At 44.6% G+C, this 71,084-nt stretch overlaps 2 protein-coding genes across 2 annotated transcripts; both read left to right on the plus strand.

Annotated features, from left to right (window-relative positions):
- Positions 1–1,434: 1,434 nt before the first annotated feature.
- LOC116786251 (coiled-coil domain-containing protein 81-like) lies at positions 1,435–28,552 on the plus strand. Its single transcript, XM_032686699.1, has 7 exons — positions 1,435–1,854; positions 3,063–3,124; positions 26,378–26,531; positions 26,917–27,173; positions 27,485–27,570; positions 27,912–28,006; positions 28,443–28,552. The coding sequence occupies exons 1-7, from the start codon at positions 1,782–1,784 to the stop codon at positions 28,550–28,552; spliced, it is 837 nt and encodes a 278-aa protein (XP_032542590.1). The 5' UTR covers positions 1,435–1,781.
- Positions 28,553–34,265: 5,713 nt separating this feature from the next.
- Positions 34,266–40,277, plus strand: LOC116785440 (coiled-coil domain-containing protein 81-like). Its single transcript, XM_032684940.1, has 11 exons — positions 34,266–34,656; positions 35,105–35,166; positions 35,321–35,474; positions 35,860–36,111; positions 36,423–36,513; positions 36,855–36,949; positions 37,386–37,491; positions 37,749–37,857; positions 38,005–38,142; positions 38,490–38,644; positions 38,798–40,277. The coding sequence occupies exons 1-11, from the start codon at positions 34,584–34,586 to the stop codon at positions 38,871–38,873; spliced, it is 1,311 nt and encodes a 436-aa protein (XP_032540831.1). The 5' UTR covers positions 34,266–34,583; the 3' UTR covers positions 38,874–40,277.
- Positions 40,278–71,084: the final 30,807 nt, after the last annotated feature.

A 71,084-nucleotide genomic window follows, 5' to 3' on the forward strand; every position in this document is an offset into this window, starting at 1 on the left:
AGTTTAATTGACCGTGCACAATGTGTTTGCACGTTACTAATTTTCAAATCCAAGGCTTAATGTCAAAGTTAGAGTTTGAATAAGATAAGTAGACAAATACAAATATTTTATATACACTCACTTGCTATGATGCTCATGCTTAGATACCTTATTTAATGATAGTTAATACAGTGATACTGATTTTGTCCCTGCTGTGTTCATTATTAACCCCAGAAGGTAATGGAAATTTTATTAGACTTGGTACTGGATATTAATACTGTGCCTGACTATGTTATGAAAAAAATGAAGAAAGAACCTGCAAACATTTGTAAGTTAATTGGCTGACTTGGAAACCACTAACGTACATGAGCAACATTTACTCACAGAGATTGTCTTATTCAAAATCTCTCCGATGGGTGGTTGTACATAAAGGCCATAAATCACCTTTATGGAAGGTCTAAGAAATGTTAATGGGAAGGTACCCACAAGGTATTATGGAAACTTAATAAGTTTTCATGAACAGTATTTTAAAGTCATATATAATTAAGTAAAGGAACTGGTCAATGTTTAAAAATAAACAGTTGAGCTTAGTTAGCGTATATTAAAAAAATAAAAATAGAATCTGGAGCCTCTATCACCTCATGGTAGCTACTTATATTCTATCTGACAACAGCAGCCACCATGTCCATGTTCCTTCACACCTGGTACACCACACTCAGTGGCTGAGTTACATGTGCCTGCACAAGGGTTTTTCATTTCAGCTGTGCCTTGTGTACCTGAACAGCGTAGTGATACCTAATGGACACAATGACAAGCTCATGGCCAAACACAATTCCTGTCTCAGGGAAAGTGACTTCTTATACCACCTGCACATGGTTATCAGTCCCCATCTGGGCTGGTTTATTTGGGTGCCTGTAGCCACGTGCAAAGAATCTCTGCAAGCTTGGTAGAGGATTTTGGAAGCTGACAGTCATGTCAAGGGAAGACTTCCAGGAAGGTGACTGTGCATCGGAGGAGGCAGTTGCAAGGCACATGTGCAGTTGTATTCCTTCTTTGTGGATCCTGGTGTAGGGAAAGAGGTCCATCCCAGTGGCCCTAGGGGATAGGAGGGGCTGAGGGTTGCCCTGAGAGACAAAACATGGGGTTGCTTTCCCTCGTGACCTGTGGGGGACCTCTCCAGCTTTATTCTGAGTGCATGAAGCCCCTTCCGTACTAGCGCCTATTCCTCCCCAGGTTCCAGGAGTTCCTGTGTGCCCAGCTGGGGAGGATGAGTTGAGCTGTGCAGGCAGGAGGGTCAGTGCAGCAGCCTGAGGTGGCCGGTGGGGCTACCCTGCTCATGCTGGAGATAAACGTGGGTGGGATTGTGTGGTGGCAGGTTGTGTACAGCCCTGTGACCCATGGCATGACATCACAGTGGGACACTCACATCCCAGGGACAGTGTCATTGGACCACGACTCTTTGGAGAGGCCTGGACACCACTGGAACTGCCCTCACCAGCGCTCTGCTGTGCAGGAGCTGCCCTGCTGCCAGGAGGCAAAGGGAAGCTGTGGGAGAGCATTGGAGATACCACTTGGAGAAGTGTTGAGGAGGGAGGAGAGGAGCAGAGAGATTTTGAGCAGGGCAGGCACCTTTTCTGGTCTATATTGCCGGATCTGCCCTGCTCCCAGGAGAAAAGGAGATACTTTAGGAGAGCATTGGAGACGCTGCCTGGGGAGAAGCATCAAAGAAAGGAGAGGAGCAGAGGGGTTTTGTAGCAGGACAAGCACCTCTTCCTCAGCTGCTGCACTGCAGGGGGGCAGAGATGCAGAACTACCTGCTCTCTAGTTCTGTAGGGCCAGAGGAGCTCCCAACTCTCAAGGAGCTCAGCAACAGTGGTAAGGCCATAGGTGTCCCTTGCAGCAGCACTATCAGGGCCAAGATTACATGGAGATGAGCTGTGGAAAGCCCCCCTGAGTCTGGGGCCATAGAGGGGGCTCTTTTGGACGGCACAGACTGCAGTAAGGAGAGCCCTACCTTGTGGTGCCTTGAGGCTCTGGGGTGGCTTTGGTAGCTGTGACATCCCACCCTTAAGGGGAAGGGTGATGCTCATGGTAGAAAGGAACAACAAAAGTCCACAAGAACTCAAGATGTTTTATTAGTAAATTACATGCTTGGCATGTAAATTGCTATGTGAGTTTCTGACCTACTATATAAGAACATGGCAGTGGGTTTTGGATAAATGGGTAAGATGAAAAGGGAAAGAAAGGAAGAGATGAATTAAAGAGGAAGAGAGTGAGAGAAAGAAAAAGAAAGAAGGAAGGACAGAAGGATGGAAGGAAGGAAGGAATCAATCACTACTTCTGGTTCCAGTATCAGCCCAGCCAATGGGATTTCCTGGGGGCACCACCTGGGCGTGGTGGGGGTACCTTTTTATAGACACATTTCTATACCCCAAAGACGTTTCTCGCTTTCTACGCAAATTAGTTATCATCTGCAGTCTGTTCTTTCACACCTTTCTGGAAATGGGTTGAAAGGCTTCAGGGGTCTTTGTTGTTCTTCATCCCCCCTACAGTCCATGGTCACTTCTCGATCTCATTCCTGCACTTGCACTTTACTGTGTTGTGCTTCTCTCCAGGATTAATAACAAGGATGTTTGTCCCAGAAAAGTGCTCTTCTACTTCCTCATCACCCCCTTCTCCAGCCTTATTTTGTCCTTTCCCATGGTGTGTTAGTACCAACAATCTCCGGTTATTACCAACAATCCTTGTGTGTTATCAACAAGCTTTAGCTGGCTCCACAGCCATCTGGCTATGAGTGTTTGAGACACACACATGATAATCACCTTCTGGGAACTGGCAGTGTCTAGGAGTGGAAATTCTCTTCCCAAAACTACTGCCTGCCTTTCCTCCCCAGGCCTATCATGGATGCAGGTTGGGTTGCTTTGAGCCTTAGGGCAGTCAGGAATGCAACTGGGCAGCCCCAGAGATGAGAGTGGGCAAGGGGGGCTTAAGGGCGCTCTACTGTCACCTGTGTGGGTAGGGGCTCAGAGGATGGTGGCTGTCACTGAACCAGAGCATGGCAGGGCTTTTCTTTTGCTTTCCAGAAATCTGGAGAATCTGGTCTGGAGCATCTCGCTACATCCACAGACAGCTCTTGCAGAAGAGGGTGAGTCCTGCCTTCTGCACGTGCCTCACTGCCACGGTCCCTTGGGTGAGGGAATGGGACCGCAACACTGCACAAAGGGGTCCGACAAGGTAGAAGGTTGGGGTGCAATGGCTACTTTATTGAGGTAGAGCAGGGACTTATATAGGGTCTGGTATTGGAGGGTTTGGTAACAGGGGAGGAGCATGGGATTGACATTCCAGGGCATAACAGGATAGGAGAACGCAGGAAGGGAGGAGGAACTTGGGAGGAGTTGGGCACTCACTTGGGACTCACTCCACGCTGCGGCCCTCCCCAGCCAATCAGTGCAAGATGAGTGGGAAAATGAAGGAGTAAACAACTTATGGCAGAAAAATGGCTCTGGGCAAGCCTGGGCAAGCCCAGGCTATACAGGAAAATGGGGTTAATACAATCATATGAGGAAAACGTTTTAAGCAATGTTTAAAACTGGGTATAAATGAGCAAGTGCATAAGACGGAGTTCCTTCATGCGCCATAAATTTCTCTCCAGGCTTTAAAACGTTCCCAGTCAGACTCTGGCTCCTCAGCATCTCCGCCTTTTTTCTTTTCTTGATAGAAGGACAAAAATATGTTTCTCGGAATGAGGCTTTTGCAGGCGGCTATGACACAACAAAGCATTAATAACAACACAAAAAGGGTCATCAAGACTCCGAAACACATTAAACGTATTTGTTTAGACCAGTTAGGTAAGCTAGGGGAACCCAATTTATCAAATAGATCGTCTGTGGATATCTTAGAGGAAAATTTAATTTCACTGATAAGGTCACGCAAGGTTTTAATGCTTTGGAAAATTGATTCGGAGTGATCGAAAAAATTTAGGCAACACATCCCCTCAAAATCCTGGCACCCATGGCCGTGTGCCAGTAACAGAAAGTCTATGGTGGCCTTGTTTTGAAGGGACTCTTCTTTCAATTTTTGAGTGTCTTTAACTAGGCCTTCTAGGGCGATACTGGTTGCGTTGGCCTCTTTCGCGAGCCAGCACCCCATGTGCGTCACGGTGTTGAGGGCATGCGAGGTTCCGATCCCTGCAATGATAAAAGAGCTGAAATAATTTCCCGTGGTTGACCACAACTCAATATTAGGATCACAATCCTCCAGAATTTTGGGGATTGGAAGAAATCTCATTGGAGGATGCAAAGCATCGGGTGGAATAAGAGTAACCTTGGATGAGGCTGGAGAATCTCCTTTCACCCACTTAAGGGGAGACTGGAGGGTAGGGTAACTGAGGGTATGTTTTCCATATGACTCGATAACTTGTCTGCTACCTAGCCTCCAGTCTCTTTTTGGAGGAGAATGTGTTATCGTGGGCCTTTTAGTAGTGGTTAATCTTTTAAGGGTCGTGTAAAGACTTGGTGGCCAGGGGGTAAGAGGTCTTGCCTCTGGCCCCACTGCCGGGTACTTCACTCTCAATATATCATTAAGGATGGGGTTTTGCATACGAAGCATTCCGAAGTCTCTCTCGTGGTGAATCAATGAGGTGGGGTTTTCATTGATTAACCCAAATTTGTGTGGGTGGAATAGGGTGACCTGGGAGATGGCACAGGGTCCTCCAATAGGATAGCATGGGATACCAGCCCACACTCTCTCGCCACAGATTAAGAATCTTCCCTGGGACAGGGCACTGGGTTTGGAGCCTACCGACTCCATTGTGATTATTTCAGGCGCATGCCATTGCACCATAGGGAGGCATCCTGGTATATTTTCTTAAAGGGAGTAACACTGTTCTTTATGCGAGATGTAGATCAAGATATGAACTTAAAACAGTGACCGGTAATAACAGAACCTAAGACCTCAAATTCAACGGGGTCATCCTCAACGTAAGAAGGTGATTCAAAATAATTTCTGAAATCGTCACTAAGGGGTAAACCAACTAAACACATCTGAAATAAATTAATATTATTAACTGAAAGACAGATAGCGTCATTATTTGTTTCCCACACCAACTTCACCCAAACATTTTTGGGCTGTTGGTACATCCAGATGGGAATGTCTGATGCGGTCTCCGATGTTGAAAGGATCACTCCAAAACTGAGGAAGGTGGTGAAGGCGTAGATGGTTCACACGGTGTTTCTCTGAAGACCTTCATGTGCTTTGCAGGGACCCACCTCGGTCTTGTATCAGTGGAGATACAGGCGTGTCCCTTCCCCAAAGTGATGAGGGGAAAGGGACCCGTCCACTTGTCAGTTAGTAGGTCTTTGTAAAGTATTTTGGCCTTCCTTATGTTCTGTTGGTTTTCTGATCGGAAGTGCCTCTCTATAGGGCTTCTACTTGTGGGCATGTCAGGTTCCTCCATTTATTTAAAAAATTTAGAACATACATGACTTTCTCTAGTCTTTCTTGGGGAGCCAGACCCATACTCCCCCTTTTTTGTTTTCTTAGTAGATTTTTTATGTTTTGATGGACCCTTTCCACTATACCCTGCCTTGTGGGGTTATGAGGAATTCCAGTGGTATGGTAGATACCTCAGCTATTAAAAAATACTTCGGTTTCTTTCGATACATATGAGGGCCCGTTATCCGTTTTGACCTGTTTCGGGACCCCCATTCTTGCATACGTGGACAAAAAATGCTTCTTGACATCTCGATTTCTCTCACCAGAATGCGTGGTGACTACTGTCATTTTGGAGAATGTGTCAATCGACACATGTACATATCTTACTTTCCCAAATTCGGGCACATGTGTCACATCCGATTGCCAAATTTCTAGTGGCTCCAACCCTCTGGGGTTAGTTCCTTCAGGTTTAAGTGGGGCCACTTCTTGGCAATCAGGGCAGGTCTTTAAAATCTCCTTTGCCTGATTTAATTTCAGATTAAATTGTTTTTGTAGCAATTGACCATTTTGGTGGAAAAACTCATGAGAAAGTCTGGCTTGCTGGAATTAATTTGGTACTGCCACCATACCTGCCAGCTGATCTGCAATCTGGTTTCCCTCCGCCACAGGACCTGGTAGAGTGGTGTGGGACCGGGTATGTAGAATGTAATATCCGAATTTCCTGTTTTGAATCAAAACCAATAGCTTGTTTAGCAAATCAAACGGAAGCCGATTAGAAACATCTTTTAAATAGGAGTTCTCAATTCTCTTTACTATGCCCACCACATAGGCCGAATCAGATACAATATTTATTACTTTGTTTTGAAAGATCTCGAAAGCACGTACAACTGCTGAAAGTTCCACAATCTGAGGTGAACCTTGCACTTTATGGATATCTTGTTGCCAATTGTCATCCTGTTTCCAGATGATGATTGCGTCTCCAGTCCTACCGGAACCATCTGCGAGTATCGTCTTTACTTCTCTAATTGGAATCTCGGATTGAATAATTTCTACTTTGAACGGAATTTGGGCCAATCTCTGAACAAACTGACATGCTGGGAGGTGAAACTTCACCTCTCCCGGGTATCCACCGATGGCAATTTGGAAATCAACAGAGGGTCTCAGCAGTTGCCCAATTTGTTCAGAGGTTAACAGGAGGTAAACATAAACTGGTTTCCTTTCGTTAAGCTCTAAACACCTCATATGTCCTTTGAAGACTAATTTCTTTCACCCAGTCTTTTAGAACTGGTGGGGGAGGAACAACCATTCCCACAAGTAGGAGTCCTTATTATCGATTGAAAATTGGCCCAAGATGGCCAATGGCTGTTTTTCTTCCCTTATAATTACCAAGGAGAATGGCAGTCCCTCCATCCTCCGACTCACTTGTCTTTCCAATATTTTCTTTTCAACCATATGGAGGGCATCTTCTGCCTCCTTTGTGACAGACCTGGGGGAGGACGGATCTGCATCTCCTTTCAAAAGCTCAAATAGGGGATGTAAATCACTGGTTGTGATCCCCAGTACAGGGTGTATCCAATTGATAGCTCCTAGTAGCTTCTGGAGGTCATTCAAATTTCAGACATTTTTGTCAATGGTAACTGCCACAGCCCGAAAGGGAAAGGGAGTAGGGCGCAGCACTGCAGAAAGGGTTCGGACACAGGTGAAGGGTCTGGAAGCAATGCCAATTTATTGAGAGAACACAGGGACTTATATAGGGTAGGTCTGAGGGGAGAATTCAGAACTGGGGAGGAGCATGGGACTGACAACTCAGGGTGAGACAGGATTGGGAGACAGGGGAAAGGTGGGTGTAGCTTCTGGGTATCTAGGGGAAAGGACCAATGGTAGCTCTCTCTGCACTGCGGCAAACCCCAGCCAATCAGTGACAGAGGAGTGGGAAAGCGGGGGAGAACAAGGTGGTAAACAACTTTTGGCGGGAAAATCGGAGGGATAGAGGGGAATAATATGGGGGTACATTAAATTTCACATAAAACCAACAATAAACTGGGATATAACAGACAGTCCAGTAGATTAACAGTCCATTCAAGCTCTGTAGATGTCTCTCCATGCTTGGAATTTCTCCCAGTCAGTCTTATTGTTCTCCTCATCTCCCCCTTCTTTGTTTATTGAAGCGGTGTTGACATTGACACTTCGTAACAGCATCTGGCAAAGGCACACAACTAAACAAGGCAAACAGGTTAAAAGTGCAACGAGGGCACACACAGAGATCACAATCAAGATTAATACTTTTCTAAGTCATTTGAGAAGTGAGGGAAGGTTCAACCAATCGAACAATCCATCTAGTCCCTCACTGCGGGATTGGTGGATATCTTGAACTAAACTCTTTAACTGATTGATACTTTGATGAATCGACTGTGCATGACCTGAAAAATTCATGCAGCACATTCCTTCAAACTCCTGGCACCCATGTCCATGTGCCAGGAGTAGGAAGTCAATGGTTGCACGATTTTGTAAGCTGATTTCTTTTAACTTTTGTGTATCTGCTAGCAGACCTTCGATTGCGGTGGTGGTGGCATTAGTTTCTTTGGTCAGCCAGCAACCAAGGTGGGTCAAAAGGGATAGGGCGTGGGCTGTTCCTATCCCCGGGATTGGGAAGGAAGCCCAGAAGTTTTTCATGCGGGACCAGATGTGGATGTTGGAGTCACATACCGCTGGGAAGAGTAAGGGAGGTGGCGGAGTGACAATTCCAGCATCCACACGTGGTGCCACAACAACACGGGGAGTGGTAACTTTTGGTTTTGGGCATGGTGTTGTTGTTTTTGGCTTAGAGAACATAAGCGGTGCGCCCATTGCGAAGGACAGGGACCTTTTAACCTGATTTTTGAGGGTGTAGGATTGGTCTAATAATTTAAACTTCGCTGGGTTGAAAAGTGCCAATTTTCCCACTGTGCAGGGACCCCCTTCTGGGTAGGCAGGAACACCCTGCCATGCCCGATCCCCACACAGAAGGAAAAATCCTTTTGGGAGTCTCATATTTCTTGGCACATGTTCGGTCGCTACTGTAGTAGCAATCGAATTGTTGCACCACTGCGAAGGAGTCCCGGTAAATTGATCTGCTAGCGGATACATTGTGGGGTGTAAATAGAATGGGCTCTGTGTATCTATGGAACAAAATACAGTTGCCAGTGGGGAGAGAGCCAAGAAGGTCAATTTCCTGGAGTGGGTTTGAAGTAAAAGTTTGAGCGGAAACAACCTGTGCTAATGTAGTGGAGTTTAACAACAGGGATCCTAGACTCCAGGTTTGTGCTACAAATGCATCCCAGTCCTCACCCGGAGTCACAGGAACTCCAACCAGGCATGTTTTAAAGGGGTTGCTGGCACTGGACAAGGCCAGGTACAAGGTGTCTGTTCCAGTGGCCTTGGCCAGCATTACCCATAAATTTTCTGTCGGTTGTTTCATCCACTCCCTCAGGGGAGATGAGGTAGACTTGTTGATTGATCCTAAGGTGCAGATCAGGATGATGTAGGCATGGAGGGTCCACATTTTGCATTGCGGTCTTGGTGTATTCTGATCTGTCTCGCTGGGACCCACTTAGGTCCGGCGTCTCCTGCAATACAGGCGTACCCTTTCCCCCAGGTGATCAGGGGAAAAGGGCCCATCCATAATTCTGTTATGGGATCTTTATACATGATTTTGGCTTTTTGTTCACACGGAAGAAAATCTGATTTAAAATGTCTGTTGACAGGACTTCTGTTTGTGTGAGTTTCAGGTTCCTCCAGCAAATTCAAAAAATTTAAGACATACATTACTTTTTCTAATTTCTCTTGGGGAGTCATGCCAATACTCCCCCTTCTTTGTTTTTTAAGCAAATTTTTTATGTTTTGGTGGGCTCTCTCCACTCTGCCCTGCCCCGTGGGATTGTGAGGGACCCCAGTGGTATGGTGTACCCCCCATTCTTCAAAGAATTTCTTCGTGTCTGCAGATACATAGGAGGGTCCATTGTTGTTTTTTATTTGCTTTGGGACTCCCATCCTAGCAAATGCAGACAAAAAGTGTCTCTTAACATCCCTGCTTTTCTCACCAGGATGCACGGTGGCTACAATCATTTTTGAGAATGTGTCAATAGACACGTGTACATATTTTAATTTTCCGAATTCAGACACATGCATGACGTCTGACTGCCAAATCTCCAATGCTGTCAGCCCTCTGGGGTTTGTTCCTTCTGGAACTAGTGGAGCAACCATTTGGCAGTCAGAACACGCCTTCAAAATTTCTTTTGCTTGTGTTAATTTGATGCCGAATTGTTTTTGTAACGATCGCGCATTCTGGTGGAAAAATTCATGGGATATTTGAGTTTGCTGGTATAAATTGGGGGTAACAACCATACCTGCCAGATGGTCGGCAATCTGGTTTCCCTCCGCCACAGGACCTGGCAAAGCGGTGTGAGACCTCGTGTGGACAATGTAATAGCTAAATTTTCTATTTTCGATTAAAAATAACAACTTTCTCAACAGATTAAAAAGCTTTTCATTGAACACTTCTTTCAGATATGAATTTTCAATTCTTTTTACAATGCCCACAATGTAAGCTGAATCCAATATTGATTGGTTCCGTGTTGAAAATTTGGAAGGCGCGAACAACTGCCGACAATTCCACGATTTGTGGAGAACCTTGAACTTTGTGAATATCTTGAAACCAATTACCATTGTCATTCCAAACAATAACCGCATTTTCGGTTCTCCCAGATCCATCGGTAAAAAGTGTTTTGGCGTTTTTTATTGGAAGGTCTGATTGTACAATTTTCAATTTTAATGGGATCGTGATTAATCTCTGTAAAAATGGGCACGCTGGGAGGTGAAATTTGACTTCTCCCAGGTAGCCCCCAATGGCGATCTGAAAATCAATGGAATTCTGCAGCAGTTGTTCCAGGTATTCAGAAGTCAGTGGGAGGTAAATGTAACCTGGCTCCTCCCCACTGAGCTCTAGACACCTGGTGTGACCTTTAAAGATTAACTTGCCAATCATTTCTGCAATTGTCACAGTCGTTTTGGAGAATTGATGAGGGAGGAACATCCACTCCACAAACAGAAGTCCTTTTTATCTTCTGTAAATTGGCCTAACATGGCTATCGGTTGTCGTTGTTTGCGGATAATAACCAATGAAGATGGCAGTCCCTCCATCTTTCTACATGATTGTCTCTCTGATACTTTATTTTTGACAGTGGAAAGGGCTAGCTCTGCCTCTGGTGTTAAGAACCTGGGGGAGGACAAGTCTGCACCTCCTTTTAGTATATCGAACAGGGGGTGCAAATCACCAGTTGTGATCCCCAGCACTGGTCTGAGCAATTGATCGCTCCTAACAGCTTCTGGAGGTCATTCAAAGTTTGGACTTTTTTATCAATCAGAACTGATTGAGGCTTAATGGTTTTAGCAGTAATTTGGAGTCCGAGATACCTCCATGGTGCTTCCCTTTGTACCTTTTCAGGGGATACTTCCAATCCTTTGGAATTTAGAGCCGAGATTGCGGAATTTAAAGTCTGCTCAACTGCCAATTTTGTTTTTGCACAGATCAATACATCATCCATATAGTGGAAGATGATTGACTGTGGGAATCTTTTCCTGATTGACTCCAACACTTTTGCCACAAACATCTGGCATAGTGTAGGAGAACTTTTCATCCCCTGGGGAAGCACCCTCCATTGGAACCTGCAATGGGGTTTACAAGCGTTGATGGCCGGGACAGAGAACGCAAATTTTGCCAAATCAGCCAGATTCAAATAAATGTGAAAGAAACAGTTCTTAATATCAATTACCACTAGGGACCATTCAGCAGGGAGCATAGATGGAGAAGGCATTCCCTGCTGGAGGGCTCCCATTGGCTCTAGGACTTCATTAACTTTGCACAGGTCCTGAAGAAATCTCCAGGAACCTGAAGATTTTTGGATTACAAACACTGGAGTGTTCCAGGGACTGGTGGAAGACTCCAAGTGTCCTTTAGCCAATTCTTGATTGACGAGATCATTTAGGATTTGCAGCTTTTTGGTGGGTAGGGGCCACTGATCTACCCAAACTGGCATCTCGGTCTTCCAGCTCAGTCTGGGCAACTGCACATGCTCAGTGACCCCTCCTAAAAATTTTCTTCTGTTCTCAATGTTAATTGCCATTGCTCCATGGTGTCCCGTCCCCAAAGTGTTATCCGAATATTTAAAATGTATGGTTGCAGGGATGCCGGCCTGCCCTCTGGCCCATATACGGTCAATACTTCCCGACTCCTGACAGGGAACTGTGAGCCTCCCACACCGCTGACTTTTGTATCCGTGGACTGGGCTGGCCAGCCGTATGACCAGTCTTTGGAGGCTATGATGGTAACATCCGCTCCTGTATCTAGCAATCCTTCTACTTTCACTTTCTGCGGGTGTCTAGGTAAAGAAAAATAAACGAGACATGTTAACAGAGGTCGTGAGGTCCTCACTGAGGTCGCCCAATGGACTTCCTTCAGTGAGTCATTCCTCTACTCCTCGTCCTGGGACACCATGCAGAGAAGGTCATCCGTAGAAATCATCTTCGCAACAGGGAAGCGGTCCTCCAACTGTACGGGTGGAAGATGCACAGTTAGACAAATAGCAATGTTAGTATTTGTCAGCCCTGTCAGGAGAGTGGGAATTACAGCAATGCCCTTTGCCACTGCCGAAAAATGAGAGATCATTAGGTATGTCGCATCTGGATCAACATTTGCAGATGGCCTAACCCTGGCCAACTGCTCGTAAGAACTTAGGTGTGTGGAGGGGTGTATTACTGAGAGAATTATCCACTTCAGCAGGGTACATTGATTTTTAATGGAGACCGGGTCTGCCGGAGGTTCCCTTATTATGGGGTAGCTGGGCGCGGTGTCGGGCGCAGGATGGAATGAAGGTGACGGGTTACTTCTGTCAATGCGCCCCCCTGAGCGCTCTGCTCTCCGTTTCCCAAGTGCTCACAGGAGCACGGGCGAAGATCAGGCAAGGAGTTAAAAGTTACCTTTTTCTTCAGCCCTGGGGATTTTCTGGGGGGAAGGGGTTCACCATTGATATCGGTCAGCGATCTACAGCTTGAGGACCAGTGACGGCCCTTCCCACACCTCCAGCAGAGGGACTTCGGTAAATTAGATTCTGGTGTTAGCTTGGGACAATGCTTTTTAAAATGCCCCTTTTGCCCGTAATTGAAGCATGACTGGGACCCGGTAAAAGCAGCAGCCAATAGGGGTGCCTTATGGGAGTTCGAGCCAATATTCTTACACGCGTCTATCATCTCGAGCAGAGAAGGGTCTTTTAACATTTTTAATGCTTTCTGGCAATCTTCATTACCTTCTTCTATGACCAATTTGTTAAATAAAATTTCCTGACTTTCTTTTTGGTGTACTTGTCTACTAATTGCTTCTTTCAACCTGGTAATGAAATCAACAAATGGTTCTTTAGGGCCTTGATTGATTAATGTGAAAGAGGGTGTCTGGATATAGGCGTCCACCACCCTCTTTACTGCTTCTAATGCCAACTCCTTTGTCACTTCTAAAAATTTAAGTTCAATTCGGGCCTGATCACCTCTGCTCGAGTAATTTCCTTCACCATAAAGCATGTCTATTGCTTGCTTTACCGGGATACCCCTCCTTTCCATTTTTTCATTTACATAGGCGGTAATTAACTTTTTCCACTCTGCTTCAAAAACGGAAGATTGAACCGTGGAAAAGAGTCCACCTATTACTGCCCTGATGCCATAAGGTATCAGTGTATATGCCAGGAAAAAGGACTCCAGGAGACCGATGGTAAAGGGTGCTCCCAGCCCATACTCTACAATAGCCTTCTTAATATCTTTGAGCATGGGGTAGGAGATGGACCTCCACTCTGGAGCCCTACCCTCCTCCAAATAAATAGGGAAAGCCTTTAAAAAATCTGTGTCATTTGCATGTGCAGCCTCCTCCCTGAAGGCCCTCCAAATGTTAGGCAATTTGGACGGCCTTTCGGGGGAGCACTGCGTGTGTCTGTGTCCGAATCTGGATAGCGGCAGGTGGGGTAGGCCTCAGTGGTATGGGCTCTATGGGCGCGGCCATCTTGCCGGAAAACGGACTTGACCTTTGCCCTGACCCCGCCCCTTGCTACCCTTCCATCTCTAGAGGGAGGTCTCTCAAGTGAAGAGGTGGAACTAGAGGGAGAGGGCGTGCTTGTGGGCGTGTCGGGGGAGGGATCCCTGAAACGTGCAGGTGGGGGCGGAGGCGGTCTGGAGGGTGGTACTGAGGGGACCCACCCTCTCTTTTCCATGACTCACTCAGGTAACTGTTTGCGGTCTGATACATTTTTGGTTGATTTGGAGTCCGAGGTACCTCCATGGTGCTTCCTTTTGTACCTTTTCAGGGGAAAATTCTAGACCATGTGAATTTAGAGTCGAAACAACCGAATCTTAAGTCTTTTTGACAGCCAATTCTGTCTCTGCGCAGATCAAAACATTGTCCATATAATGGAAGATGACTGACTTTGCGAATTTCTGCCTAACTAGGGATAAAATTTTTGCAACAAACATTTGACAAAGCGTTGGCAAATTCTTCATCTCCTGGGGAAGCACTTTCCACTGGAACGTGCACTGAGGTTCACAAGCGTTGATTGCTGGGATGGAAAACGCAAATTTTGCCGAATCGGCCGAATTGAAAAAAATATGAAAGAGTAGTCCTTTATATCGACAACAGTCATGGGCCATTCAGCAGGTAGCATAGATGGAGATGGCATACCTTTCTGAAGGGCTCCCATGGGTTCCAGGACTTCATTCACTTTGCGCAGGTCCTGGAGAAATCTCCAGGATCCTGAGGATTTTTGGAGGACAAACACTGGAGTGTTCCAGGGACTGGTGGAAGACGCCAGGTGTCATTTGGCCAATTCCTGATCTACCATTTTATTTAGAATTTGCAGCTTTTGGATTGGTAGGGGCCACTGATCCACCCAGACTGGAACTTCAGTCTTCCACCTCAGTCTGGGCAGCTGCACTTGCTCAGTGACCCCCCCCTAAAAAATTGTCTCTATTCCAAGATGCCACTGCTCCATGGTGTCCCGTCCCCCTAAGGTTACTGGAATGTTAAGTACAAATGGTTTGAGAGATGCAGGTCTGCCCTCTGGCCCATATATGCTGACGGTTTCGGTACTTCTGGCCGACTGTTCTGATGGCGCCCATCCAGCTGACCCTTATGTCGGTTGACTGTACTAGCCAGCTGGGAGGCCAATCTCGGGAGGTGACGACTGTAACGTCGGCCCCCGTATCTAACAATCCTATAATGCTGACTTTTTGTGGTTTCCTGGGTTCTGGTAAATAAACAGAGCATGTCAAGAAAGGTCTGGAAGATTTGACAGCAGTCATCCAATTTGCCTGTATTGGGTCGCCACACCTGATCTCCTCATCCTCGGACATAATGCTGACCAAAGCATCTGTGGAGACCATTTTGGCGACCAGAAAATGATCCTCCAATGCCACAGCTCGTGGGTTGGTAAAGGAAAGGGATAGGGCACTGCAAATAAGGCTAGGGCACAGTTGAGGGTGAGGAAGCAATGCCAATTTATTAAGGGGAAACACGGACTTATATAGGGTAGTTTAGGGGTTGGGTACAAGCAAGGGGAGGAGGGAAGGATTGACAGGTAAAGAGGGATTGGGATTGGATATTATAATAAGGAAGGGTGGAGACTTCGGGTATCCGGGGGAAAGGACCAATGGGAGCTACCTCTGCACTGCGGCAAACTGCAACCAATCACAGGCAGAGGAGCGGGAAAGCAGGGGAGAACAACAAGTTCTGGCGGGAAAACTGTGAGGGGAGGAAGAAGACAACATGGAGGATTTGATTTAAAAACAACAACTGGGGGTACAAATATGTTGATAACTTCATGATAATAAACTGGGGGAAACTGTAAACAACCGGGGATAACAGGTGGTAACTGTCCAGTCCAGAGGTGGCCTTTTTAGGCTGTAAATGTCCATTATCAGTGTGAAAAGTCCTTTCATGATTCGTAAACTCTCCTCCACGCCTGGAATCTCTCCCATTCCTCTCGCAGGTGGTTTTCTTCGTCCCCAACATCTCCCCCTTTTTTGTTTTCTGTGGCCGCGGCGACGTTGGCACTTATGGTCGAGATCAAGGACTTTCGAATATAAACAATAAGACAGGGTAAACAAACACATAACAGGAAGAGGACGGAAAGGGCTAGGATACACATTATGATAATTTTCCTGGACCAATTAGGTAATGACGGTAGATTCAGCCAATCGAACAAGTCTCCTATATTCTCTTCTTTATCTTTATGAATATCTCTGATCAGACTCTTTAACTGGCTGATACTTTCATGAATGGATTGAGAGTGGTCAGAGAAATTCATGCAGCACATTCCTTCAAACTCCTGGCACCCGTGTCCGTGCGCCAGGAGCAGGAAGTCAATGGCTGCTCTGTTTTGAAGGCTAACTTCCTTCAGTTTCTGGGTGTCTTCTAATAAGCCTTCTATCGCCTGGGTGGTGGCATTGGCCTCCTTGGTCAGCCAGCAACCAAGGTGGGTCAAAAGTGACAAGGCATGCGCGGTTCCAATCCCAGGGACAGGGAAAGACGCCCAGAAATTTTTCATCCGTGACCAGATGTGGATGCTGGAGTCACAATCTGCCGGGAAGGGTAGAGGAGGTGGCATAGTTACGATCCCAGCACCTGCATGTGGTATGGCATACATGACAGGAGACTGATTTGGAATTTGTTTAACTTTGGAAGGGGTGGTCTGAGGCTTAGGTGGCTGAGGTTTAGGCTCCGGAGGGAGCCTCCACCCATCCACTTGTTTTTGGATGTTCGGGAACCACCCCTGACACCGAATTCGGTTCTTTAATTTTGGAACTGCCAATTCGTTTTCGTTTTGGAGGGACCTTTTAATTTGGATTCTCGGTAGGATGGCCAGATCTGTCATTTGGAACTTCGCCGGGTTGTAAAGGGCCAGTTTCCCTACCGTGCAGGGACCCCCTTCCGGGTAGGCCCGAATACCAGGCCACGCCTTGTCCCCGCACAGCAGGAAGTACCCCTTTGGCAGACGCATGTTCCGAGGAACATGCTCTGTGGGTATGGTGGTGACAATGGACCCGTTACACCACGGCGAAGCGGTCCCTTGATAGAGGGGTTTTGTAGGGGTAACATTAAAGGGAGTAAACAAAATAGGTTGGGTATAACGATGAAACATGACGCATGCAAAGGTAGGGAGCGAACCGAGGAGGTCAATTTCCTGGAAGGGAATATCAATAAAGGAAAGTGCCGCGATCGCCTGGGCCAGATTGGGGGAGTTGAGGGGCATCGCCCCACGGAATCTTGTCTGGGAAACGAAAGCGCTCCAGTCCCCTGATGTTATGGGGACTCCCACCAGGCATGTCCTGAATGGACTAGCTGCGCTAGCCAAGGACAGACACAGGGTGTCTGTGCCTGTTGCCTTGGCCAGCGTTACCCATAGATTTTCCTTTGGTTGGTCCATCCAGGGCCTTAGTGGGATGGGCGCGGCGAGAGGAATGGTCTTGGTAACGATGACGATGGTGACGGCGTGGAGGAGGATGGTCATCAGCTTCATGATTCCGGTCTTTTCTGTGCTTCTCCTGATTCTTGTCTTTGAGTGATTTTAACTCGTCTGGCTGGGACCCACTTTGGTCCATCAGGACCTGCAACACAAGCGTAGCCCTTCCCCCAGGTGATCAAGGGGAAAGGGCCCGTCCATTTTTCTGTTAGTGGGTCCCGATACATGATTGCGGCTTTTTGCGAGGTTATTCCTGATGAATCTGGGTTTGACATAAAATGTTTTTGTGCTGGACTTCTGTTTATGTGAGTGTTATATTCCTCCAGCAAATTCAAAAAATTTAAAACATACATTACTTTGTCCAATTTCTCTTGGGGAGTCAGGCCCATACTCCCCCTTTTTTGTTTTTTGAGCAAATTTTTGATATTTTGGTGGGCACGCTCTACTATGCCCTGTCCTGTGGGATTGTGAGGGATTCCGGTGGTATGGTGCACCCCCCATTCTTCAAAGAACTTTTTCGTGTCTGCAGACACATAGGATGGTCCGTTGTCAGTTTTTATCTGCTTCGGGACTCCCATCCTTGCGAATGCAGACAGGAAATGTCTTTTAACATCACGGCTCTTTTCACCAGGATGCGCGGTGGCTACAATCATTTTGGAGAAGGTGTCAATTGAAACGTGTAGAAATTTTAATTTTCCGAATTCTGCAACATGTGTGACGTCTGACTGCCAAATCTCTAGCGCCGCCAGACCTCTGGGGTTAGTTCCCTCAGGAGTAAGTGGCGTGAAATTTTGGCAATCGGGACACGTTTTTAGAATTTCTTTTGCTTGAGAAATTTTGAGGCCGAATTGTTTGTGTAGCGATCGCGCATTCTGATGAAAAAATTCGTGTGATAGTTTGGCTTGCTGGTATAAATTTGGGGTGACCACCATACCTGCCAGATGGTCGGCACGTTGGTTTCCCTCCGCCACAGGACCTGGCAGAGCAGTGTGTGACCTGGTGTGGACAATGAAAAAGCCGAATTCTCGGACCTGAATTAAAAATGCCAATTGAGTTAATAATTTGAATAAATTCTCATTTGATACTTCTTTTAGGTATGAGTTCTCGATTCTTTTGACCACACCAACAACGTAAGCCGAATCTGAAACTATGTTAATTGGCTCACCACTGAAAATTTGGAAGGCTCGCACAACTGCCGAAAGCTCCACAATCTGAGGGGAACCTTGTACTCTGTGAATATCTTGTTGCCAATTACCATTTTCTCGCCAAACGATCACAGCGTTGCCGGTTCTCCCTGAGCCATCGGTAAAAATGGTTTTTGCATCCTTTATTGGTAAATTTGATTGTATAATTTTTAATTTGAGTGGAATTTGGATTAGTCTCTGGATGAATGGGCACGCCGGGAGATGTAGCCGAATTTCTCCCGGGTAACCCCCAATGGCTATCTGAAAGTCTGTGGAGGTTTGCAGCAGTTGATCTAGATGTTCAGAAGTCAGTGGAAGGTAGACAAAATCTGGTTCTTCTCCACTGAGTTCTAGACACCTAGTGCGGCCTTTAAAGATGACCTTGCCAATCATTTCTGCTAAAGTGGTGATGGTTTTGCCGAATTGGTGTGGGAGGAATATCCACTCCCACAAACAGAAGTCCTTATTATCCGCGGTAAACTGGCCTAGCAGGGCCAGGGGTTGTCTCTGTTCTCTAATGATTACCAAGGAGGATGGCAGCCCCTCCATCCTCCTACATGATTGCCTTTCAGAAATTTTTCTTTCGACAATGGACAAAGATTTTTTAGCTTCTGATGTTAAGAAGCGGGGAGAAGATAGGTCAGCGTCTCCTCTGAGCAGCTCAAACAAGGGGTGCAGATCACTAGTTGTGATCCCCAGCACAGGTCTCACCCAATTAATGGCTCCTAGCAGCTTTTGGAGGTCATTTAAAGTTCGGACTCGGCTGTCAATTTCGATTGACTGGGGTCGAATAGTTTTCTCGGTAATTTTGAGTCCGAGATACCTCCAGGGTGCTTCCTTTTGAACTTTTTCAGGGGATATCTCCAATCCTCTGTCTTTTAGCGCCAGGATAGTGGAATTTAGGGTTCTTTCAACTGCCAATTGTGTCTTTGCACAGATCAATACATCATCCATATAATGGAAGATGATTGACTGTGGAAATTTCTGCCGAATTGGCTTCAACACTTCTGCCACGAACATTTGGCAGAGTGTTGGGGAATTTTTCATCCCCTGAGGAAGCACTCGCCACTGATACCTGCGGTGGGGTTCGCAAGCATTGATGGCTGGGACTGAGAAAGCGAATTTGACCGAATCAGCCGGATCGAGAAATATATGGAAGAAGCAGTCCTTTATATCAATGACCACTAGGGGCCATTCAGCAGGGAGCATAGATGGTGACGGCATTCCCTGCTGGAGGGCTCCCATTGGTTCCAGGACTTCATTAACTTTGCGCAGGTCCTGGAGAAATCTCCAGGAACCTGAGGATTTTTGGATGACAAACACTGGAGTGTTCCAGGGACTGGTGGAAGACTCCAGGTGTCCTTTTGCCAATTCTTGATTTACCAAGTCATTTAAAATTTGCAGCTTTTTGCTTGGTAGGGGCCACTGATCAACCCAGACTGGTGTTTCAGTTTTCCAGCTCAGTCTGGGGAGCTGCAACACTTCAGTGACCCCCCCTAAAAATTTTGTTCATGGAATGGGGAGCTTAAGGTGAGCTCCCACTGTTCCATGGCGTCCCGTCCCCACAATGTGATTGGAATATTTAGAATGTAAGGTTGGAGAGAGGCTGGCCTACCTTCTGGCCCGTAGATAGTGAGTGCCTCCTTGCTCCTGACCGGCTGTTGGCTTCCCCCCACGCCACTGACCCGCACGAACGCCGCCTGGGCAGGCCACTCGTGCGGCCAGTCCCTGGAAGCTAATATGGTGACGTCTGCTCCCGTGTCCAAGAGGCCTTCCACCCTGATCTGCTGTGGCTGCTTCGGCTGCGGATAATAAATGAGACAGGTGAGCAGAGGGCGAGAAGATCGGACCGTGGTGGTCCAGAGAACTTCCTTTTGGTCTCTTTCCCTCTGCTCTTCGTCCAGGGACCGGACACACAGCAGATCCTCTGTGGAGACCATCTTGGCCACCGGGGAGCGTGCTTTCAGCTGGATGGGAGGAAGGTGGACAGTTAGACTGATAGCAATGTTAACGTCATTCAGCCCAGCCAGGAGGGTAGGCACTATACTAACTCCCTTGTCCATTGCCGAAAGATGAGACACGATTAGGTAAGTCAAGTCCGGGTCAACATGGGCGGAAGGTGTGACTTTCAAAAGGTGTTCGGGGGAAGTTAACTGTAAGGTGGAATTGTCGGTGTACAAAATTGTCCACCGGAACAGAACACTTTGGCTTGGAACTAGTTCGGGAAACGATGTTTTTATTGATGAAGGTCCGGCTGGGAGGCCGTGCGCAGAGCAGAGCGCAGTTGGGGGGTCACTTGTGTCATCGCGCCCCCCCGGGCGCTCTGCTCCCCGTTTCCCGACTGTTCAACGTCAAAGTGTCTGATGTCCGGGAGGGAGGAGAAGGTGACTCTTCTCCGTAGGTTTCGTGAATGAGATGGAGGGAGAGGTTCGCCATTAATGTCCGTGAGGGAACGGCAGCTGGCTGTCCAGTGCCGTCCCTTTCCACACCTCTTGCACATGGTCTTAGGGAGGTTAGGTGTGGATGCGGACAGGCGAGGGCAATGTTTCTTGAAATGCCCTTTTTCCCCACACTCGAAACAGTGATTCGGGCCTGTAAAGGCAGCAGCCAGTAGGCGTGCTTTATGGGAATGCGAGCCAACATTTTTACACGCTTCAATCATCTCTAATAGAGTGGGATTCTTTAAAAGCTTTAATGCTTTTTGGCAGTCCTCATTGGCCTTTTCGATCACCAATTTATTAAAAAGAATTTCTTGGCACTCTTTCTGAGGTACCTGCCTGGCAATAGCCTCTTTAAGCCTGGTTATAAAATCCGTAAATGACTCTTTTAGGCCCTGATTAATCATTGTAAAGGAGGGGGTCGGCACATACGCGTCAGCCACCTTCTTTAGGGCCTCTAATGCCAATTCTTTAGTTATATCTAAAAATTTGGGGTCTAATTTTGCTTGATCCCCTCTTCGCGTGTAATCACCTTCCCCATACAACATGTCTACTGCCTGCCGTGGGGGAATACCTCTCCTCTCCATTTTATCATTCACGAAAGCTACTATTTTCTTTCTCCACTCCGCCTCGAACACGGAGGCCTGCACGGTGGTCAGCAGACCTCCCATGACCGCCCGAATATCGAAGGGAATGAGGGTATATGCCAGGAAAAATGACTCTAACAGCCCGATGGTAAATGGGGCGCCCAACCCGTACTCCACGATGGCTTTCTTGATATCTTTCAACATGGGGTACGAGATGGGGCACCACTCAGGGGGCTTCCCTTCCTCATAATACACAGGGAAGGCTCTTAGGAATTCAACATCCTGGGCACTCGCTGCGTCCTCCCGGAAGGTTTTCCAAATGTCCGGAGCGGTAGACGGCTCCTCCGGGAGGCATGGCGCCCAGTGGCAGTCTGAATGGGGATACCGGCAGGCGGGGTAGGCCTCGGTGGCTTGGGCCTTATGGGCGCAGCCATCTTGGCGGATGTTTGGTGTGGCCTTCGCCCTGGCCCCGCCCACTGCACCCCGTGGCTTCCGGGAGGGAGATGGCTCGGGGGAGGAGTCGGAAGTGGCGGAAGTGGACGCGGAAGAGGACCGGTCCGAGGAGGGGCTCCGCGCGCGGGTGTATGGGGGCGGAGGCGGAGCAGTGGGTGTTACTACAGAATCTCACCTCCGCTCTTCCCGCCTTGATTTCTCCCGCGCTATCAGGGGCCCCGCCTCCTCGTCACTGCCTCGGAGTCGCCGCGATCCCCTTCTTCGCGCCCTCCTGCCATCTTGGTCTTCACGCGACTCCCGTCCGCCATTTTGTGAGCCTCGGTGTCCTCTCTTTCTCCCTCCCTTTTTCCCGGGTTTCTCAGTGTCCTTATCTGTGTTGCAAGTGTCCGTGTCCGTGTTAGAAATGTCCTTGTCGGTGTTTTCTTTCTCTTTCTGCGTTATCTTGGAGGAGTCGGCTTCTTGGTTGTTACTGCCGCTATTCTTGTTCATCATCTGGTGCTGTAGCACCATCAGAACAAGCCTCCAGGCTATCTGCGCCTTCTTCGCGAGTTGGTCACCCTTTTCGCCCTCTCGCCATAGCTGGAAGTCTATGGCTTGCCACTCATCAAATGTGGTGTTATCGTGGACGTGATGATGGTGGCAGTCTAGCCATTTGGCGAGGGCTTTGGCTGATTTTTTATCTAAAGGGTGACCGTGCTCGATGATAAAGTCTTTTAGGCGCCTGTAAACGAACTTCTGGGAGGTGGAAAGCGTGAGCCCCATGCTGTTAATCTGGTTCCTCAACGCTCCCAGGTGGTAATTCCTCCCTTTTAGTTTATGTTGCTGGGGGTGGGTGATGGGTGCAGGATTAGGGATGTCCCCTGTGGCTCACCTTCGTCTGGTGCGCGACTCGTCGGACTTCTCAGCGTCCACAGTCGTCCGCTTCGCAGGGGAGAGCTGGCGGAACGATCTTCCCTCGTGAAGACTCGCTCGAGCCCAAGTGCAGGCACAGGAGTTCTCTTAATATAAGAGCCCTCAACTGTGCCCCACGTTGGGCGCCACTTGCCACAGCTCGTGGGTTGGTAAAGGAAAGGGATAGGGCACTGCAAATAAGGCTAGGGCACAGTTGAGGGTGAGGAAGCAATGCCAATTTATTAAGGGGAAACACGGACTTATATAGGGTAGTTTAGGGGTTGGGCTCAAGCAAGGGGAGGAGGGAAGGATTGACAGGTAAAGAGGGATTGGGATTGGATATTATAATAAGGAAGGGTGGAGACTTCGGGTATCCGGGGGAAAGGACCAATGGGAGCTACCTCTGCACTGCGGCAAACTGCAACCAATCACAGGCAGAGGAGCGGGAAAGCAGGGGAGAACAACAAGTTCTGGCGGGAAAACTGTGAGGGGAGGAAGAAGACAACATGGAGGATTTGATTTAAAAACAACAACTGGGGGTACAAATATGTTGATAACTTCATGATAATAAACTGGGGGAAACTGTAAACAACCGGGGATAACAGGTGGTAACTGTCCAGTCCAGAGGTGGCCTTTTTAGGCTGTAAATGTCCATTATCAGTGTGAAAAGTCCTTTCATGATTCGTAAACTCTCCTCCACGCCTGGAATCTCTCCCATTCCTCTCGCAGGTGGTTTTCTTCGTCCCCAACACTCCAACTCTACAGGTGGTAAAACAACAGAAATACAAATGCTGATGTTATTATTTGTGAGTCCAGTCAACAGGGTAGGTGTCATTACAATTCCCCTCTCGAGCGCTGTGAAATGTGAAACAATTAGGTATACTTGGTCTGGTTGAATGTCAGAGGAGGGGTAGACCTCTATCAGTTGTTGAGCAGATTTGAGCTGGAGTGTGGGAGGCACAATGGTTAATATGAGGGTGGTGGTCTAAGGGTGGTGGTTGTTCCTTAACTACTGGGAAGGCTGGCTTAACTACTGGCATAGGATGGGGCGCAGCTGAGGGGATTCTTGTATCTTCACACCCCCCTGAGCGCTCTGCCTCCCGTTTCCCTGATGTTCACAGTGACATTCCCTAAAGTCAGGCAGTGAATTAAAGGTTACTTTCCATCTTAAATCAGGGGATTTTCTTGGAGGGAGGAACTTGCCATTGATGTTAGTAATAGATCGACAATGGCGAGCCCAATGGTGACCCTTCCCACACCTTTGGCATAACGTCTTTGGGGGGTCAGGTTTCATGGCCAGTTCAGGGCAGTGTTTTTTCATATGGCCCTTCTGGCCACAATTAAAACATGTTTGTGGTCCAGTTAGAGCAACAGCAAGCAATTGGGCCTTATGAGATCCAGACCCCACATTCTTGCATGCCTCTATCATATCAAGTAATGTGGGGTCCTTTAACATTTTAAGTGCCTGTTGGCAGTCCTCATTTGCTTTTTCATACACCAGTTTATTAAGTAGAATATCTTGACTTTCTTTCTCCTGAACCTGGCGTGCAATCGCTTCTTTTAATCTCGTGATAAAATCTATAACTGGTTCCTTAGGCCCCTGATTTATTAGAGTAAAGGATGGTGTCTGAATATACGCATCGGCCGCCTTCTTTAATGCTTCGACTGCCAACTCCTTGGTTATATCTATATATGCCTGATCCTGCCTACTGGTATAATTGCCCTCGCTGTACAACATATCTATTGCCCTCTGTATTGGGGTCCCTTGCCTTTCCATCTTTTTGTTTACATATTTGGTAACAAGCTTCTTCCATTCTGCTTCAAAAACTGATGACTGGACAGTGGATAATAGGCCACTGACCACTGCTCGAATATCATAAGGTATCAAATCATAAGCTAGGAAGAAGGACTCAAGGAGTCCCACTGTGAACAGGGCTCCGAGGCCATATTCGATAATCGCTTTTTTGATATCCTTTAACATAGGGTAGGATATTGGCCTCCATTCTGGGGCATAGCCTTCTTCTAAATAAATGGGGAAAGCCTTCAGGAATTCGGCATCATTAGCCTGTACCACTTCGGCCCTGAAGGCCTTCCAAATGTCCGGTTGTGGTGAATGACTATTAAGTATGTGTTGTCCGTGTAAGGCCTGTGTGTGGTGGGTGCCGGAGGCCTGGGTGGCACAGGCCTCATGGGCGCTGCCATGTTCCTGGATGTTGACACCGGAACTAGGCCTGACCCTGCCCCTCTTTTCCCTTTGGCCCCGGAAGGGCAATGACTCCGGGAAAGAGGCAGAGCTGGTGGGAGAGGGTGTGTGTGGGGGTGTGTCAGTAGGTGGATCAGTGATGTAAGCGGGTGGAGGCAGAGGCGGCCTAGGGGGTGGAACTGGAGGTGGAGCCAGTGGGACTCGCCTAGGCTTCTCCCATGCAGATTTTTCCTGCATGGTCCTTTCCCGCCTTTGCCACTTGTGCGCTTCGGTTTCGTGCGCGCGAATGTCCTCCCCCATCAGCGATGCCATTTTTTGGAAACCGCCAAAATGTTGCGCCTTCTTCATCCCTCTTGCCATGTTGGGACTTTTGGGGCTTGTCCTTTTCTGGGGATTTTGTCTTGCAGACTAATGATTTTGGCTTGGATTTTTTATGTTTCGATGTGTTTTCTTGGAGAGTCTCATCTGAGTTCATCTTTTGGTGCTGTAGCACCATCAGAACGAGTCTCCAGGCAATTAGTGCTTCTTTAGCATTTCGGTCACCCCTTTTGTTTACTTTCCAAATGTGATATCCAATTTTCTCCCAGTCTTCAATTGATGCATTGTTGGAGATTATCTCCCCCTTGTGTTCAAGCCATTTGCCTAATGCTTTTGCTGACTTTTTATCCAAGGGGTGACCATGGTCAATAATAAAATCTTTAAGTTTTCTGTATACAAATTTCTGAGAGGTCGATAGCCAGAGTCCTATTATGGTGTTACGCTGACTTCTGGTAATTTGTCGTTGATGTTAAAGTTCCTCTCTCGTGGGGATTGGGAGATGGGAGAGGGAGTAGGGATGTCCCCGGCTGCTCACCTGTCCAGTGCAAAGACTCGTGCTGACCCGATGGTCCGTAGTCTGCAGTTCAGACGAGGAGGACCAGCGGGGTGATCACCTCTCCAGGTGCCACTTGAGCCCCGGTGAGCACAAGGGAGTTCCTTTAATATAAAGGACCTTCTACCTTGCCCCATGACCTGGGCACCATATGCCATGGTCTGGTGGGTGAGGGAATGGAACCACAACACTGCACAAACGGATCCGACAAGGAAGAAGCTCGGGGTGCAATGGCTACTTTATTGAGGTAGAACAGGGACTTATATAGGGTCTGGTATAGAAGGGTTTGGTAACAGGGGAGGAGCATGGGATTGACATTCCAGGGCATAACAGGATAGGAGAACGCAGGAAGGGAGGAGGAACTTGGGAGGAGTTGGGTATTAGGGACCAATGGGGACTCACTCCGCACTGCGGCACTCCCCAGCCAATCAGTGCAGGATGAGTGGGAAAATGAAGGAGTAAACAACTTATGGTGGGAAAACAGCTCTAGGCAAGCCTGGGCATGCCCCAGGGTATACAGGAAAATGGGGTTAATACAATCATATGAAGAAAACGCTTTAAGCAATGTTTAAAACTGGGTATAAATGAGCAAGTGCATAAGATGGAGTCCCTTCATGCGCCATAAATTTCTCTCCAGACTTTAAAACATTCCCAGTTGGACTCTGGCTCCTCAGCAACTCACCCTTTCCCTCTGGGCCTCCAGAGCAGGGGCCAAAGTGCCATTCCCAGGACCATGCCAGTCATGTGGCAGCCACCCCGCCTCTGGGCAGCCCTTCCAATGCTCCCTCCTCTTGCTTGTGTTTCCAGGCAGTGGAGACTGGAGTTGGGACATTTGCAATTGTCCCAGTGCATGCCAGTGTGGAAGACAGCGAGGTTTTGACTGTTGAGAGACCTGTGTTCATTGTAAACAAACATCTGAGGACATTCCACAACCTTGAGTGTGAGGAACCCAAAATTCCTGGTAAGAAGATGGAATACTGTCCCCACAGAGGCCTTGCATTTGGCTTGTTGCCAACAGCTCTGACACGGCCAAGGAAAGGCACTTCCAACCTGGAGAGTGCTGAGTGTGGGCACACATAGGGCAGCCCAGCACCCTGCCCCTCTCTGGGGAGCCAGCCTTATCTCCCCAGCTTCCCCTGTGCTCCAGCTGGTTCATTGCAGCAGGAGGCCAAGCAAAGCTTTGGCCTCTCCTGACCACCAGCTCTGTTCTGGAGAGGTGACTGAAGCTGAAAGGGGAGCACTGTCTGGCAGAGTGTTGCCTGAGGGCTGGGCACTGATGACCCCTAATCTTGGAATTGGCTGAACTGTAGTGGCAGACACCCTGTTGCTTTGTTCTTGTTTCCTAGATGAGACACCTGTTGTTCAGCTGGACTTCGGGGAGATTGCTGCAGACACCCACTTCCGCCGAGAAATTGTGGAGCTGTGTGTACATGAGACCCTGCTTTGCTTTGCTGGGGCTCTCCGAGACAACAAAGAGGTGGAATTCTCCTTCAAGGGCATTGGTATCCTTGCTGTGCGAGGAAAAGTGGTCAGCATGACCTTCTTTGATCGCTGCCTGCTGAAGCTGGATACGACAGGAAACATGCTGAAAGCTCTGCTCGAGGTGAGCTTGTCATTTCTATGGGATTCCTCTTCATGGCTCTGTGGCAACGCTGTCAAAGCTCTCCTGCTGCCTTCTCTCAGTTGTCATGACCTGTCTCACCACCCAGCCTAGACACACTCCTGATGAGCATGTCCAAGTCTGGGCAGCGCCTCGGCCCTTTGAGGCAGGGTCTAATGACATTAAGGGAGAAGGTGGTGTGAGGCTTTCTGGGAAGCAGCCGTTGTGTCTCTGAGCAGCAAGGTGCTTTGCCACCTTTGTGGGCAACCAGCATGTTTCTGGGTGTCTGTTGAAATGTGACTGTCCCCTTGCAGGACTCCAGCATGATGAGGATCGTGGCATTTCCAGGCCAAAATGATTTTAACCGGGTCAGTCGAGATGAGGTCATCACACTACCAAGGTGAGTGGATGGCTTCTGCAGCTTCTGCAGGTTCTAGCCGGTTGAAGCTTCTTTCCAGCCAAACTTGGACAAGACCAGCCCCTTCCCAGGAGAGCTTCCTACTCTGCCCATCACTCACTCCACTCTGACTTGGAGATTGCAGACAAAGGGGCCAGTCAACTTTCAATGTGCCCTGAGAGAGGTGGGACAGTCTACATGGGCAGCAAGGAGGGTTGTTGTGCACCTTGTCCTCCAAGGACTTGGCAGTGGCTCCTAAAGACAGGTGCCAGCAATTACAAGTTTGAGCCCCCAAGGGAGCCTGGTGCCCCAGCTTTACCCAGTTGGTGCCTTCTTGTTTCCAGTCTCGTAGTGGAGACCCCACACCAGCCATGGGCCCCTCTGATTTCCCTGAAGCCCAGCAGAGAGTCGGCGCCCTGGGGCGGAGGTTCCCGCAGAGGTAATGTGCCATCTGAGGGCTGGCAGGGACTGAGAGGGCTCTTGCCCTCACGAGGGCAGGAGGTCTGAGGTCACTGTGGGATGACTCATTCTGGAAGAGGCTCTGAGCTGTGGGCAGCCCCTACCACCCAATCCCTCCAGTGGGCCCTGGGGATTCCCAGTACCTCCCAGTTCTTCCTATTGGTGGGTCCCTTCTGATGGCAGAATTGTGAGTAGGAGAGGAGGAAAATCATGTCCCGGAGAGATGGGTGGCTTGGTGGGAATTCAGCTCCGGATCAAGTGTGGGTGAGGGACAGGGGCCTGCCTGGAACTCTGGTTCCCAGGAGTGGCAAGGACTGAGGGCGAGCCTTGCGTAGCACGACTGAGCAGCTCTGCCCCTCCTGCTGGCCACATGATCTCAAAGACACCGTGTGCTCCTCCCTTTCTCCCACTTGCAGTCAGCGTGCTGGATCCGGTGTTCCTGGCTCGGCGGAGGGTTTCCCAGGCCAGCCAGCAGTCGATGGAATCTGATCAGCCTAAAGACAAGGAGGTTGGCCAAGGAGGGTGAGCCCTGTAGAGGAGTGGTGTGGCTGAGGCTGTGTGGGGAAACACTGTGCACTTGTGGTAGAGAGAGAGAGATGTTTCCTTTGGCTGGGGTGCACGTGCTGATGTTGAATGGCCCTGGAGACCTTGTCCTGCTGGACTTGTGGTCCTTCTGCTGAACTGCCGCGTGGTACCATGGAGCAGGGTGTGAGCCCATCACACAGGTACAGGCTCAGAGTGGGGTCCCACAGACTCAGACTCCTGGCCTTCCTCTTTAGATTCCTGCCTGTAACCCAGGAGAAGACCAGTAAGACGTTAATGCACCCCACACCTCAGTCTGAGTCACAGTCAAAGCTCCCCGAATGTGCTCCGAGACTCTCAGCAATGGTACATCCTTGGGTTTTGCCAGCCCTGTGTCACATTTTGGGCTCTGGGCTGAGGCAGAGAGGCAGTAAGAGCTGCCCATTGTCCCAGCCTTCCTGCCCTACCCATGCTCAAGGTGAGTAATGTTGCATGTGTGGTGTGTGCATGGTCTTCAGGGAATGCACTCCCTCTACAGTGAGAGGGAAGAAAGAGAGCTCCAGCTGCTGATGGCATCCAGGTGCCATGAGGTGGAAGGTGAAGTGTGGCGCAAATACTTTGGCAACCGAACAAGACAGGACACAGAGCAAGGACAGGTAGGGGATGCACCTCACAGCCTCGAGGAAAGGGGAGTTTCCCCTCCTCACTCCTTGGTGTGACACTCTGACCTTGGAGCTGCAACATCTGGGAGGGAGCAAGGAAGGTGCCTGGGCACAGCAGCAGTGCAATGGCCTGCCCTCCCTGCAGGAGGAACTGTTCCTGAGGCCCCAGGCTGGAGCGTGCAGCTGGCTGTGGCATGGGCTTGCAGCTTTGTGCTCTCTGTGAGGGGTCAGCACCACTGCTTTGAAGACCAAGCCAAGCCTGTGCAAGTCACACACTGAAGCTCTGGGAGCAGCCCCAGCCATTGGTGGCAGTGCTTTAGAAGTCTCCTCTGCCTTTGCAGACCTCCTGCCCCTATGTGTTTGAGGATCCCTATCGCCCTCCCTACCTCCTGAGAAAGGCCTATGCCGAGAAGCTGAAGAAGGGGCAAAGCACAGCAAGGCAGAGCACATTAGAGCAGCAGGAAGAGCTGCAGCTCCTGAGGAAAGTACTGGAAGAGTAAGTGTGGTTATGGCATGAGGGCCCATGACAGGTCCCTTGGAGCAGTGCCTGGGCTCAGCAGCACTGCCAGGAACTACCAACCTGGCCCAGGCTTTGGGGCATAGGGAACTCTTTTGCCTGGCTAGAGAGCTGAGGAGGCCTTTTCTTCTGTCTCCTTTAGCAAGGGGGTGCAGACAGGTCTGTTGGAACACCGTTGGGACGGCCCAGGGACTGCCAGTCCTGCCAAGAAGATGTGAGCAGCCCTGGCAAGATCCTTGTGACAGCATCCAGCCTTTTCAACGAGAGAGCTGCCAGGAATGAGTGGCAGGGGCAAGGAATGCCTTAGCAAAGGAGAACATGCCAAATAGAGGCTGCTGGTACCTGATCCCAGCTGGAGTGACCATGCTCCTGCCTTCACTGCCTTTCTCTGCAGGCCAAGGGGACAGGAGGGGCCCCTGCAGCCCCCTGGCCAAGGGGCAAATGGGCTGGAGGTACCTGGTCCTGTCAACCAGTGGTGACAGGCCGTGGGACTGAAAAGAGTGGTGTCCCTTCCAGACTAAAGGGCATGGGGGCTGCAAAGCACAGCTCTCCTGCATCCAAACACTGCTTTGTAGGGATAACCAGAGGTCTGTGGCTGGTCACAGCACTGTTGGTACAGATTCACTCTGGGTAACCCTCCCTGCCTCCTCTCTCTCTGTGACTGGTATGGGGAAATTCAAAAGCAGAATCTAACCTACACCACCAAAGAAAACAGTTGGCTTGATGCTCCTTGAAGAGCTACACTGACATGCAGAAATGTGCTTCATTGATGGCATTCCTTTACTTGAGCAAGGCTGGTTTACCCTCAGGAACTGTTCAGTGGCCTTCTTGGGAGAAAGTTTATTCATTTTGGAAAGAGAGAAATTTTTGAAAGTGTCAAAGCCCTTTTTTTTGCAAGGTAAATTACAGCATGAAGAAGAAAGGCATGACCTGGAAGGGTAAAAGAGTACTAGGAGCAGCATATGCAACTATGCCAGACCCATGTCACTCCAGGGTCTCCCCTGGGACTGCTACTACCAAATATCGTCTTCCTTAATGCCATGGCTAGTGGGATTGAGTGTAGCCTCAGCAAGTGTGCAGACCTCTTGGGAGTAGGAGTCAGGCTGACAGTTTTGGAGGTAAATCTTCAATCCATGGACTTTATTACAGGATTTATCCAGGCACTGAGGAGCCAGAAAACCTCTTTGGTTGTCTCTCCAGATGCCCAGGGCTCCCAAACTGTAATTTCCTGACTTTTCAGCTGGTTGGAAGCATATCCACAGTGGCTGGTCTATGGCCAGCAGATTGGTGGAATTAGGTGATTTGACAGGGGCAGTAGTAACACAGGGTTCTGGGGACAGACTTAGGAGATCGAAGTCACACTGCATTTGTATTGCAAAATTAAGTGATTAATCCATTATGTGTATTGGTTTTTATTTGGTGGGGGTTTTTTTGTTTGTTTTTGTTTTTTTTTAATTACATGGGGCATTATTTCTGTTGAGATGCAAGGGGAGCAGGAGGTATTGGGCAGAGATGAACTGCTGCAGCAAAGACGCTCAGGAGCGAAGCAGGGGAACGCAGGGAACCAGAGAGGCGGGGGGTGCTCCAGTGGGCACGGAGAAGGGCTCAGCCCCCCGGCAGGACACGCTGGCAGCAGGAGCGGAGGCGGCTCTGAGCAGGCGTGGGCCGGGATCGCTCCCGCCTGGGCCCAGGAGCGCGGCCCCCAGGGCGGGAGGCGGTGGGAATGGCGCGGTCCCCTGGCGCGGTCCCCGGCAGCTCCAGCGACGAGCCGGGCTCTGTCTGTGCCCTCGCGGGAGGAGCTCCCCCCGTGCTGTCCGCTCGGCATAGAGCCGCGTCCTCTGTGCGCTCCAGACAAGATATGGCGGCCTCAGGCAGAGCTCCCGGGAAACGTGCAGCCGTCCAGGTGCCTGGGAGACGGGAAGGGCCAGAGCCTGCCGCTGGTATCGGAGGGCAGCAGTCAACACCAGTGCGACCAGGTGGACAGTCTGGTCTGCTGTAAGCTGAGAGGCAGTGGGAAGGTTAAGAAGCATCAGGGCGGCTGAGGAGAAGATTGAGGCGGCCACACTCTGCAAACCCCGAGGCAAATGCACCAGCCAGGGGCATCACAAGGAGCGAAGGATCCCCGCTCTCTCGCCTGCAGGCAGAAGGAGAAGACCTAAGACAGGGGGAAATGGGAACAGATTTCTTACAAATCACCTCCCCAGGTGCCCTTAAACAACAGGTAGGAGGCTCTGGAACTTGAGGGCCAGGCACATGACACTGTGGACAAAGGTTCATCCATGGGGGAGGGGTTGCCTGAATGGAGTCCGTTTACTCCCTTCATCATGACCATCTCTGATAAGAAAAAAAATAATGGTAATTGTCATTTGTGACTTCATTCTGAGAGGAACAGGGCTCCCAATAGGCCACAACCCATAGAGAAATGCGCTGCCTCCCTGGGCCCCAGGGTAGTATACTGCCAAGAAACTCTCCAGCCTCTTATAACCCTCTCATTATTATCCTGTGCTGGTTTTTCACGTGGGCAGTGATGATATACCAGCAAGAAGTCTTGAGGAGAATCGAGAGATGTCAGGGTCTTGAGACAACTGGTTGAGGAATCTGGAGCACAAGCAGTGTTTTCATTATCCTGACAGTTGCGGGGAATGATGGGGATAGAAACAGGAAAATCCAGCAGATCAATACCTGGATTGAAGCCTAGTGTTATCAGCAGAATTTGGCTTTTTTTGATCACTGGTTGGTTTATATAACACTGAACCTCCTGGCAACAGATGGGGTACACCTGTTTCAAAGTGGGGAAAAGGAATTTTGCTCTGGAGTTAGCAGTTGAGAGACCTTTAAGCTACAGTTGAAGGGGGAAAGGGATAAATCCAGGATCACTAGAGATAAGCCTGGGGGTGGCATGCCACTGTGTGAGGGCTGGGTTGCTACCAAAGTCCTTCAGTATGCTGTCTCAGTATAGGTAGGGAATGGAGATCCATGTGGCAGCAAGGATGCAAGAATTATTGAGGTATGAGAAACCACAGAAGTACCTGTGAATGGTCATGCAGGAATTAGCGGTTCTTCCCCCCAGAAAGTCAGTGGGACCAATAGCCCAGCTGAAGTGCATCTACACCAATGCAGGCAGCATGGGCAACAGACAGGAGGAAGTGGAAACCATTGTGTATCAGGAAAGCTATGACATACTTGCCAACACAGAGACATGGTGGGATGACTCGCACAACTTGAGTGCTGCAACAGGTGGCTATGAATTCTTCAAAAGGGGCAGGAGATGAAGGAGAGGCAGTGGGGTAGCCTTGTAAGTCAGAGAGAGTTTTGATTTTCTGGAGCTTAATGGTGGTGTGATAGAGTTGAGTGTATCAGGGTAAGACCCAAGGGGAAAGCCAACAAGGCAGATATTGTGGTGGGAGTCTGTTACAGACTTCCCAAGCAGTATGAAGAGGCAGATGAAATATCCTATAAGCAACAGGGAGAAATCTTATGATCACTAGCCCTTTTTCTCGTGTGGGATTTCAGCTTACCAGATGTCTGCTTGAAATACAACACAGCAGAGACAACACAGCCTAAGAATTTAGGAAAGACAAATCCTGCTTGACCAACATAAGTCTCCTTCTGTGGTGGGGCTCTTTTGGAAAATATGGAGTCCACCTCCTGGGGGACCTGGGAGAGTGAGATTCCCATCTCTGTACATGCTGCTGGTACTCTTTCCTTCCACAGTGTGTGTCTTACCCTGAGCAATGGTGGGACAGGCTGCTCTGTGATGCTGCCCAGTGCACTGGCACCTGCACCTCTCTTTTGGGGGAGCTTCAGCCCTTCAGGGCCACCTTGTTACTCTGGTGTTGGGGCTTGGGCTCATGGGGCCTTTGGCCAGTGCTTGGGTAACAGTCTTCTCATTCCTTGTATCTTCAGGGCTTTCTCCTGATGCTGCTTCTAGCATATCTCCTGCTCCTGGAGCTGTGCTCAGGGTCCCCATGGGATAATGGGGCCCTGGGAGCTCACTGGAGAGTCTGGGAGCCAGTAGTCATGTCCAGGGAAGTTTTCCAGGAGGGCACATGTATGAAGGAGGATGCAGTTGCAAGGCACCTGCATGGTGTCTTTGCAACATCCCATGTGCAGTTGTGGTCCTTCTTTGTGGATTCTGGTGTAGGGAAGGAGGTCCATCCCAGTGGCCCTAGGGGATAGGAGGGGCTGAGGGTTGCCCTGGGAGCCAAAACGCGGGGTTGCTTTCCCTTGTGACCTGTGGGGGACCTCTCCAGCTTTATTCTGAGTGCATGAAGCCCCTTCAGTACTAGTGCCTATTACTCCCCAGGTTCCAGGAGTTCCTGTGTGCCCAGCTGGGGAGGATGAGTTGAGCTGTGCAGGCAGGAGGGTCAGTGCAGCAGCCTGAGGTGGCCGGTGGGGCTACCCTGCTCATGCTGGAGATAAACGTGGGTGGGATTGTGTGGTGGCAGGTTGTGTACAGCCCTGTGACCCATGGCATGACATCACAGTGAGACACCCACATCCCAGGGACAGGTCCCCCTCCACACTCTTTGGAGAGGTCTGGGTGATACCAGGACTACTCTCACCAGCGCTCTGCTGTGCAGGAGCTGCCCTGCGAAGGGAAGCTGTGGGAGAGCGCTGGAGATACCACTTGGAGAAGTGTTGAGGAGGGAGGAGAGGAGCAGAGGGATTTTGTAGCAGAGCAAGCAACTTTTCTGCACTGCTGTGCAGGAACTACCCTGCTCCCAGGAGACTTTAGAAGAACATTGTAGACACCACTTGGGAAGAAGTGCAGAGGAGGAGGAGGAGAGGAGCAGAGGGGTTTTGTAGCAGGACAAGCACCTCTTCCTCAGCTGCTGCACTGCAGGGGGGCAAAGATGATGAAGTACATGCGCTATAAGCCTGTGGGGCCGGGGGACCTCCCAACTCTCAAGGAGCTCAGCAACAGTGGTAAGACCATAGGTGTCCCTTGCAGCAGCACTGTCAGGGCTAAGATTACATGGAGATGAGCTGTGGAAAGCCCCCCTGAGTCTGGGGCCATAGAGGGGGCTCTTTTGGACGGCACAGACTGCAGTAAGGAGAGCCCTACCTTGTGGTGCCTTGAGGCTCTGGGGTGGCTTTGGTAGCCCAGGCCTCTAGGAACTGGCAGTGTCTAGGAGTGGAAATCCCCTTCCCAGAACTACTACCTGCCTTTCCTCCCCAGGCCTATCATGGACACAGGGTGGGTTACTTTGAACCTGGAGTCAAACACGCGGTTGGGCAACCCCAATGATGAGAGTGCTTACTCAGGGCAAGGGGTGCTTGAGGGCACCCCACTGTCACCTGTGTAGGTAGGGGCACAGGGGATGGTGACTGTCACTGAATCAGAGCATGACAGAGCTTTTCCTTTGCTTTCCAGAAATCTGGAAAATCTGGTCTGGAGCATCTCGCTACATCCGCAGACAGCTCTTGCAGAAGAGGGTGAGTCCTGCCTCCTGTATATGCCTCACCCTTTCCCTCTGGGCCTCCAGAGCAGGGGCCAAAGTGCCATTCCCAGGACTATGCCAGTCATGTGGCAGCCACCCCGCCTCTGGGCAGCCCTACCAATGCTCCCTCCTCTTGCTTGTGTTTCCAGGCAGTGGAGATTGGAGTTGGGACATTTGCAATTGTCCCAGTGCATGCCAGTGTGGAAGAGGGCAAGGTTTTGACTGTTGAGAGACCCGTGTTCGTTGTAAGCAAGCCCTTGAGGGCGTTCTACAACCTTGAGTGTGAGGAACCCAAAATTCCTGGTAAGAAGATGGAATACTGTCCCCACAGAGGCCTTGCATTTGGCTTGTTGCCAACAGCTCTGACACGGCCAAGGAAAGGCACTTCCAACCTGGAGAGTGCTGAGTGTGGGCACACATAGGGCAGCCCAGCACCCTGCCCCTCTCTGGGGAGCCAGCCTTATCTCCCCAGCTTCCCCTGTGCTCCAGCTGGTTCATTGCAGCAGGAGGCCAAGCAAAGCTTTGGCCTCTCCTGACCACCAGCTCTGTTCTGGAGAGGTGACTGAAGCTGAAAGGGGAGCACTGTCTGGCAGAGTGTTGCCTGAGGGCTGGGCACTGATGACCCCTAATCTTGGAATTGGCTGAACTGTAGTGGCAGACACCCTGTTGCTTTGTTCTTGTTTCCTAGATGAGACACCTGTTGTTCAGCTGGACTTCGGGGAGATTGCTGCAGACACCCACTTCCGCCGAGAAATTGTGGAGCTGTGTGTACATGAGACCCTGCTTTGCTTTGCTGGGGCTCTTGCAGACGAGAAGGAGGTGGAATTCTCCTTCAAGGGCATTGGTATCCTTGCTGTGCGAGGAAAAGTGGTCAGCATGACCTTCTTTGATCATTGCGTGTTGGAACCAGATGTGACAGGAAACATGCTGAAAGCTCTTCTCAGGGTGAGCTTGTCATTTCTATGGGATTCCTCTTCATGGCTCTGTGGCAACGCTGTCAAAGCTCTCCTGCTGCCTTCTCTCAGTTGTCATGACCTGTCTCACCACCCAGCCTAGACACACTCCTGATGAGCATGTCCAAGTCTGGGCAGCGCCTCGGCCCTTTGAGGCAGGGTCTAATGACATTAAGGGAGAAGGTGGTGTGAGGCTTTCTGGGAAGCAGCCGTTGTGTCTCTGAGCAGCAAGGTGCTTTGCCACCTTTGTGGGCAACCAGCATGTTTCTGGGTGTCTGTTGAAATGTGACTGTCCCCTTGCAGGACTCCAGCATGATGAGGATCGTGGCATTTCCAGGCCAAAATGATTTTAACCGGGTCAGTCGAGATGAGGTCATCACACTACCAAGGTGAGTGGATGGCTTCTGCAGCTTCTGCAGGTTCTAGCCGGTTGAAGCTTCTTTCCAGCCAAACTTGGACAAGACCAGCCCCTTCCCAGGAGAGCTTCCTACTCTGCCCATCACTCACTCCACTCTGACTTGGAGATTGCAGACAAAGGGGCCAGTCAACTTTCAATGTGCCCTGAGAGAGGTGGGACAGTCTACATGGGCAGCAAGGAGGGTTGTTGTGCACCTTGTCCTCCAAGGACTTGGCAGTGGCTCCTAAAGACAGGTGCCAGCAATTACAAGTTTGAGCCCCCAAGGGAGCCTGGTGCCCCAGCTTTACCCAGTTGGTGCCTTCTTGTTTCCAGTCTCGTAGTGGAGACCCCACACCAGCCATGGGCCCCTCTGATTTCCCTGAAGCCCAGCAGAGAGTCGGCGCCCTGGGGCGGAGGTTCCCGCAGAGGTAATGTGCCATCTGAGGGCTGGCAGGGACTGAGAGGGCTCTTGCCCTCATGAGGGCAGGAGGTCTGAGGTCACTGTGGGATGACTCATTCTGGAAGAGGCTCTGAGCTGTGGGCAGCCCCTACCACCCAATCCCTCCAGTGGGCCCTGGGGATTCCCAGTACCTCCCAGTTCTTCCTATTGGTGGGTCCCTTCTGATGGCAGAATTGTGAGTAGGAGAGGAGGAAAATCATGTCCCGGAGAGATGGGTGGCTTGGTGGGAATTCAGCTCCGGATCAAGTGTGGGTGAGGGACAGGGGCCTGCCTGGAACTCTGGTTCCCAGGAGTGGCAAGGACTGAGGGCGAGCCTTGCGTAGCACGACTGAGCAGCTCTGCCCCTCCTGCTGGCCACATGATCTCAAAGACACCGTGTGCTCCTCCCTTTCTCCCACTTGCAGTCAGCGTGCTGGATCCGGTGTTCCTGGCTCGGCGGAGGGTTTCCCAGGCCAGCCAGCAGTCGATGGAATCTGATCAGCCTAAAGACAAGGAGGTTGGCCGAGGAGGGTGAGCCCTGTAGAGGAGTGGTGTGGCTGAGGCTGTGTGGGGAAACACTGTGCACTTGTGGTAGAGAGAGAGAGATGTTTCCTTTGGCTGGGGTGCACGTGCTGATGTTGAATGGCCCTGGAGACCTTGTCCTGCTGGACTTGTGGTCCTTCTGCTGAACTGCCGCGTGGTACCATGGAGCAGGGTGTGAGCCCATCACACAGGTACAGGCTCAGAGTGGGGTCCCACAGACTCAGACTCCTGGCCTTCCTCTTTAGATTCCTGCCTGTAACCCAGGAGAAGACCGATAAGACGCTAATGCACCCCACACCTCAGTCTGAGTCACGGTCAAAGCTCCCCAAATGTGCTCCGAGACTCTCAGCAATGGTACATCCTTGGGTTTTGCCAGCCCTGTGTCACATTTTGGGCTCTGGGCTGAGGCAGAGAGGCAGTAAGAGCTGCCCATTGTCCCAGCTTTCCTGCCCATGCTCAAGGTGAGTAATGTTGCATGTGTGGTGTGTGCATGGTCTTCAGGGAATGCACTCCCTCTACAATGAGAGGGAAGAAAGAGAGCTCCAGCTGCTGATGGCATCCAGGCGCCATGAGGTGGAAGGTGAAGTGTGGCGCAAATACTTTGGCAACCGAACAAGACAGGACACAGAGCAAGGACAGGTAGGGGATGCACCTCACAGCCTCGAGGAAAGGGGAGTTTCCCCTCCTCACTCCTTGGTGTGACACTCTGGCCTTGGAGCTGCAACACCTGGGAGGGAGCAAGGAAGGTGTCTGGGCACAGCAGCAGTGCAATGGCCTGCCCTCCCTGCAGGAGGAACTGTTCCTGAGGCCCCAGGCTGGAGCGTGCAGCTGGCTGTGGCATGGGCTTGCAGCTTTGTGCTCTCTGTGAGGGGTCAGCACCACTGCTTTGAAGACCAAGCCAAGCCTGTGCAAGTCACACACTGAAGCTCTGGGAGCAGCCCCAGCCATTGGTGGCAGTGCTTTAGAAGTCTCCTCTGCCTTTGCAGACCTCCTGCCCCTATGTGTTTGAGGATCCCTATCGCCCTCCCTACCTCCTGAGAAAGGCCTATGCCGAGAAGCTGAAGAAGGGGCAAAGCACAGCAAGGCAGAGCACATTAGAGCAGCAGGAAGAGCTGCAGCTCCTGAGGAAAGTACTGGAAGAGTAAGTGTGGTTATGGCACGAGGGCCCATGACAGGTCCCTTGGAGCAGTGCCTGGGCTCAGCAGCACTGCCGACCTGAGCCAGGCTTTGGGGCATGGGGAGCCCTTTTGCCTGGCTAGAGAGCTGAGGAGACCTTTTCTTCTGTCTCCTTTAGCAAGGGGGTGCAGACAGGTCTGTTGGAACACCGTTGGGACGGCCCAGGGACTGCCAGCCCTGCCAAGAAGATGTGAGCAGCCCTGGCGAGATCCTTGTGACAGCATCCAGCCTTTTCAACGAGAGAGCTGCCAGGAATGAGTGGCAGGGGCAAGGAATGCCTTAGCAAAGGAGAACATGCCAAATAGAGGCTGCTGGTACCTGATCCCAGCTGGAGTGACCATGCTCCTGCCTTCACTGCCTTTCTCTGCAGGCCAAGGGGACAGGAGGGGCCCCTGCAGCCCCCTGGCCAAGGGGCAAATGGGCTGGAGGTACCTGGTCCTGTCAACCAGTGGTGACAGGCCGTGGGACTGAAAAGAGTGGTGTCCCTTCCAGACTAAAGGGCATGGGGGCTGCAAAGCACAGCTCTCCTGCATCCAAACACTGCTTTGTAGGGATAACCAGAGGTCTGTGGCTGGTCACAGCACTGTTGGTACAGATTCACTCTGGCCAAAGACAGCAGTTGGCTTGATGCTCCTTGAAGAGCTACACTGACATGCAGAAATGTGCTTTATTGATGACAGTCTTTTAGTTGAGCCCTTAGCTGACCCTCAGGAACTGTTCAGTGGCCTTCTTGGGAGAAAGTTTTTTCATTTAAGAAAGAGAGAAACTTTTGAAAGTACCAAAGCTCTTTTTTTTGCACGGAAAACTACAGTATGAAGAAAGGCCTGACCTGGAAAGGTAAAAGCGCTAGCAGCAGCAGCAGTTTCTCAGGCTCACCTTTCCTAGCTGAGGAAATCTCAGTCAGGCCTGATCACATTCATATGTGCAATGAGGAACCTCCATCAGCTCTGTGTTCCTGTGTGCCACTCGGCACTGTTTTACAATGGTGGTGTGAAAGTCTGACAGGTTTGCATGCAGCTAAAATGATGAAGAGGGTATAAAGGCTGGCCATTTGCCTGCTGCTGCCAGTGGGTGGCCTTTGTACAGTTCTGAAGTGTAAAGCTGGCCTGATTTGTCAGTCTTCTAAGCATTTCTAGTGTAGTGTAGTGGAATTGCCCAAGCAGTGTTGAAAGAACATGTATTAATTTGCAGCATGGAGGTGCAGCCAGAAGGGAGCAGAAGAAAGCTGGGGTGTTTAGGGGAGATGATGTCGTTCTTACCCTGGGGAAGACATTTGCAGAACCATAGGACTGTCATAGCTGGCTTTTGTTTGAAGATAGCTGTAAATGGTTAAAAGTAAGATAAAGGTCTGATGATTGACTGTCTTATTAATTCTTCAGCATTGTCATTTAAAACTCACACCTTCTGCTCTCACAAAACTGAGGCAGGGCTTTAAAATGAACTGTGTGTTTAGCCACAAGTCAAGGAAGAACTAATTTCCAGCAGAGAAGCTGGACTGCCTTGGGAAGGGTGCTGTTTACCGTGCATCGTTGATGTTGGTGGAAGTTAGTGGTGCAATCTGCTGGTCAAACTGGTTTTGCTTTGATTAGCATTTTGCTTCTGATGATCACTTCCTTTCTAGGGAGCATAAAGCCTCAGACCTTGGCCTATAAAATATTGGGTTAGTCTTTCAGAAAGGTGGTTGTTAACAGATTCTTCTGCTTTCAAACAGTTAATGTATAATTGGGGTACTTACATTAATGGCTTTTATCTTATCATGTCAAGTGACTGAATTACTGGCTGAAAATGTTATGTGGTCACAAAGAGGGAAGCCTGGTGCAATGAAAATGCAAGTGATGGCATTAAAAAATATAGTCTGTTACCAGTAGAATATGGAGAGGTAACCCTTGCTCCTAAATGGAGACAGTTATCTAACTGGAGCTGTAAAAACTGACTTCTTGAACATTTGGTGAAACTTCTAATCCTTCTGGGGAAATAATTGTGTGTTAATTAAGGGCCGGAATTCCACGAAGCTTATTAGTTGTCTAGTTGGATCTGAGAAGCAGAAGGTTGAACAGAGTTTAACTAAAATTTAGAACTGTTAATTAGTCTGCTTTCTTCCCGGTCTCCTTTCTATTTTCTTGGGTTTGGTTTGTGTAGCGCACTTTGAATGACCCGTGAGAAACTACTGTGCTTCTGACATGATAGCTCCCAGTTGTAAATGCTGTACTTTACTAGCTGTGAAAGAATAAAGCTTTAAAAGTGCTTGGCTTCCCTTAGCTACAAGCTAGCTTGTTATGGATGAAGAAATGAGAGAAAGTGGAAAAAACAGGCTGGCTAATCTTGTTAAATTGGCTGAATAATGTTGCATTCGCAATTTGTGAACTCCATGCTGGAAGGCACAGATGTTTTAATAAACTTTAGATGACCTGTCTTACTTTAGTGCCTTTTACAGCACACAAAATATTTGATGGGCATAAGGAAACCTAAATATGAAACTACCTTCCTTATAGGCCTCTGTTTTGGGAGTTAGGAATATGGGAATGTGTGGAAGTTGCTCTTCACTAAAGTGTGCCTGGGCAAGATCAGTGAGGGAAGGTAGACCCTGAAACCTGTTTTAGTAGCTTTAGAAGTTTGTTAAACAGCAACGTGAAGTGTTTCCCGAGTTTTTCACTTGGATACTATGATTAAGTTTACCTTTTGCTAGGGAGGGACAAGGGGGATGCTAGCATGCAGTACAAAACTTCCAGAGGTTCTGATATGGTGTAGGGTGAGTTGAACAAAACAGCTGCTATTTGGGTCAGTAGCCCCTGTGCTCCCCAGTGAAACAATTTTGAATCTGCTGAGTAGGAATGGTTTAAAGATCTATTGTAAAAGACACAAGACTTGTATTCGTTAATTGTCAGAGTCTGCTTTGTATTTCCAACAATGAATAGCACTTCATTCCAGGGCTGTAGTTAAGCCCTTCAGCTAATTTGACTTCTGGCTCCTGTCCCCTTATATTTAAGGCCTCATTTTTATATGTTTTGTTGTTCTAATCATTGAAATGTTTCTATTTTCCTTTCAGTTTGTAGTATGTCTCAGCTAAGACATTTGCATTAATATAAATGCATTTGCCTAGTAAGATGGACTTCAAAACAGAATATGCATCAGAATGACTAAGTCTGGTAACCTAACTGGTTTCACACCAGTATGGTGTGCCTGTATTTTAGTTCAAAACTTTGGTGGGAGGGGGCTAAGTGGGAAAGGGCATTAAATGTAGTGTAGATAGCCCTTGAATTATAAATGGAAAGACTACTTGGATCTGTAAATACGTTCTAATTATGGAGATTAGAATAGTTCTGTTGTATGACTGTCACACTTCTACAGTGCTATTTTTCCAAGCATTTGGGGGTGATGGATTTCTTTCCCATACCTTTAGTTATTTCTCCACTCCTTTAAAATCCGTATTTGCTTTTTATTAAGACAGGCCTAAGTATATATCTCTTAAATATAAATTTGAGGAGCCCCTGAAACAAAAGGGTGGCTGTTCGTAAATCTGAGAATCTAGGTATGCATGAATAAGAATCCCAAAATCTCTGTTACAGGGAGCACTTACTGTGTGATTCTTTTGGCAGTGTTTGAGTTCTTCCAGTACTAAATCTTGAGTTGGTTTATTGTAACTACACTAGCTTTTCTGTCAAGTATACTGCACAGCACTCTGATCTGACAGCCACTTGGCAAGAGTTGCTTGCTTGGAACTATACTAAATACCTCTAGTTTAATTTTAAAGGTAAAGGTTTGTTTTATAAAGGATTGCTCTTGGTCGTACACAGGTAAGTCTCTTAAACTGTGTTGTTGGGGACAACTAAATCCTCTTGACTTTGATAGAGGAAGGAAGCTACCTTGTAAATATATTAGTGGATTTATCAATGTAAGCATCTTTTATTGACTGTGATTTGGAGAACATATCTGGATGGGAAGAGCTCAGGTCTTAAGGCAGCTCACCCAACCCTGTTTGCTTGAGAAACATCTCTGCATGCATGCCCTATTGCTTACTGCAGGATCCTTTTTTACTAACTTTCTGTTCTGTTTTACCCTCTGAGAAACTGACACTGAACTTTCTGACATTTATGATCTATAAGTCTCTCTGCATTGTTGGAATTGCCTGGATATAATTTATTCCCATTTCCCAGTTGCAGACTCTTTTATACAAAATGTAACTGCAAGCAAAGGTACTGCATTGTCTTGAACTGCTGCAGTAGGGACGACACATTGGTAGGGCCAATGCAGACTAACAAAGGTAGTTTTAAGGTTACAGCATCAACAAATAAAGCTGCAATGAGTTTTAATGTTTTGAAGAAATACCTTTATAGTGCTACCAGTTGAGCTGTAGATCCTGGCAGGAAGCAGCTGGTTACTTTAAAAGATCACAGAATTACAGAATCACAAAATATGCCAAGCTGGAAGGGACCCACAAGGATCGTCGAGTCCAGTGACAACAAAATATTATTTTAACATTGGAGAGGAAGAAAAAATCCTCTCTTTGAGAAAAATAGTAATAACATGAATGCATGGTAATGTAAAGCACCATTTAGAATGCGTACAGTTACTTCCCAGAACATAACAGAAAATATATGCCTGACTACTAGGAGATATACAAATACAGACCTGAACATGGAACAATATTGTAAAATCTCTGGCATAATCCTGAGAAAGACAAAGTAGGTGTGTTCTGTTGTTCTGTTATTTTATAGTTCCCTGTGTTGCAGAATAAACTTGGCAGCACTCCTTGGTGACAGCTGATGGACTTAGTGGAGAGCTGTAGAAAACCGTGGACATATACATAGATGGAGATACTGCTTCTATAATCACAGAATCATATCATGCAATGGTTTGGTTGGAAAGGACCTTAAAGATCATCTCATTCCAACCCCCCTGCTGTGGGCAGGGGCACCTTACACTAGACCAGGCTGCTCAGTGCCCCATCCAACCTGGCCTTGGACACTTCCAGCAATGGGGCATCTGCAGCTTCTCTGGGAAATATGTGCCTGTGCCTCAGCACCCTCACAGTGAAGCATTTCTTCCTAATAGCTGATCTAAACCTGCCCTCTTCCAGTTCAAAGCCATTCCCCTCTGTCCTATCACTATATGCCCTTGTAATAAGTCCCTCCAGCTCTCTCCTAGCCCCTTTAGGTACTGGAAGGTGCTATAAGGTCTCCCCAGAACCTTCTCTTGTCCAGGCTGGAAAAACACAACTCTCTCAATGTAATTTAATTGGGGAGGTGCTCTAGCCCCCTGAACATCTTGCTGTTGCAAGCTTCTGTTCTGCACTGTTGCCTCCTGTCCCCTTTTGTGTGTTGGGTGGGAGTGGGAGTTTGTGGCTGTCTGGCTGTAGGTCCACTGCACACTGTGCTTTGAACCAGCTATCTAATTCTTTCTGAGCCTCCCCAGTGTTCCACTACCTTATCACCACTTCATGCAGCTCAGCCACCTGCAGGTTCTCCACCTGGGCCCAGCCTTGCAGGCAGGTTCACAGCCTGTCCTTGCCCCAGAGAAGGGTCTCAGTGAGGTCTGCACTGCACCCTCTCTCCTCAGCAGCTCCCCCTGAGTGGAGACATCGACCATGGGCGGGGCAGCTGGTGCAGAGTCCCCCAGTGCCTCTGCTGCTCAGGGTGTGCCGCTGGGTCAGCACTGGGGGGTGCTCCCCCAGGGCTCCCCCAGGTCAGGGAACCTGGTGTGTGCCACCATCCCCTGCCCAACTGCAGGACAGGGCTGCCTAGAGCAGGGCATCTCAGCAAGGGACTCAGCTCTGACTCAACTGAAGGTTGAGCTTTCTTCAGTGATCTGGAAGGAACTGCATCAAAAGGATACTATAAAACCAAACTTCTCTAGCTTAGAGTGTACAGATGAACATAAGGCTTGCTTTCCACACCTCTTCTTACCCACTTTTCCTACTGCAGTTAATTAAAAGTGTGCCTTCAAAGAGGGTATTAGCACAAGAATCTAGACCAACTATGAGTGTCCTATTCAAAAACTTGCCAAAGACACTGTGACCTTATTTTCCTAGCTCTGGTGTGTTACTAATTTGCTTGGGATTGTACCCTGTAATTCTCTCTGCTGAAGCAAGCTGAATTTCTGACTCTTTCCTGGTAAATTGAAAGTGCCCTTTTAGGATGTAAGGTAAGGACTGACCCTGTCTGCTTTTCAGGCAGAAAAGAGAAAGACATGAAGTTTCATGAGGTAGCTTTTAACTTTGGATTGCAGTAGTGCCCAAATAGGAAACCCATACTCATCTGAAATGGTGGCTTCAGCCTTCTCAGTGTGGGACAAAACAATGGTGGGCTCCTCTCTGTCACCCAGGGAGTATCTTAGATGTGATATCTCTGTGCCAAAAGAGGGAGATTAGCATATGGAAGGACACCTTTGTGTATAGTTCTGTGGGGAGTAATCCAGCCTATAAATCCTCCTCCTAAAAAGAAGCAGAAATCATTACAGGTTGGGTATTTGGAATAAATGAATCTGTATGACCTAACCCTTTTTAAACGCCTGCAAGCTGAAGTCAAATGAATTACAAAACTGGAACTCCTTTAAAGCTCTTTGCTTTCTAATGGCTAAGTGGCTGAAAGGTTCTGGAAAAATCAGGAATTTATGAAGTGCAAGTCACCAGTGTTTTATACTGTAGTTAAAAAATACTGTATCTCTATCCCAGTTCAGATCAGATCTGACAGATATGTTTAGCCTTTGTGCCTTAATGCTACTGCATATGTATGTGTATATAATATTCAAAATATGTATTCAATAGAAATTGAATTTCAGTTAATATCTGCATTAAAATCAAGGATTCATGAGTGATAAATTACTCACCTTTCTTTCCTGACCTAGGAGATGTACAGAAGAGAGCTAGCGATGATATGTTGTCAAGGTAAAATGACTTTGCTTAGAAAGGGGGAATATTTGGAGTTCCTATTTCAGTGAATAACAACACTGGAATGTTCACCCCATCAGGCAGCTCTGGAAAACAAGCTTTCAGAAGGTCATCAGCTTCAGCTTGTAACCTTGCTGCCATTTGTCTGGTAGGATCTCTCTTTATCGTAAACCTGAATGTGTTTATTAGGATTGCAGTGAAGAGAAAGTCTGAAGAGAATATTAAAATAGTTGCTATTGTGCCAGGAAGAAAATGTTTATTTCTGCGAGTAGTGGAGCCCACAGAGCTGTTGAAATGAAAGGTCATTTTCAGACTGCGGAACTAAATAGGATATTCTTGCGAAAGAAGAGAGAAGAGATGTGAAGGGGGAGAAGTGAACGTTGTTTCTGTTACCCTTACAAGGAATCAAAACAGAACATTTAGATGTTCACTTTTAAAAATATTTATTTTATTTTTTTAACCGATAATAACCAAATACTGTGTCTAAGGGATCCTTCAGACAGACACAAGTCTGATCCTTCAGACAGGCAGAAGTGGGGTTTTTTTAGCTGCAGTGAGTTTGGAGAAAGAGGCAGGATGAATGTAAATACTCTTGTTTTGTCTGTCAAGCTGATACGGAGTTCACTAAGGCTATTTTTGACCATGAGGGACTTTTTGAATTGGAGAAGATAAGACACCCCACTTGCACTCTGTTTTAGAATTGGAACTTAAAATTGCGGTGGAGCAAACAGGTATAACTGTTGTGCCCAATTTACTTTAATAGGCCTGTGGGGTTGCAGAAGTCTGGTCTTACGTTGTCAGGTACAGGAAAAGTCAGGGATGTTCTTTTGAAAGTGTTAAGTTGCCAAGAAGGAAGTAAAGGTTGGTTCTCCTTTTTATTTACTTATCTGTTCATATCTATTTATACATTATTTTTAAGAGGGCAGGAAAAGTTCTTTAGATAAGAATTGTGAATTTTAATTTGATGCCTTTAAAGGAGAGAAAATTAATAAGTTCCCTCCTTCATCCCCATATAGGGGTATGAGCTATGGCTTCCCATGGCAGGGGGTTTGGAACTACATGATCTTTAAGATCCCTTCCAACCCAAGCCATTCAGTGATACCTGAACATCTCACACGTTTATTCTCCTAAAAAAACCTGTCAGACCTAATTTCTTGTAATCTGCTTTTGATCAGTGAGCAAGGGAGAAACCTGTCAGGAAACTAAACCAAAGTAAATTTCTTTGTCAACTGTGCAATGATTTGGATCCCAATTTAAAGTTCAACAGGAGAATGGCCAAATGCTGTTCCTGTATATATTGCTTCTTTTTCTTTACACAACAACAATCTGAGCCCATTAGACAATTTTTCTGTTCTTAAGCATAGTTGTGGGGTTTTTTCCCCGAAAGGGGTCAAGATAGTGAAATTTAGCAGTTAGGCACCGAAATCCTCCTCTAAGAAATTTAGTACTATGCAGTGTTAGGGGATATGTTGACATCTGCTGCTATAGATATGTTTCAAATTTAAAAGAACATGGACAAAGATCAACAATGAGACTGTTGGTTTCATTGCATTAGTAATAATGTAATAAAAATCAGTGAAATCAAGATGTGTGCTAGTTGAAGCACTTTTTCATTTTTTCTTCTGCAAGTGAACAACATGCCATTGTTCATATTTATTTCCTAGACATAGTTTCCCTATTTATTTATATTCTCATAAAGGGGTATACCAAGAACCTTGCAATCTTGTAACAGTTTACCTTTATACTTGAGTCGAGGTTTATGGTGGCAAATGTGGGTGTTTGGGGTGAGAGAGACAAGTCTGGAGTTTCATGAACAGTGCTGGGAAGGGTGAGCTCCAAAGGTGCTTCCACTGCTTCCATGGATACGGGTCATGAAGAATTAGGCAGTCTCACCCACGCTCTGTGGAACATCATCAGCAAGCTTCATTTTTTTCTTTGAAATGTAAATCATCAGTGTCTCAACCACTTGAATACTAAACCCAGCAGATCAGAGTGAGTGTAATGCTAGATTCTCTTTAACTAGCCTGTCTTCTGTTTTATTTTCCTCACCATATACTACTCTTTCTGCTGAATCTTGATTTATCCTTTCTAACCTTGTGTTGGTGAAACCTGACAGCCCTGAAAAAGCTTTATTTTGTTAGTAGGCTTTTGTGGGCACATTATACATAAAGGTCGCTCAAACACAGATTTGCTGTACCGCATTTGAGCTTGACACTGTGTTGGTTCCAGGTTTTTATGTAAATGGTGTTAGGATAGTATATTTATTACCAGCGAAAAGACAGCACAATCAATTTCAAAAAGCAAATGGTGCTGCACTATATCACACACTTTTGCGGCTAAAAATAGCAAGTCAAATGCTGGGAGTTGCTGAATTCTTTCAATCCTCACTCTAAGGTAGAATTTCAAATTAGCAGTATTTCCTAATATTAGGTCCCTTATTTAACAAACTACTACTTTCTGGGCTTAAATCTTTTATTATATGGTAAAACAGTTAAATCACCACCCAACATGGAAATATTGGCTGGGTATTTCTGAAATTGGCAGTGTATTTTAGAAAAGCATTGTAAGGTAAGATCGTAGGAGCTCTTGTCCTTCCACCCCCTCCCACCCCAGAACTGTGTGTTTGTAGCACCTGCTGAGAGAAATGGTATCTGTAGGTCCCTAATAGCCTTTAGACTCTGATATTTTGCTATGTAAGAGAACCAGCTGGCTAATCCAAAGACATTCTAGAATAAATAATGTATTAGCAGCAGCCTTTAGAGAGTTTGCATGCATACTTTCTCTGGAAGGTTATTGTGCTAATTACATTTTTCAATTATTTTTCTCATACTAGAAATGCACCTAATAATCCCATTTATTTTGTTTATTCTAAAAATATTGAAATACTAACCATAGTGTAAGAAGTGGAAAGTACATTACTTCCATCTGCTTCATTCTGTGTGCTAATGACGATGAATTTTAAGTTACCCATGCCAGCTTTTCTTGGCTGTATATTACTAGTAGAAGAAGACAGTGGAAGCAGGACTGGTGTTGCCTTGGAAGTAAAAGAACTGTAGGTGCTATGTAGGTGCATAGACTGATTTTTTTTTCCTTAAATTAAGATTATTTTCCTTTTATTAGGCCTTCCTTTTAAAAATGGGCTGTGTTATCAGTAATGTGAATCTTAATTGAGTATTCTTTTGTGTGCCTGGATAATTTTTAGCATGCCTTAATATTGGCTATACTGTTCTGGAGGTTGTTCTGACCTAAAATCTTAAGTAAAATAATTTCTTACATAGGGCAGGATACCCTTCATATGTACCATAATTGTCCTTGGATTTCTATATATCTTACAACTCTCACTAGTGTAATATTTTCTTTCCCTCCATCATTTTCATGGGGTTCTGTGAAGTTACAGCCTAAAAACGGTTTGATTTTTTTTAATTATTATTATCATTATTATTATTATTATTATTATTATTTACTAGTTTTATAAAATCAAGCTCATGAAATGACTGCACACTTCCAGGCACACAGGCCTTTCTTTTTGGCCCCCAGAGCCTTCATCCTGGGCCGCTTGCCTGCCTCTTCTTCTAGTACAGATTTTTTGGGAAATGGCCCTTAACTGTTCCTCTGTATTGTGAAGGAATTGGAAACTCCCTTGTGCAAGGTTATGGATCTACACCTGTGCAGTTCCCAAACAGCTACTGAAGATGGAATTTGGGCCCTGATGCTACTCGCTGTGTTCCCTTCTGCCCCAGGGCCTTCTGAGACTTAAACAAGATACTGAATCTTCAGAATTGACTTTTTTTATTCTTAATATACTTGTAGTATACTCTTAATATACTCTAATATTGCCATTTCAGGAAGCTCATGCAGTCTCTTGCTCACCTTGTGTTCATGTATTAGCCTGAAACTTGCTTAACAATTCTAAGAGGAAACAATGAAGGGAAGCAAAGCATAACATGGTGTTTGAACTGTGATAGCAAACACAGATCGCCATGAATATTCACATGAAGCAGACAGTCCTTTTTCTATTTGATGTTAATGTTTTGCTTTTTTCTAAATCTGACAGCATATTGCTTATGAGAAGAACAGAATGAGTACAAAGACTGGGTATTTATATGTATTTCAAATAAGTTTGGGATGAGAATCTTATTTAAAATAATGGCAGGTATTACAATAGCAAAATTGAGATGTGGAATTCTGATCATGCCAGTTAAAGAAAAGATTGTTCTCCTTATTTTTTTTTTTTTTTAACCAACAGCACAGTAGTGGCTCCTATTGATTTGTACTCTGGTGCCAGACATTATTACCACTAAAATATAGTCCATGTAAAAATCAATGCATGCATACTATAGTACATTAATTACTCTATGTTTTTTACTTCCCAACTGGATGCTTACTGATTCCGTATTAGCTCTTCAAATTATAAAAATCTAATGAGACTTTCTTCTGTAATGTGTTAAACAATATTACTGCAGATGTAGAACTAATTTGCTCACAAACTTCAAACTTTATGGCAAGTTATGTATGTCATTGCCTCCCAAGTTTTGAAATTGTTCAGCTTGTTCAGAGACAGTAAAATGCATCCTAGAAAATAATCACTACAGGATTAGATGAGTAAGTGGAATGTGCATGTGGCTGAAATGAGGAGCTACTAAAATTTATCATTAAGAAAAATATGTTTCTTTGTATATTAAACTGTAGAAGTACTTTTTCTCTATGCATACTCTATTATTAAGACCATCAGAAAGGAGTAGACAGTTTACCATTTTGCCTTGTAAAGGAATGGCTTTCTTTTGCAAAATTCTCTTTGGAGAAATCATCTTGCATTAAAGCTTGGTTTTATACAGAAATCTGTAATACTTTTGAAGCACTTAGTAGTGTTTCAAATGGGCATGAAAAGCAGTTCATGAACGTACACAAACTGAAAAGATGTATTACAGAAGCAAAATCCCTTGCCATCCTCTAAATAGCTGCCCTCTTAAGAACTAAGAAAATGTGTTACTTAGGATTACAGCTGGATTAAAACAACTAATCAAAACACATTTCCCTTTTTCTAAAATAGATGTAGATGAAGGTGATTTTGAATTAGAAATAATTGCAACTTAAAAGCACTCTTCTGCACAGACCCTAAACCTGATGTGTTTAAACCTTGTTGAACACATTTTTTTCCTGAATGCTTTGAAGCTCAACTTCTACAATTTAAACTTGTTTGGCTTAACTATTTGAGCATCTAGCTCACTCACACATTTTACTGTGATATGAAAATAGTTTGAATGATGCAGTAAGCAGTTTATAATGTTTTTTTGTGTGCAGCGATGTAACTATTCATGAATTAGATAAAGAAAATGTTTTGTGAAGCCTTACAAAAGGAAGAAGATGCTTGGTTAAATTCTATGTAAAACTTCTAAGAAGTAGAAAACATGTATTTTTAGCTTATGGAGTTTCACAGCTGGTTTTTTTCCATTATCCAAATATGCGACCTGTCTGATGTGCTCAGGTTAATGTGGTGAAGTCAGCTCAGTACCAACACTTCTCATTGAGTATTTCTATTGCTGAGCTACTGCTATACCCATTATGTTTTATTGTTCTGGTCCAACTACTCTTGCTGGGGATATATTTGTAGTGGATTTTGCTTGTTTTCCACTAATTAATAGCTTAATGTTAATGCACATATTTTGGGTTTTGGGGTTTTGGTTGTTTTTTTTTTTTCCTTAGTCCTGTCATAGTTTTTATAGTTTTCTGGTTTTTTGCCACTGTCTATAACTAAAATTTTCTACAGGTAAAAGATCAGCAAGTTATTAATCAAACCTTTAGCAGGTTATATTGTTTGGGTTTTTTTTTTTACCAAGTTCAGAAAGAATAGAGATGCAGTTTCCGATGAGGAGGACTGACCTAGAATGACACTGACTAAGACCTGGGTACTGCGCGTGTGATTCAACACATTATATTTTACTTCTGCGGGTCCCTGCACTTCTGCATTCATTCTCTCCAAGTCAGTGGCGTGCTTAGCAATGCCTTTGGTGCAAACAACTTACTAGTATCTTCCAACAAAAAAAGTTGTCCTTTGAAACAGATCTTAATTCTCAGAACTCATTTCATGGCTGGGTGATGATGAATTATGTCCCTAAATTAGATGTGTAACTAATGTGTTGCCTTATAATATAGAAGTAGCAAATATTTTTCCAGGAGTAAAATTCAAATGACTTTCCTTGTATTTCAGTCCTTTCAAGCTATAAGGTAATAAGAATTAATTAGCAAAGAGCATGATCTCTGGAAGGGTCTCTGGGCCTAAAATTTCAGACCCTACTTGCTCACCAAGAAGCATCCTTTGAACAGGTTCCTTGACACAAGGCCTTGAGTTTGGTTTTGGCAAAAAGGACATCTTCATTCCCACTTCATAAATCTAGTCTGTCATTAAGTCACATAAGGAAGGAATTTTTTCTCTTAAAAATAAAAAAATGAGCAGGAATCACTTAAAGGTGTCACATTAGTCGTTCCCTATTAGGCATGTAATGAGATGAAACTGCTGTATGAAAAGTGGTAAAGAGAGGAAGAACCTTTCAAGTACAGGATTTAAAAGATTTAATAATTTCTGGATTATTTTATAATCTACAAGTATATTCCCATATGGAGAGGACCAGAAACTCACTTGAATGTTTTTCAGATAACGTACCTTGAAAGGCAGAATTTTTAAAAATAACAAAAAAAATCCAGTTTAAGAAAGGTTTGCAGGTGAAATAATTTTTTATTCTTCACATAATGGGAGAGACGTGGGAAGAGGTGAGGAGTTGTGATCATCTGAATCGTGATTTCTCTGCAGCGCAGATGCATGTCCTCATGACAAGCTCACAGATTCGGAATATAAAATTATAGATTAGTTATGCATATTTGAAAGCTGTTTAAGAGACTTACTAAGCTCTAAATTGTGGTGGAATTGTTCCAGTGATAATTCAGAATTAATTTGCAGAGTTTATGCAAGCTAAGGTTGACACACAGGCCATGATGACAGAGTGCAGATGTCTGCAAATACCATGATATAGGACATGTTCGTTTGGAAGTCTTCTAATTTTGACAGTGAATTTAGAGTTTGAATCTGCATTTTCCAGTGGTTTTCCATGGGTGTGTTTGTTCATCTCTATTTCAAATAAATATAGCCACTAAGTAGAGGTGGATTTATCCTAGCAGTAAAACTGAAATTCAGTTCTGTTCTTATCAATGGCAAATAGCAATTTTTTTTTTTTTAGAGGAGAATGAATTTGAAGACATTTCTATTATCTGATAAGAATATACTTTTGTGAATGGTATTAATCCCCCCAAAACTGTTCAATGTTTGTCTTTTGAATCCATTTTATGTCTTTGTGAGTTTTGAATGATGGCTCACATTGATTGCATTAAACTGAATAAAATGACATCCTCAATATTGTGTCTATCTCCTCCTTCTACCTTTCACTGACTGTAAAAGTTTCAATTAAGTTTGAGGCTGCCAGAATATTTTGTAAGCTCCCTTTTAAGAAACAGTAGATATTGCTGTAGAGAACTGGGCTATTCCTTGTTGGTGAGAAAAGAAAATGTATATGATTTAAGTAAAGCAGTTGTTGCCGAGCTGTACCATGGACATTCACAACTGTTTAATTCTTATTATCTTTGATTTCTAATTCACCTTTTTCTCTTTTTATTTGCAGTTCAATTGTTTGGAGGTTTGAACGTATAATTAGATTTCACTCACAAAAGAAAAAGTGGATTATTTTCTTGATGGTACGTTCTCTGTGGGACTATATTGTAAATGCCATTATAGACTACAAAAGAGACCATTACATAATTGTACGTATAATTTACTGTAAAATCTATAGACTGTCAACTAATGCCAGCATGCTAGCCTCTGCTAGCTTGGTCAGGCTGAGCTCTGGAATGACTGCCTAGACCATGCAGTCACACCTGAGGTAGCACTGAAGGTATGTAGAAAATTACTATAAGGGGAAGAAAATAGAAAAAGGGGTTTGATAAAGGCTTTTGCGGTACCTTCCTTGTTAAACTTTTCCAAAATTAAAAAGAATCCACTTATTTTTTATCCCCAATCTTTTCCTTCAGTGTGATCTTTTACCTTTCCCCCTGACAAAGCTGCTTCTTTGATATCCCTTGGTCAATAGACTTTTGGAAGTGTTTGTTTTGTCTTTGTGGTCCATTTTGTCTACTGCATCAGTGAGCTCACTGTTAATGAAATGGCCGGGCTGGGGGGCAGTTCTTGCAGGAATGCTGGTTATTCTCACAGGCATCCACACATATTGAAATAATAAAACATGGGAAGTTGCAGTTTTAACTGGCATTTCAGAATTTATTAATGCTTATACTCTGTTACTTGCTTGGAAGATGAAAGAGAAGTCTTTATTTCTAAGGGGTTAGATCTTTCTGTGGTTAATTAAAACAGAATAATTGAGTTCAGTTGATATGAAATGGTTCGGTTTAGTTGGTGATCTGAACAGCTCATTCAGGGTTTTATCGCCTGATACTTGATCTTGTAAGAAAGCAACAAACAAACAGAAATTTCCAGGTCAAGAAACATGTGGAAATAGAGGTATAAACTCTGAAGTACTAGATGTGAGCAAGTACCTCTGAACTCCCAGAGGAGCCCCTACAAAGAGCATGTTACAGAACCTCTCCTGTTTTTTGAGTGCTGAGGTGAGGATTATTTCTACTTCTTGTTTCTAATATTTACAAGTTTTACGCTATTTCCCCACATTTTTGTGTTTGTTTTATTGTTTTTTCCCCCTCCTTCTGTTCTTCCTGTGGCTAACATGTTTATGTCTCGCTGTGTTCGCAAATAACTGCTCAGCAGGCAAATGCCTAATGCAAGAATGTGGCAGAAGTTCAGGCTGATGACTCAGGACTCCATAGGAAAGCATTTTCTCCGCTCTCACTGCTCAGTGACAATTGATAGGCTGCTTCAGAGAAGAATTACGCTTTCCTGTGTCGTTGCCGAACGATGGAGGGTTTGGTTTTAATGGGATTTTGTTGCTATATGAGAATGATGGTCTGTAACTCTTGGCATAATAAGAAAATGAGGATTTACTCCGTAATTCTCTTGCTATGTAGAGTGGATGCTGCATAGGTTTAATTTCACATTTCAAAAGAGAAACCTTCAGGGTTCGTGGAAATCTTAAATAACAACTTGCAGAGTAAGATTATGTGGGAAATGTGTAGATTTTTTGACCTTCCTATTGCACTGGTTTTGATTGAGAACAGATAAGATTTACGTGGGAGGGACAGAGCAATAAACATCATTTACACCTTCTGCTGAGGCTGAAAGATGCCTCTTTGATCCCTTCAGAAGAGGAGAGTGATTGAGAGAGACTTTCCCAGGTTGGGTTGGAGTCATTCACTGTCTTACATCCACATTTCACTATAGCAATTCTACTGGAACGTAAAGGGTGGTAATGGAGAAGTAAATTAGCCTGTATTTATTTGGATTAATTAATTTGACACGGTAATATATACCTCAGAAGATCACTGTCCTTTTATGGAGTATGTCTTGCTATGAATAATTAGTATTATCAATGTCAGGATTTTGTTATTAATACAATCTTGTTGTGTTGGGTCATTGAGACATAAAATATTTCCAAAATCATGCTATCTTTGGATTTCTCCCTGTTCTCAAATTGCAGGCTTTTTCCAGTGGTGCCTGAGGCTTGCTGGGTTAAATGATGTCTGAGGAAGGCTTTAGCATTCACTGACTGCTTTATGTGGAATTAAACATGCTTAATGATACAGTGTTATGGGTAGTGATGAACAAAACAGAACTGCAGTGTACAACACTGATTAAATTACTGTGTTTTTCTAAAACTAAACTTCTGCATCAAGATTTGTAAGTTGATTAATGTTAGTCATGCATGAAAGCTTGTCTGAATTATATTCTCAAAGCTGCTATAGGTTATGCTTAGAGAATTCTGATATGTTTATAATATTTGAGGTCATCTTCAGTAAGATGTGATGCATGAATATGGAAGAGGTTTGAATTCCAGTTTTTTTCCCCACTCCAAAACGTTTAGGAAAGGTGCAAATATTGCCACTGTCAAAGTTATACATGTGTTATAAAATATGTACTATTGATGCTCTTAAAATGACAAGTGTGGCTGGTTTATATGGTTCAGGAGTTGTACCAAGGATATTAAGATCATTCACGTGTTGTATGTTCATGACCTTAATAAACACATAACAGCTTTTATTATCTGAGGTTTCAAACCCCAATGTGTGGAAGGGAGGGATGGTGCTAAGTGAGGTAGAAAGGGGAGGGGGGTGAGCTGTTGCTTGTTTGGTTTGCTTATTTGTTACAACACTACTCAAGCATAACTTTCTTCATGACCTTTTAAATTATTTGGTACTTGATGATGTACTTCATTTGACAGTGTGTCTTTAGCCTTGAGACTTAAAGTGGTCGTTGCAGAGGAATATCGATGTGCAGGCAGTTAATAGATTTTGATTCCATTGAAACACTGTGAGTAAGCTCAGTCATTTGTTTTTTGACACTGACTGTGGTGTGATACTCAAGTTTCACTGGATTAAAGCAGCTGAAACTTGTTATGTGTTGACTTCAATTTCCTTTTTTGTGTTACTCCTACTGAACAACAGGTTTTAATTCCATTAATACATGGCACTACTGTATTTTGGATTTGTAAATCACTTTCTTGGAATCTGTAGAAAAACCTATTTAATGTGTGAGGGGTTTTTTTTTTTGCTCATGAATCTTTTATGGATTGATTCTAACTTTTAGATTATCTCACTTCAGATTTTCTTTGAATATACCTACATAATTCGTGATTACATCTTACTTGCATGCAACTTATTCCAGATATTTCCAGTATTAGCATAACTAAAGGTAGCTATGACCTGGCTAACTGAAGGAAAGGAACGGATATGTGATAATCTACCTTTCAAAAAAGTCTTCCATTCTTCTCTTAAAACTTACACTAATAATTTCCTCTTTCAGGAAGGATGAAGTATTTTTTCTGTATAACTTTTATTTCTTCTTAAGAAAAGCTTTCCAATTCTATAGCTTATAGAGTTCCCATTGGTGTGTGAACTGATACAATAAGTGTAGTTACTTTTCAGTTGTAATGTCATTTCTGTAACAAGCTCTGTATATGTGTTCCCATCTAATGGCTTTTTTATTTTTGAGGCTCACTGGAGAAAGATTTGTTGAGTGGAGAATCAGTTTGCCAAGTTCCAGTTGAGATTGAAATTTCAGTAGAGTTATAAACTTCTAAATACAGAGATCTATTAGGAAAATGCTGACAAACATATTGGAGACATAATTCCTAAGTAAAATGCTGAGAATATCCTACATGCTGCTGTGTGTTCTTGTTGTCATTTGTACAAATAGAGTATACAAGTGGGGAAAGAAACCTCTCACTGTAAGATATTACTTCCAAGAAACTGCAATAACTAACCCTTTTCAACACTTGTTTCTGGGAAGAAATGAAAGTTGCAGTTAGTTCAGCTCCACTGTGTTAACAATTGAAACAGGCATTAAAAATAAATCTCATTCAACTATGAGGTGCCTAATTTTGACGTTACAGTTTCAGAACATCACACAGCGGACAGCACAGGGCTCAGTTTAATTGGATTGTGTTGCAAAAGGCTGTCACTGGACCAAATTGCCCAACAGCCTTAAACACAGCATAATTCTTTTCACAGAGTGGGTGGGAAATACTATCACTCCTGACATGATTGTGTTTTACACTTGGTTTGCACATGTGCATGTGTTGACACAAGGTTCAGAGCAAAATAAAGGGTGGCTCCTTGAAAAGTAGTATAAGGAGGAGTAAGATGCTCAGCATGAATCAGGTAAATGCACAGAGCTAGGAGTGTAGGACAGATAACCTCCGATGAATATGAAGTTTAATGATTTCTTTATAACAAAGCACATCACTCTTTCAGTATTAGCTTAGTATGCATGAGGAAAAAAATGTAATCCACACAACGACTGATTTTTCTTACTGTTTTCTTCAAGGCAGAACATAAGAGATCTGGATTCATACTGATTCTCCAGTATAAATCAGATTAATCTTGCTCTAATTGTTTTCTCTTTAACATGCCATTCTTGAAGTCATCTGACTTCTGCTGTTTTAAAATCACTAAGAAGGTAATCTGCCTTCTATCTTGGTCTCTCAGTTTCTCTTCATGATAGAAATGTAAAAAAAAAGTCTTAGTGCTGGTCTTATTTTTGTCTCCAGGGTAGTGACAGCAAGTATTGTGAACATACCTGTCATGAAAGATGAACGGGATAATTATGTGTTCAACTGCACTATCAAGCTGATAAGCCAACATCACCTGTGCTGTACCATGCATTAAAGAACATACCTGACTTTCGTTTCCGAGAGTGGAACCGAAATTATTAGTTCTGGTGAATGTCCTTTGTTCTTTAGGATGGCTTTTCTAGTATCTGTGGATGACTCTGGAATGTGGTCTCTAATACTGCATAAACTTCAATGAGATTATTTCATGAGCCTGACATTTGCAGGCTTTCGTGGGACCCAGTTTTGGACAAACTGTCCCCTGTGGCACTTTCTCATGTTTTTTCCATGCATCCTCTTAAACTTAAATAGTAATTCCATGATAACATTCTGTCAGTCTTTCAGAAGGGAATGGGCTCCACCAATCCCACAAATCTCATTTGTGCCTTTGTAGTTCTTTTTATAACTACAAATCCAACTGATACCAGGAACTAATGTGTCTTTCATTCCAGAGTTTTTTAAATCTCCAAACTGTGCTGAGAATGGCTACAGGCTCATTAGTTCATTCTTTTTCTGTTACCACTTTAAGAGTTTCTTGGCAACTTAAGACGACAATCGTGTCATAGCTGTCTCTTTACTATTAAAATTTTGTTAATTTTGGAAATATAACATCTAAGTATCAGAAACGTGAGTGAAACTTTGAACTGAGTTGATGTGTTTTAACATTTTAATGAAAAGTGTATTTTCAACAAGTTTATTAACCAGAATGTCAGAGTTATTTTTTGAGCAGTAAGAAGAACATAAAACTGGGTTACCGAAACTGCTGGGGGAAAAAAAAAATTATAACAAAAAGATTATTTTTTTCTATTTGGGCTTCTGATGACTTGCCAGTAAATGTCCTCCTTGATAAAGTCAGCCACAGCAGATTGCTGAGACTCTAAGCAAGCCATCCCAAGCGAACTTCTTGGCATAGAAGAGACCCAAGTCTGATGAGAACTTTAAACTGACTACCATCCCCTCAACCAAAAAATCCCACCTTGCACAAACCCGCATTTTATGAATTCCTTTTTTCCTCGGTGGTGGGAGGAAGATGGAGATGGTGCCATGATAAAGACCTGGGACAAAAGGAGGAGTGGCAATCAAACCCAAGTCTGAGTTTAGTATTCTGTTCACTGGAGTGCAATGCCTTTCAAGCAGACCAAGAGAAAGAACAATCAAACAGTGAAAGAGACTTCAGATCCCAAGTTCATTAATTATGATAGCTAAAGAATAGATAACATACACTTTTAGTGAAGCTGCAATGAACAGTATACACCATTGCGTGTGTACAATTCAAATCGCCTTGAACCCTCTGTGAAAAGTAGTGAGCTATTTGGGAAGAGAAAAATAATGAATACACTTTAGAAAGATAATGACATGCCTATATATCACTGAAACAGGAGGCAGAACACAAAACAAATTAATGATTATTTGTAAACCTAATAAGGGAATGTCAAGGACAGCTAGTGCACCAGACAGTGCATGAATGGGAATGATAAAAGGGAAAGCAAACAGCCACTAAGAAAACTACAGGAAAATCACTGTAATAGTCATTGAAACCATATATAAAGAGGACTTTTGATTAGTTAGAAAGACTAAATAACTAATTAATATTCAGGAATGTTTGTCCAAAATTTTAATGATATAATTCTCTATTGTGAAAAAAGGACCTTTTAGGGGGTGAAAGTAGTAAAGAGAAAAATTCTTTTGTGAACCTTTGCTTGCTTGTGTGGCTATGGGTATGAAACCACCCAATCTGTGCACAAAATTTATTTAACATGAAAAAAATTCTCAAATGCTAACCTTTTAGGGTAAATCTAGTTTACGGAGATTTTTTTGTTTTCTTCTGAGCAATGGCTGAGACATTGTTTTAGAACTTAAAAAAAAAATTGGAATGGCATTTTTCTTTTGGAGGAAACGCTGTATATTCTCTTACTGCACATGGTAGAGTGTCTCTAATCTCAGGCTTCTTCAGAGAAGAAAAGAACAAGGCTGGATATCCCATATACTCTTCATCCCGTGTTTTTCTTGAAAACCTTTACATTACTGTGGATTCTTGCTGTTGGAAAGACAGCCAAAGGAATGCTTTTGCACTGGGAAAATTACATTTCTTTACAACTGCAACCTTCTCAAGGAATGGACCAGTTTTTGCAAGGTCTTCTAAAATACAATTAAGAAGAAAATAGTATTTGTGCAGTGCTGCATTTTGTCCTCACAAGAGAACATTTTGGTTTTTTCCCCCCATTTAAAACCATAAAGTTTGTAAACCTAATCTTTTATGCTGTAATATAAATCTTTAATAATGAGGTAAGAGAATTGTTGCAATTTGTCTGTTTTCAGCCCCAAGTTTCAACTGACTCTAGTTATAACCTAATGAAATTCAAATAGCTGGACTGAAGGTTAGAAGGGGGATGACACATGAGGCTGATATTAATAATGTATGTGAGCAAATAGACTTGCAGTAGCAGTTCCAACAGTGTGGAACAAGTTACAAAGAGAGGTCTGTCTCAAAATGACCTGCACTAGAAAACAGGATTGAAACTCAAGGTCTGCAGTTTCAAAACACAGCTTTCCTGTCTGCTGAGCTCCTGTCCAGTTAAGACATCCCCTGCTGTGCAGCAAATGCCCACATCATTTCATGACAATCTGGCCAAATAAGCAGTTACAGATTTTTCCCCTTCTGAAGCTGTCAACCTTATCAAGTGTGATGTGGAACTGAATTAGTATCTATGCTTGATTGTTTGTCACAGTGGAAATAACCAGTTTTGGTATACTGGTTCGGTGTCAAAGCAATAGCAAAGTGTGTGAACTGAATTACCCCATGCTCCAGAAAACATGAAACTGCCTCACGTTTTGTGCTTCCCTAGCAAGTACAGAATCTTTGTAGTTTCATTAATTGAGTGTAGATTTCTACCTGGCTAAATGGTCATGAAATACAGTATAAAGACCTTCATGGTGCTTTAGATTCTTCTGTTTAATAATACCGGTTTCTTTTCAGATAAGGGTTTATAACTTCCTGTATTGTTCATCCTAAAATCTGTCAACTACCTAAAAGGAAGATAATCTTGTATGTCATCTTCTCTAAAAGTCCAATAAAAATGAATACATCAGATAATGCTCATGTCTTACATGATTGTTTTTGTGTCGGGTTCTGGATACGCCCATGCCATTTTCTGGAAATAGCCATCTGAGGATTCGTTGGTGAGATAGTCTTCAAGTCTTCTTGAACTCCTCTCACGCCCACCCCTCCATCCCTTCAGAATTTGTTTGTGTCAATTTTTCTTCCCAAACACCTGACAAGTATCTGATATAGTGAATTAAGATAAGCTGGTAATTTGGGAAGTCCTGAATTAATTAGCACTCTTTACATTTTGATAAAGTGCTTCAGTGATTTAGAAAAAGTTGGCATTTGCTGAGGCAAACCTTGATCTTTATTGATGAGCAACCGTTTATCAAACAACTTCAATAGGTTCCAAACTTTAGAAAGTGGCAAAGCAAGCCAGCGCTTGCACAGATAACACTTGAACAGTGTATTTATTCACTGTTGTCAACTTTGATCCATCAGATCTAGAGGAAAGTAGCTGATCTGGTGGTAAGAACAGCTTGTCTTTTGTTTATAGGAAAAAAATCTAATAGTCTTCTATCACAGCATTGTCCCAAAAGCTGTATTGGTTGTCTTTGTTGCTCAGTGAATTTATGAAGTCTCTCTTCATACATCATCCTTCTGAGTCAACAATATCTACTGTAGAGATGAATGCTGTTGCACCAGAATGGACTCCTCTTCCGCTCTGGTCTGAGAAGAGTCTCGCATTATGTGCCATCAAAAGAATAAGGAGTGTAGTCTCTTAACACTTTCAGCTATGTAACTTCTTTAAAAGTACTCCAGTTACTTGGTGCCCCTGGAAAGGACTGGAAGAAGATTAGCTGCTTTTCACAGAAGAAAGCATCACAAGTGTCAAATGTGTGCTGTTCTCTTGGGGATTTTATTTGACTGTTCAACACTGACTGCAAAATGCATGCTTCTCTGAATGTAAGTACCTTTTTCAAACAGTAAAAGTTAGATTGGCAATTTCCCTGCACTCTTCAAGTGCTTTATCACCATGTAAGATTTTCTGGAGCGTTAGCAGTATCTTACAACAGGTAGCTTGGTCGTGTATGTGTACTGCTCCTCTCATGTTAGGCAATTTTTTGGTAGCTAAGGCACCATTGAAGGAGAGAGACTCGTCATTCTGTATCTCATCCCTGTATTTGTAGTTCATTTAATCCAGGAAAGTTGCTGGCTGATTTTCTTAAGGGCAAAAGGCATCCAGAGTTGCTCAGTCCACTAACAAGCAGTCCTCATTTAAAAAAGGTGTACATGTCCTGATGGTCTCTGTTTATGGTCTTGTGCTACCAGACTTCATCACATTTCTTGCCCTCTGGGGAACTGTGAATAGGCAGCTCTGTCATTGCAGTTAGCATGGTGGTGTGCTGAGATCATGTATCCTGCTGAGAGGAGGCCTTTAAAGCTCAAGTGAAGCAATTCACTAGCTATCACTATCCAGATTTTGGGAGTCCTGCTGGCTTGCATTCAAGCCTGCTGCATGGACAGAGGGAGTGGATTAGAGGCAGGGTGTCAGCTTCGCTTGCCTAAGAGAGCTGTTGTAGGGATTGTTTGGCAGCAGGTCTGGTTCAGCAGTAGCTCCTCAGAATCAGGTGCCATTTGCAGGCATGAGGAGCAACATTCACTTGGGATGTGCGAAACATAGGAAACTTAAGCTTTCAGTGGTTTCTGAATCATTCTGCCTTGCACTAGTCACTCTTGATGTTGTATTCTTGTTTATCTTTGTTAACTTGCTTCATTACTCTTTTATTTTTTCACTGACAGCTGTTTAAGTTGCTTTCATTCATGGAGAACAAAAATAAATTCTGAATTCTTAATGTAAACTTTCCTAAACTGAGAAGCCAGCCCTGGGATATAGCTCTTAAAGTATGTCTTTAAAGGTTTCTCTTCACTGCGCTGCTGCTGTCCTTGCTCTGCATGTTTATTCTGTTGCTGAGGTTGAAGCCTCATTATCCCTAAGGAGTGAGTTTCGGAGTTTATGATAAATAGTTCTGTGGAAACCTCAGCCCAGTAGTAATCCAAAAAGAAAGCAGAGTGTTAGGGGTTGTTGGGAAAAGAAAAGACAAGAAGAGTACATTGTGTATTAATCCCTAGTTTACCTGCATCTTGTTGGATACTGTGTGTAGCACTGGTTCCTGCTGATTCAAAAAGGATATGGTACATCTGGAATAGGTTCAGAGAGGGACAGCAGTAAACTGTAAAGCTGCATTGTAGTTTCTGTTTAAGGAACAACCAAATGTGGAAAAGTAGAGTTTCACAGTTGGAGAGAGATGATAGACGGGGGTGGGGGTGTAATAAATGCGCAAAATAAAGGGATTTTAACAGGGAGAAATTAAAGGAGTTGAATTAGAGAGAAAAAAAGCACCTGCTTAACCTGCTTAACCTTAAAGGGCAGTGAGCAAGGAGAGGGAAGGCTGTGCCTGTCCCCTCAAGTGGGAAATACCAAGCAGTAGGAGAGGACCCCCATGTCATTCCTCCCTTTCTACAGCTTTTGGGGCCAGTGTCCGACTGTGGAGTCCAGGGTGAGAGCAGCAGAGCAGCAGCCTCCTGTGCTGGAGCAGAGCTGGTGCTCCGTGCCTGGCCTCAGAGATATCTCTGCTTTCTCCTCCTCTGGGGAAACCTGGGGTGCTCAGGAAGCCATCATGGGGCAGGAACTCCTGTTACCGCTGCAGTCTGACTGCAGATTTTGGTAGGCCCTGACGCTTCTCCCCTGGCTACATGGATTCAGAGTATATTTTTGAATGTTTGTTTCTTTAATTGAACTCCATTTAAGAATTTTTTTTTCACATGGAATGAAGAAGTTTCTTACTGTGAGGGCGGTGAGGCACTGGCACAGGTCACCCAGAAAAGCTGTGGATGTCCCATCCCTGGAAATGCTCAAGGCCAGGTTAGACAGGGTTTGGAGCAACCTGGTCTAGTGGAGGGTGTCCCTGCCCATGGCAGGGGGGCTGGAACCAAATGATCTGTATGGTCCTTCCAGTGCAAACTGTTCTCTGATTCTGTGACTATTTTTTTTTTTTAAAGAGAAGAAAATCTGAAACTCTCAATGATTATTTTACCTTTCTTTGATGATATTTTGTTACATAAAGGGAATTCTGATAGAACACTTGACAGCTGATAGTTTAAAAAAAAAAACCGGACAGTTTAATAATTAAATTACATACCAATTACATACTGGTAAAACCAGCAAAATTTAAATTGGGTTATAACTAGTTATTATAGCCTCAGGCTGCTGCATCAAGTAGTTTGATAATTATTTTCCTGCTTGTCAGAAGTGGAGAACTGCTAAAGGCAAGGTCTGTACCGTGTAACACACATGCAGGAGTTCCGCATTTGTCCTGGCTCACACGCTGACACTGCGCTCTGGAACAATTAATGCTGCTGAACTCTAATAGCAATTGTCTTCCAGAGAGGACTATTAAATAAGGCGAGTCAGCCTTGAGAGTGTTTTGGTTGGTTGTTTGAGGGAGGAGGGGGGCTAAGGCAGGAGGAATCAACTCTGATTTGTGTTGTATTTTAAAATTTTCCTCTCAACTTCTGAGGAACAGTGCTAAGAAAGTAGTTTTACCACTCTCAGCTTCTCACCACTAAGTGAAACTTTTTCTTTGGTTTCAGAGTCTGTACAATAACCATGTCATATGTTTACATTTGCAACCAGCTAAGCTAGTTTCAGCATATCCCAGTTTTGTTCATCTCCACAGCAAATACAACCCACGCCATCTCAAATCTACCTGGTAGCTCTGATTTCCACAGACATTTGTAAACAAATTAAAACTTCAAAGTCTATTTTTTTCTCTGTTCTAACTATTTTTGAAGGGGTTGCTTTGCTTGAAAATAAGTAATTCCCATTGACATGGAACTGTTGGAATTGCAAAGATTTTCGAGCTTTTTGGGACAGGAATGTACCTTCAGCCTTGGGTTCCTCTTAAAAATCTGTACAAAGAAATCCTGTTGCACTACTGAGACTTAGTGCATCAGGTGAGGTTTGTTAACAAGACTTAATGCTTTTAATAAAACCAAAATTACATTGAAATCGCTTGCAGAAAGAAAAATTGTAATATTCATGGTGTGTAAGACTGCAGATTGTGCAATGTTGTGCAGTTATGACAGTTTTCTGCAGTTATCTGTCAAAAGATAAGAGTCTTCCCCTGAAGGCTTGAGCTGCAGAGGCAAGACAGAACAGACCTGGGGCTGGGTGTGACTTGCAGAATGCTTCCTGGGAAGGGCTGGCAGCTCCGGAACCAGTGATTCATTTATACGACTTATGAATTATTATTTTTTTAAAAAAGTTGCTTAATTCATTAATAACTATAACCACTTAATTAATGACTGGGTAGTGAAACTTGATCTGTTTATGCCTATGAAATTAAAAATTGCATGGTATGACATACCTGTCTGCAGCTAGGAAATGTGTTTTACACTGTTTGTTTTACTGGATTTGAAAGATTATTTTATTGAAATGATGATAATTTAGGTTGTGACACTAGTTATTAATTAGGCACTAGAATAATGTTGCTAATTACAGACTAAGAAAATTGCATTAGGATCCAGAATAGGGATCAGAGTTTAGAATAGGCTGTAACTTGGATCTGGTATATCCTGAATATTGATATGCTCTCCCTGCAAGATTTTCAGCTCAAACAGTGGAAGATTCAAATTGTATCTTGGTCAGACATTCACAAATACTGTGTGTTGAGGAGCAGGAGAAAGGGAAAGAAAGTTGTATGTGGCAGGTCTGAAATCAGGTTTTTGTAGATAGATTCACAAGAAGTGAGTTTGGCTGTTCACACACGAGTGTGTATGTGTGCTCTCTGTAATTTATGTGAGGGAATCAAAGTTGGATTGCATTTTATCCATTTGTATTGTATTTAAGAGCAGGTATTTAGTACACAGACAGTTCAAAGATTCTCATGGACAACCGAGGTGAAGTTTGGTAAGATGATCCCCACCATTTACTTTTTCAAAGAGGCAAAGGCTGTGAAGAGAGGGGCCGAAAAAGATTTGGTACAGGTTGAGTGAAAAAAATGAGAAAAAGAATGGAGGGAGATTCATGAGAAGAACTTTTTGTTGTTTTTTTCAAGTAGGATGTGGCATATTAACGTGCAGAAGTGTGTTCACTTAAAATTTGTTGTTGGAACTTAGAGGAAGTTGGAACAGATGAATGTTTTTTTAAATGATGCTAATACCAAAACTTCTAATTATCTGGATGTGAATAAAATACAGCTTTTGCTCAGTCACTCTTATTAAGGAAGGAAGTTAAAAAAAGGTCCTCAAAGGATGTGTAATTTGGTTAAATTAATTCAGAGCTGGGAAACACAACCACTGAATTCCTGCCTCTACCATGGCTGGCCCTACTATTTTTTACTAATATGTTTTTGTGAAACCATGTAGGCTTATTTACCCTTTCAAACGTGTAGCTTGTCTAACTTTCTGATAAAAGAAGTTGTGTCATACAGTGAATGTACTGAAACAAAGAAAAGTTCATTTGATCATTGTGTGCAGAAATAGGATCCCTCAAACAAGCCAGTTAACACCAAATCAGGTTCAGAAGGTTTGCTGAATGATTTCAAGGGACGGTAGTAGTTGTAGAAAGGTTATCTCTGATACACGTTGAGTAGCTACCCGGTTAGGCAGTCAGCTTCCAGCAGGAGACCTGGAACTGTCTTAAGCATCTAAACTTCCAGTATGGTATAGATGGAGGATTGGACATCTCTGGTTGCAGTACTGGGTCAGTGCATGTCATGTAGACAAGGTATTGCTGAACTTAATGGAGGGAAGCGCTACAAGTGGGAATGGATCTTTAAACTCCTGTAAAGCTAAAATTTAGACCCCTTTCTTAGTTCTTCTGGGTGATGTGCTTTCACCTTGTGACTGACAAAACAGAGTTATTTTCTGGATATTGGTGCCTAATCTGTTTCTTTCCCCACTTTGTTTTGTTTCTTTAATGGATTGAGAGATTTAGGAATGCAAGCTTATGCTCCCCTTTGCCTTTTCCACCCCTTCCCTTGCTTAGTTCATCAAATGTAGCTCACTGGTTAGCACACTTATGTAGAATGTGAAATCAAGATGCTAATTTCTTCATGATGGGAGTTTGCTACTGTTTGTTTGGTTTGTTTTTTTGCATTCTAAACTATTTTGCTGAGCTAGTCTGTGGTATTTTCTAGCTCTTGAATTTAATTTTGTTATGAACAGCAGAACAACATCAAAGATTAATTGGTCCGAACGCACATTACTCTCCCTTCCCAGGGAAGTGTCCTGATTATTAAGTACAGGTCTGGTTCCTCCATTTCATTAAAATATTACTTATTAATATTATTGAAATTATTTATTCAATATGAAATGGAATGCATGCTTTAGGATGCAGACCTACATAGCTACCAAATGACAAAGTGGTGAGAGCTTCCTCCCTCTGGCCTATTACTTCTTTAATATTATTAAACATTATAATACCTTTAATAAGAGGGTTAGAGAATAATTTTGCCTTAGAGATGTCCATTGTTCAGTTTTTAGAATGACTTCCCAGGCTGAGGGTCATCTTTATTTTGGTCTCCTCTCTCAGAGAATAATCCTGACTCTACAATATCAAGATGAAAGTGTTCCTTGCTTTTGTTCAGCTTGTCCTTCATGAAAGGAAATCATGGGCAAAATATCTATTGAATCATGTTTCTCAAGAGCAAGGTGGAGAAATGAGGACTGGCTCATGCCTGTGAGGTCAGATCAAATCATGAACTTGCTGCTGGAAGAGAAAGCAGTTCATGCATTTTTTGGGATGGTCCATCTGATCTGTCCAGGCTTCTGACCTATCAAATAAGTGCTTAACTCTTTACCTTCTTAAGGAGATGACATTATGTACTTGAACACCATTATATCACAATGTAGCATTATAGAAGATTATTTATAATGTAGATGGAAGATTTAGAGTTTTTTGTAACTCCGTAAAGTGTTTTTATGGAAATGACCTTGCTCATGCATATCTTTCTCTTCAAATGTCACCAAGGAGGCAAAAAACACCTAATATATTAAATATGCAAAATTTGCATGAAATCTCAATTTCACCGAAGAGATCCATTGCCCTGAACAGTCACTGTGATTACAAAAGTTAACAGTCTGTCCAAATATAGCAATAATGGAAGTTATGAATTTTATCTGTCTCCTAAATATCTTACCTTCGAAAGAAATGAATGAACACATTTCTGATCCAGAAGACATGCTGTTTTATTAATTAGTATACAAGGAATTGTTAGGTTAGATGATTATGTCCAATTAAGCATAATGAAAGTAATTAATATAGATACTGGGTTTAGGTGGTTGAGTTAATAGTGCCATTAAATGCTTCTGTTATGATATTAACTGTTCTAGCAGAGAAAAAGTTTAAAAGGAAAAAGGCAAAAGTATTTTTTTTCACTCCTCTCTCAGTGAGCAAAATAACTTCTCCCTGACTGTAACATATACAGAATAGTTTACAATTCTTTTGTAATTGCTAAGGCTTATAAATACACTGTATTAAAATACATTTTAAAATTTTGCAACATATTCTTTAAAATATTTAATTACAATGTACTAGTCACAATAAAGGGAGTGTACTTCAAAGTATGCAGGATTTATATAACGAACACCTCGTGCTCTGTTACATAGGTCTAGAAAATGGCCAATAGCCCACAACAAATACTATTTGAAAAGGAAGTGGTTCCAAGTAAAAATTTCCTCAGGGGTGTTATTGTGTCTTTCTGGCTTCTGCTGTTTTGTTGTGAGAAGGTGGCAGTGGAAAGTTGTTTCTCATGGATTGACAGTGGGTGCTTTTATGCCTCAGAGTTCCTGAGCCACCAAATAAAGAAGAAACTTGTGCTGAACCAGCTTTGGAAGTATTTCATTTCTTTAGTCGTATTTAAATGAGATGAAATTAAATTTTGCAGCATAACCAATCGCTGTCATAACTATTTCTTCAGGTTTTGTTTACTTCACACACAGTGGAATATAGGAGTTGTGGAGGTAATGTGTTCACTTGCCTTGAATGTCATACTTTTTAGCTCAGAAGACTACGCCGATCCAACAGCAGAGAACAGTCTTAGTAGATCAGTCTCTCCAGAAAATGCACTGATGATAATCTTAGAAAAGACTTGGCAGAACACATTGCCCTGTCCTGTATTAAAAAGCAATATATTCCTACTTTGAAAAAATCTGAGCAGCAAAAACTTGATTTAAGGAACATATAAATTTGAATTTCAGGAGGTGACTATATAGGTATGTAAAAATGAAATAGAGAAATATACCAACCAGCCATAAAAGAACATTTTTTGTCTCACGGTGATTAGTGCTGGAAGTAACGTGTACTTTCATCGTGCTAGTGAAATGCAGACCAAATGTGATTTGAACAGTTTCTATTTGTTTGACATTTTTACAAGAAATATTTCAGCCTTTTCTGCTCTACAGCTAGTGGTACTGCAGCTCTCATCACTATTACATTAAATCAAACTCTAGATGCTTTAAAATTGAAGACAAAATTGACCTGTTACCCATGCTGATATGTGAGCTTTGGCTTTAACATCTGTTCTAAATATGCATTTTGTAAATACAGTTGCTTCTATATTCACTTAGAAGTGACAATTGACTGGAGGTTTCTTGCCTTCCTTTGCTGTGCAAGAATGAAATTGCAGCCTCTGCTAGATGGATTTTCCCAGAGTTGTTACCCACTTGCATCACATCTTTCTGTTGTTGCTGCAGCTGTGGGTGTCCTGTCCGTGGTTTATGTAGACCTCAGTGCAACCTGTTGGTTCAGTTTTTCTGAGAAAGGACGAGAATTGCTTGCATGTACTTTCTTTTTTTGTTTTTTGTACTTGTGGAGGACTTTGATGCATGAAGAGTGAGTATCTCCAAAAGAAGCCCTTCTTCAAGTGAACTGTTGCTGGAGAAGTTCTGGGTTTTTTTATGAATGATCTATAACATGAGCTAATTACTGTATTTGTATGAGGTCTTTTCATAGCAAAGCCAGAAAGATAAAGCCCTAAAGCAATTATTGTACATTTTGCTGCTGCATCTATTCCTTCTATATCCTTGCTCTCCCAGCAGAGACCATATTAGGGGTTTTATCCTTCTTACTGCTGAGGAGCTCAAAACGATGATAATGTTCTAACTTTATAAGCTTTAAAAAGTGGCCAAAAAGACATGCAAATGAGAGACAGAAAAGCTTTTCAGTATTGCGCAAAGTGTGCAAAATTATTCTGCTATAACTTGGATAGTTGAACTGAAGGAAGGTAACTGTGATTCAGAGATAAAAGTGGCAGAGGCACATGCTGATACTTCCAGTTTTTCCCCCATCCCAATCAGAGGGAATTTGCAGCAGAGGGATGGAGCTCAACTTTGTGGTTCACATGTAGTATTTCTAAGCAATACCAAGATAAAGTGATACCAAAGTCTCTTTTAATGGCATGTTTCTCTAACACATCCCAGATTTCATAAATGTTAAATTTGCTGTCTGCTTGGGTTTAGTTTGAAATTATAAGGCTAAAAACCATTATGCAATGCCAAATTCAGCTTTGGTTGTTTCATAGTTTATGGACACGATAAACCTGTAATTATAGCAAAAAATTTTTGTTATTGGGGAAAGATGGTGAGAAACTATTAAATTCTTGTACCAAATGAAGAGACAACAGGAAAAGACATTATTATAAAACCTTCCCAGGTTGTTACATTGTAGAACTCTTTTTCCCCTTGAAAGATATTTGATATGTTTTTGTCTTTTATATAACTGAATCACTGGAAATGTAAAGGTCTAGTATTGGCACTGAAATGCTCAATATCAGATGAATATCACCTTGATTGCTATAGGAAACTTGGTAGTATGTACTGATGGGAGCATGTATAGATTTTTCTTATTACTGTCATAAACAAGAGGTAAATCAATGTCTTTGATCTAATCTCTAAATATTCCCTCCTCCAGCATATGTGTTATAGTATACTAATTTTTTTACAAAGAAATCCTCTCTCTTCTCCTGTGCATGCAAAGTCTTTGAAAACTCTTCAACTGTTCCTGTCTACAGTGCCAATCCTTTGAACTTCACAACTGGCATTAGCTCCTTTTTCAATGCAAAAGTGAAATTTAAACACAGCAGCTGCTTTGCAAGTTGTGATGCTGCACGACTTTCTCACCAGTTTCATTCTGAGA

This window comes from Chiroxiphia lanceolata, chromosome 4, assembly GCF_009829145.1.
Source record: "Chiroxiphia lanceolata isolate bChiLan1 chromosome 4, bChiLan1.pri, whole genome shotgun sequence".
NCBI classification, from domain to species: domain Eukaryota; kingdom Metazoa; phylum Chordata; class Aves; order Passeriformes; family Pipridae; genus Chiroxiphia; species Chiroxiphia lanceolata.

What these genes read in the sequence shown, in the direction of transcription:
- LOC116786251 (XM_032686699.1), top strand. Translation starts at nt 1,782, where the DNA reads ATGCAGAACTACCTGCTCTCTAGTTCTGTAGGGCCAGAGGAGCTCCCA. An exon ending in CAAGGAGCTCAGCAACAGTG is followed by an intron (nt 1,855 to 3,062) that starts GTAAGGCCATAG and finishes TTTGCTTTCCAG; the next exon opens with AAATCTGGAGAATCTGGTCT. An exon ending in GAGGTCATCACACTACCAAG is followed by an intron (nt 27,571 to 27,911) that starts GTGAGTGGATGG and finishes TCTTGTTTCCAG; the next exon opens with TCTCGTAGTGGAGACCCCAC.
- LOC116785440 (XM_032684940.1), top strand. Translation starts at nt 34,584, where the DNA reads ATGATGAAGTACATGCGCTATAAGCCTGTGGGGCCGGGGGACCTCCCA. An exon ending in GGGCGGAGGTTCCCGCAGAG is followed by an intron (nt 36,950 to 37,385) that starts GTAATGTGCCAT and finishes TCCCACTTGCAG; the next exon opens with TCAGCGTGCTGGATCCGGTG. An exon ending in CTCCGAGACTCTCAGCAATG is followed by an intron (nt 37,858 to 38,004) that starts GTACATCCTTGG and finishes CATGGTCTTCAG; the next exon opens with GGAATGCACTCCCTCTACAA.